The sequence below is a fragment of the Chaetodon trifascialis genome, chromosome 3 (assembly GCF_039877785.1).
Source record: "Chaetodon trifascialis isolate fChaTrf1 chromosome 3, fChaTrf1.hap1, whole genome shotgun sequence".
Taxonomy (NCBI): Eukaryota; Metazoa; Chordata; class Actinopteri; order Chaetodontiformes; family Chaetodontidae; genus Chaetodon; species Chaetodon trifascialis.
In genome coordinates, this window is record NC_092058.1 from 24,550,612 (window position 1) to 24,622,700 (window position 72,089).

Below are 72,089 nucleotides of genomic sequence, written 5' to 3' on the forward strand. Positions count from 1 at the left end.
GGGGTCATATACTTATTTCCCCCACTGTAGCATGCAAGTGTTGGATGCAAATGGATTTTACAGCTAACATAGCTTGATGCTGGATTATCATCATTTGCCATCAGGTTAAGTAGTTTAGGTGTGTTTTCCTGTAATCACAGGTGCATTTCAGGGGTGGAAATCTACAGAGGATTATCTCCCAAAATTTATGGAGCTTTATGGTGGGTATTGGTTCCTTGTTTAGCTGACTTAAATCACAAGCAAGATGTAGCTGAGAAAGAAAGGAGCCTCAGAAAGTCTTTTCATTTCTACCAAATGTGAAATAACCATTGTAACCGCTCTGAAGTGGACTGCTTGGGGGAAATGCAGCTTTAATTTACCTTAATTTATCCTTCCTACTGTGTTGCAGTATATCCTGCTTATTGCGGCAACATCTTTATTGCCAAGGCAATCAGCTTCTGTGATTCAAATCAGACACAAAAGAAATGTGGAATGCATTGTGTGCATCACACATCATTTTATTTTTGACTTTTATCAACATCCAGCAGTGCCACAAGTAATGTAACATGAGGAGATGCCTGGCACAGCATACCTGAAATGGACAGAGAGACATTTACACAGCAGAACAAGATGCCAAGAACAGAGATCCAAGAGAAGCTCCTGGTAAAGAATTATACTCTGCGGCAAAAGACTCAAAAGACTCCTTTGCTATGATGCTAATGTTATATGACGCTCCCTTGTGGCACTGTCTTCAAATCCAGCCAGTGAACATGTGAATAGGCTGAAAGTGGACTTTTAGACACTCTTTCAGAAAATCAGGCAGAGTTATGTATAGCTGTTTGAAGTGATTTAGAAACCATAAATCGTAGCTACATGTGAAATGATTCTTGGTACTGCAGATGTATTAGGTTCATTTTATGCTATGAGACAGGAAAACATGTTCACCTTCATGCATGTTAGTACACCATTAGAGAAGAAGATGTGTACTCAGATGTGTACTTTAAACACATGGTGTGTAGGTAATAGGAAAAAAGTGGTAAAAAGGTTTTGTTACTGAACTTTCTCTCTCTTGCTTGTTCTGTGTGTGTGTGTGTGTGTGTGTGTGTGTGTGTGTGTGTGTGTGTGTGTGTGTGTGTGTGTGTGTGTGTGTGTGTGTGTGTGTGTGTGAATGTCATGCCAACAGCTCACCTGCTCAGTGCAGCTATGTATTCCTCGGAGAAGCGATTAAACAAAGAGTTGAGAGCCAGAGGTCTCTCTGTTGGAGTCCAGCAGAATACAGATGTCACTGTTCTACTTAATATCAACCACATGTCCCACATAGCGACTCACAGCGCCTTGTTTATTACCAGCAGCACAGAGAAATCATAGGACATTTGCCTCTGTTTTCACCACCTGAGGAATATCATCAAGCTCATTATCCCTCTCAATGAGAAGAAGATGATTGCATGTTCTTATTTGTCATCCTGCTCGGACTATCGCAGCTCTGTTTTCTCTGCAGGTCATCTCTTTATCTCTTGATCTTGATTAAGTGTTCGGGCAACTGAGAGGTTTAGCACCATGAGCTTGTTTCACAAAAGCAAGCAGATTGTGAACGCTTTGCGAATGGTTGCTGTTCAGAGAGCTGCAGACACATTTAGTATCGTATTCTTACCCTGGCTGCCCTTGTTATCACTGAAGAATCTATACGTGGTCTGTCTCTCTCACTTACTAAAGTGCTGTACCTTGCCAGCAGGTCACTCAGGCCATCTGGCCAGGCCTTGTTTGGTGTATCACACTCCGGTCTTCAAGACGATCAAAAGATATCTTTCTTTTGAGGTCATATCTCACAGGCTTTGGAGCTCGCTCCCATTGGACTGTAGGCACGTTTGAAAAGGAGCTCACATCCTACCTACTTGGCCTGACTTTTGACCAAGCTCATGTACTGTCTGTTTTATTTACTCTTTATACCACATAATAGCAAAACTGATGATGAAATTTTCCCCGATGTGTCTGGAGATCCCCAAAATATGAGAAAAGACTTTTTTGTTTGCTTAACATTCTGGAAAATGTGAGTTTCAAAGTGCCAGTCAGATTTGCCCCCATCTGCCCCCTGCAGCTAAGCACCGCCTCCATGTAGATGACGTCTCACAGGTAAGTCACCGTCCTGCCCAATGAATACTTAGTGAAGCCACTTCGCATCGCCATTTTTATTTCCTCTGGCTCTGGAAACTGAGATGTCGAAGGTATGAGCAAAACGATCAAATTACACTGCTTTCTCAGCAACACAAAAGTCTTCATCTACCCTCTGAGGATGTCAAGACCAGTGGATTAACTGTAGTCTTTAATGGAAATGTGTCAGAAATGTGCCCCCAACATGGTAACGATAAGCGGACTGCAAAACTTGTTGCCAGTTTTTGCTGCTTTGTGGTAGAGTTGGCCGTTGATCTCTTGCGTCTTTTCTTTGTGGTCCGTGAGTTCTCCTGCACCGATCTCCAGCTCCAGCATGTCTGTCACCATGCTGCCCAGCCTCATGCCTCAACCTGCCTCGAGCCTCTATTCCACAACCATCACCACCTATTTCATCTGTGCCTCCACCACCACGTGTCCTCAAAGCTGTACTCACGCCACCTGAGCTCTGGGCGCTCCAGCGTATCTCTGAGCTGCTCTCCAACTCAGTGCTCACCTGCTATTCCCAGCTACGAGTTTCCTGCATACCTGGAGTCTCCCTTCCTTATCCAGTCAATAAATTCCTATTTAACCCTTACCCCCTGACTGTGTATCTGCTATTGAGCCCAAATCCTGCCCAAACACAACAGGCACAAAACCAACTGACTTCAGACTTGGAAGTTGTTAGTTTTGCCATGTTTTAAAATTGTGTTTCTGATTATTTTGTACCTCAGCCTGTTGAACTTGGTGTTAGCATGTTGCTTGGCTGATGTTGGATTAATGCTGTAATACCAAGGGACGGTCAAGAGAAACTGTGTGGAAAGATAACTGCTGTATTTTTAAACCTGGGCCCTATTTTGGTATATAAATAACTAATAGGAACAATAAGTTTTGGAATTGGTGCAGTACATTCCTCAAAATGGACTGCAATGGCAACTTAATCCTTGTGGAACTGTGCATCTCAAAGTACGTCCACTGAAAGTGTTTGTTTTTATTATTGGCACACTCAGATTTTCTCTAAGTGTCTGGCAACATGAAAGAAAGGATCTCAACAGAGACAGACCTTTTTGTTAAAGAGGAAGATGCTTTTTTCTTAACCAAAAACAGCTGTTACCAGACTTCATTTACAGAACTGATAATTATACCTTGCAGTAATTAAGTGAGTTTTTGGTCACCTGTCTGTTTTCCCTATAATCACACTAAACCAGTCTTTCCGCAGTCTTTCTGTTCATCTGCTTTTCAGAGGCACAGAGTTGTGTGCTTTAAGGGGATGCAGAGTGTGCGTTTCTTTTCTTTACAGAACAGCTGTCAGATGGTCGCCCTCATAGTAATTGAACCTCAGACTGTAATCACATTTGAAGCTGCAGTGAAATTAAAAGCAATATGACATAAAACAGTTTTAAATGAACACATATTATAAAGGTTTTATCTGTGGCTCTGCAATATAGTTTGCCAATTGCACTGAATGTTAAAACATATAACCCCTGATTACTTGTGTTTGTATTTTAAGGGTCATTTTTAACTATACCGAACAGCTGCAGAACACATTTTTTGGAGATGTGGTAAAATAAATAAAATAGAATAAAATAATACTAAAAAAATTACAGCATTCTATGTTTTAGCCAAAAATAATCACTTTCTGAAAATTAGACGGACACATAAATTTAGGCTGGGCTGTAAACCTTTTTTACAGGCAGGCTCTGATGGCATGGCTCCATTCTGGCTGCTTTTTCATCTCAGTACAGTTTTTACAGCACGTCTGATAAAAGGAGACAGTTTCCTTCTGGAACTTAATGAGGAGAAATGCTGAACACCACTTATGCCCTCTGATCAAATGCATATCCTGCTCACCGGTGTCAGCTGAGGGTTAAGAGAGGTGTGTGCTGATACAATATTCAGTGGCAGAGCTTTGTGCTAAATGCAGACCTTTAGAAAAAGTCTCATTAGCTTCTATCTTACACATTTACACCTGATGCTGAATACATATATATATATAATAATATATATAATAAGTCAGTTTCTGCACCTTGGTACTCCAGGTCTGTATGTACACGTTATGGAAAACAACTTTTCAGACAGGGCCCCCTCTGAACATTTTGGGGCCCTAAGCAACATCTTACAACACTGGGGCCCTCCAAACCCAAATCACCGCATCCGCTCTAGCTATGGCGTCAAGGCCCCCACTCATTTTATTGTCCCTGAATGGAAGCGAATAACTACAAGTAATTTATTAGCGCTAAAGCTCTTAATTAACAAATGAAGAACAATTTAAAACAAGTGCAGTAGAAATGTCTAAGGAAACAACCAATCAACACAAACCACTGCACAGGGCCCCCTGGTGGTTGGGTGGCACATCGCAGTTTTGTATGACACATGTTGGGAAAAGCAGCCCTGCCTACAGCTTAGTTTGTTTTATTATGTAAAGGTCGTATCATTTTACATTATACTGTATGGTATTAGAAAACGTGTCTGCAATAAAGTGAAATGGGCTACATCAAGCAGACACTGTATTTTAGTTTCAAGTACTTTATTACTTTTTTTGCTTTGTTCAGTTTGAAGTTAACTGAACAGAGAAAAACATGTCCAAGATGGTCTTAAAAGTCAGTTAGTGAGCGTACGCCTGGGTATAGGTTCATCCCTCACAAGGCACAGAGTCCAAAATTAATTACAGTTTTACAAACCTTAAAGCATCATGATTTACTGTGTTTAATGACTGTAGACACTGAGCTGAAGGTACCATAATCAAGTTAGGATAAGGCTGTGCCAGCAATTTGTCTTTTTACAACAAACCAAAAGCATTATGCTGCAGAAATAAAACCGAACTGCAATCAAACCGTTTGCCTCCCTTATTTTAAACAAGCTTATTTATCACTGGTAATGAAAGTACCAGTATATGCATTATAAATGAAATACCAGTCAGGCCATTTTAAAGTGGACACTAAACCTATTTTGTCAACACAGTTAATAATTCATGCTTTAAAAACAGCTTAAAGGCTCAATCTCACCAGAAATGGGTAGAGTGAAATGCCTCTGTTTGGAATAAGTGGTTTGAGAAACTTTGTGATGTGGTGACTACTTGCAGGCCTGGTTGGCAAACCGCTGAAGCTGGCAAGCTAATTGCTAATGCACAAAGTAGTCTGACCTCACTGTTGGTCAGTTGCAAGCTAGCTAACTCTTAGTAAGCTAAGTCAGTTGCTAACGGGACAATATGTTCACACGTTTATTTCATGGCTGTAAACTTTAATAAGCTATGATAGCTTGTCTTTTTTGGACTCTCAGGCTCTCTGTTTCTGCAAAGGTCAGCACTGTAGAGACAGTTTATTAGTCACTGCGATTCATTGAAATGAAATCTAAATGCTTGTGTGACCAGGTCTCAAGTCTTTTGTACTGTAACACACAGTGTGGATGTTCCTTTTTAAATAGCCTACTCTGCAGGCTGCAGTACATTCAAAGGGCAGCCAGTTTTAGATTTTTGACTTTCTCTCAGCGACAGCCCTCTATCTACCCACAAAGCTGTAGCTCCACATATACAGCAAGTATACACGCTGGTGGGTGCATCAGCTGCACTTCAGAAGCACTCTGAGCTGAGTCCATTAAATTCAGAGACAATAATGTGGTGAAAAGGCACACGAAACTGCTTTTTGGAAATCAGAATTCAGATGTGCCTGAGAAATGCTGAGGTCAGCTTTGCCCTTTACACTGTGGGTAATGCTTCCCAATAGCAGCAGATCCAAAGTCAGCCTTAACTTAACTGCTAACAGTATGTTTGTTCCCTAAGCAAACAGTTTCCTCTCCAGCACACAACAACACACACACACACACACACACACGCACGCACGCAGAGAAACACAGACTGAAGAGTTGACAGGTGTGGATTAGAGCTGCAAAGTAAGCACCGTCTGAAACTGGAGCACTAACTGACTGAATCTGTGAACAGCAGGCGCAAATGAGGAGAAACCTTTATCATGCCAATTTGCTGAGCTGAAATTTGATTATATAGACTTGGTCATCATTATATATTCATATATCTGTGAAATAGCTGTAAATATATTCAGAAACAACAAGATGCTCTTAAAGATGCTCCAGTTTTTGCGTGGATGATGCATCGCTCTTGCACTGCTCTGTGGCCTCAGGAGAAATTTCTGTGGCAAACCTTTTGGTGTTCATACAGGGTAGATGCAGGGTGGCAGTACTTTAAAATAGCTTGCATAGTACCTACCACTGTGGCTCAGTTGTTTCAGATGTATGTGAAATGTGGGGGTAACGCTACCTCAGTGGCCCAGTGCAAAGCGCAGCACTGTGAGGTTACAGGCAGCCCCTCTCCCTGTAACCCCATTGTGACTGGCAGACATGGGGACGCTGCTGCTCCCCGCTGGCAGTGCCGCAGATGATGAATGATGTCATGCTGAACTAGTTTAAGAGGAGCATCACACAATCGCTCATTTCAAAAGGCACTGCTTCACACAGCGGCCTGGGGAATGGCATGGAAAGTAATATCCATCAACAGCCAGCCAAGCAGTAGCGCTATCAGCAAACACAATTTAGAGCTCAGAAACATTATTGTTTTTCTCCCCCTCCTCTATTCAACTCAGTGCAGCAATGAACTGGCTGAGTGATGTTCATTTGATGAATATGATACTGCTGTCATGATAATATGAACTTGGTCATTATTGGGAGGAATTGAGTTTGGGTGAAGAGACGTTGTGGAAAAACAGAAAAAAATCCTTTTTTCATCTGCCTCAATTTGGTGTAAGCCTTGTAAAGATTTTTTTTGCCTCAGAATTTGGATGAAAGTTGTTGCCACAGTATTACAGCCAGGCAGAGCTCTGCGCTTATGAAACAAATTACAAAATTATAAACTCAACCCACGAGTAATTACATGGCAAGCTGCAAAACAAACCGCCCAATCACAAAACAATTGACCAACATTAATAAACAAGCCACATTTTATTGGAAAAAAGAGAGAAATCTAAAAAGACATAGAATATTGCTGACTACATATGAGGAATATCTGTAGTAGGAGGCAGGTGTTCAGAAGTGGCAGCCTGTACTGTACATTTTACACTTAGTTGATCAACCTGCATTGCAATATAACAGTCATATCATTATTGGCTTGTAATATTATAATCTTTAATTGTTCTTTATTGTTTAATGTTGTTGAACAAATGCTCATCCTCTGGACAGTTTGGCTTCTTTGCTGCCTCAGACATGTGCTTCTTTTTAAAGCCTGCCATGTGTTTTAATCAGCCATTGCAAAAGCTGAAACATTTATCCACTAACTGCAGTTTGCGTGACACAAATGTTGAAAATGCATGACTTGTTAGGTGACAACTGTGGTTTGAACAGACTTTATTGGCACAATCAAAAAAATAACAAGCTGTTAGAGTGAGTAATGACACTCGCGCAGTGCACAGCCACAGACAGTAAGTTCAGCCACAGTAAATGAGGCAGTCTGAAAGAAACAGATCGGCATTTTGGGAAATATAGTAATTCCCTTTTTTCCCGAGAGTTACACGCAAACACTGACACCCCCCTTCTAGCTGTACGGTGGATGTGAAGCTACAGCCAGAGGCCAGTTATCTTAGCTTAGCTTAGCACAAAGACTTGAAACAACTATCGGGTCGCTGCCCAAAATATACCAAGAAATAGTGTGATGTAATGAGCCATGAAACCATAACATGTTGTTTTTACACTTAAATTTTTGTGCATATTACACAAATGAGATGTAACTTGTTAATCAATAAGATTTAGAGGTGCTGGTAGGTGAATTTTGCTATGTTTGGACAAAGCCAGGCTAGCTGTACCCAGACTTTATGCTAAGCTAAGATAACTCTCTGCAGCCCATAGACTTTAACGTAGGACACAGACATGAGCGGTGTCGATTTTCTAATCTTACTCTTGCAAGAAAGATAAAAATAAATATATATTTTTCCAAAATATTGAACTATTCCTCCATGTGGATAATCTAAGATTATGTTTGTCATTAGATATTGAATGGATTTCTGTTCTAAATACATTGTGAGGGAGGCGATCACTGCAGAGCACTGTCATGACTGCAGTAAGGTAACTCAGCCAGTGCTGCATGTAGAGTGGGATTTAGCCTAGAATTAATGTGCAAATGATAAAGATGTTCAATACTTCATATGTACTGGGATAATAAGACACTTTACTGTTCTATTTCACACTGAGATCCCCTCTAATGGAGCTCTTTAGGCTTCACTTACCTCCTTATCCACTGAAAATTTGCATCTATATGCTCAGTTTAATCAGGTTGAGCCCATTTTGCTCTAAATTTGGGACCACCTTCTGTCAATTTCTCATTCACTTCTTCTGAGTGATCATGATGTGATGGACAACTGGGGGATATCCTCTGCTCTGGTGATGAGCTGAAGAAACTCAGTCAAACCCCTGGACAGCCATGTCTTTCCTCCAGGCTGATTCTCCACCATTTCCATGTCTCACATCAGTTATTAGCTTCTCATTCAAGAGCTTTCGTCCTCTTCCACAGCCTGCTGAATGAACACAACTAACATCTCCTGTATCTTCGTTTTTCTGTTTAAAACAGGTTAGTTACACTACACTGATTCCAAAAACGCTGGGATGCTGTGTAAAACATAAATGAAACAGTCAGTGGCAAACTAACTGTGATCACTGACAGCGGTTTAACAGTGTTCCTAAGCCCATGTAGTTACATCCTTTATACAATCATGTGTTCACAAAGTGGTGAACCTCGCTCCATCCTTGCTTGTGAATGACTGAGTCTTGCGAGGATGCCCCTTTCATACCCAATCATGATACTATCACCTGCTACCAATGAACTTGTTTACCTGTGGAATGATCCAAACAGGTGTTTTTGGAGCATTCCATTTTAGGTCAGGTTACCTTGCAAAATTGTGCCCTGACTGTTTATATTTTGAGCTATTGTCATCTGTTTGGTGATGGTTTATGTGAAATACTATGAGGCACATTAAATGAGTTTCATGATTAATATTTAATTATTTTAATGTTTATGACTGCTCATTCCAGTCAGCTTGATACAGTAATGCTGTAAAATGTAGTGTAATGACCTTTTTGTAAGGTTAAATGGCCAAAGGTGTTTATATAATAGAAGAAGATTCTTTATTGTCAGTGTGAAATTTGCTTGCCACATTAAACTCATCCCTGAGGAGCAGTAGACAGCCACTGCTACACTAAAAGGGAATATTTTGGGAGCTGGTTAAAGCAACATTCACTGAATGTGGGCTGGAGAATGCATAAAGCCCTACAGCAATATTTGATAATTATTATTAGATATCTAAACAACAGATTTGGATTACTGAATTACATGTGTGTATTGTGAATGTGCACTACTGACAGAGAAAAAGAAGGTTCAATTGAAAGTGAAAAATAGATTAATTCTGCTTTATAATGACAAGAACATCTAATTTCTCCCATTTTTCCTCCACAATCTTATCTTGCAATCTTATGTCCTACCATAAAAAAAAATCCTCTAACATCCACACATCTTTCCCCCCACACTGCCCTCACTCCTCAGGTTTGTCAGATGCAGCTAAGTTTGCCCGGTGCTGTTTAATCCTGGGCCTTTTGGTGGGAAGGAAGTCTGACTCCTGCTAATACTTCCATTTCACACAGTCTGATTTCATACAGGTTTCACCCTCTAATGGCGCATACAGGGTGAAACCAAATGACTCCATCTCCCGCTGTACAAGACCATGTCAACAGGTTGCTTCACACAGATGTGGGCCTCATTTCCTGATAACTGGCGCACTGAGAGGTAAAGTGCTTTGAGGGGTTTATTCATTATCTGTCTGCATTACTCATGGCAGCAGTTAAAGTGAAGCTATGCCCAACATAATTAAGTGTATCTTAATTAATGCTGCTCCCTCTCTCTCTGAAAGGTGTTGAAATGTTGCTCACTTAGTTTCATAATGGCTGATTTATCTAATTGTATGTAAATTTTGGGATTATGTAAATACACTGTGTAGTAAAAAAAAAAAAAAAGAAGGAAATAAACACAACACAAACAATTACATGTGCTCAGAAACAGAAAGCGTCAGCTGTTATCTCACAGCACCATACACACCCAGTATATTGATGGGTTCTACGTTAATAACATACTTTCCCCCAAGCCAAAAATATAATAACTTCAGATGTAGGTGTGATGATTTTTATTATTAGCTCTCTGACTAAGACAGCTTTTAATTTCAGTTACACGTTAATCAGGTGTTGCTGTCCTACAGTGAGGACACCACTGTGTGACTCAGAGGAGGATGAGGAGAGGACAAAGAGATCTGAAGGTGGGTATGAGCCTAAAGATGCACGACTCGCGACTGGTTTCTGTGCTGCAGTTGCTGACATTGTTGTGAAAATAGAAATTCCCCCTTGCTGTCCCTTCTTCCCTCAGTGTTAATCACAGAATCCACCCACTCCCAGTACCCTCAGCACCTGAAGAGTTCTTTTAAATATAATTTGATGTTTCTCTGTTCACCCTCTGTGCAGTTCACCCTAGCCGTGGGCAGAAAACAGCTTGGAACAGCTTTTATTAAATTTGATTTATGTTGCTGTTATTAGTGAATTTACATATTTTGTCATCTATGCAGTGAATGTTAGGAGTTTAAATGTCACAGTACATTTTCCTGCCTGATTGTTTTAGAAATTGCACAGCACACAGACAGCACAGAAATATGAAACTGCTTCATGTCCAGGTCAAAATCTGAAACTACATGAAGTTCTAAAAAAAGCAAACAAAAAAATATTAGACATTATAATCAAATATCAGATGGGAGTAAAGTGAGTTCAGCTGGGCTGACATTAAACTGCTGCACAGCTTACACTCCACTGTGAGCTTGCTGGGGTGAGAAAAGGAGAAATCTAATACTCGGCTAACGACAACATGCTTTCCAACATTCAAGTTCTTGCTTATACAGTGTTTCTACATGGGTTCACAGGTCCGACTTTCAATTTGCATCTCTATATATCTCAGCGTATACATTCCAAATCATGTGTGAATATTCATATTCATATTCACACTTAATGTACCTAAAGTTCAACACCCGGATGCACAGCCAGGAGTTTTACATGAATTGTAGCATCTTATTCATATACAGTTTTCTCTATCTGTCTCATTTAGATGGTGCAGATGTCTGAAAACATAATTTCACAGCTCATGGGGTTTTATTTGAGTGCTGCACTCCTGTTACCTCGTTTGTCATGGTTCTCACTGATTTCATTTTTCAAAATGACATCACACCAGCGTTTTGTGCGGTGTACTAATAATCAAATCTCCAGTTGTTTGTATTGTTTTATGCGCCTGGTGAAATGTGTACATCATGATTGGATGTGATGAGTGTGTGTGTGTGTGTGTGTGTGTGAGTAGCATTGTTCATCATGGGATCAGGAAAGAGGCATTTCTGTGTGGAGAATTGTTATATTATTGGCCTTTCTGTCGTTATGTGTTGCAGACATTCACGTAAAGTTTAATGCTTCAGTGTTTTTTAAAAAAATGCAGTGATACGGGGGAGATGGAGAGAGATAGAAAGAGCAAGACATTAAAGGGTGGGAAATGGAGTGAGAGGAGAAAGAGAGGTGGAATGGCTGCACTATAATCCTTGTCGTCTTGGTAGGGAAGTTCAGTGTTTGAACAGAGAGTGACGAGGCGGGGCACAAACCTCCAGGATGGATCTCTGAGATTAAAGTGCCCCGATCGCTGCTCTCACATCACATCTCCTACCATCAGGGGGGAATTCATTTACTCACACAGAAAGACGGGGCAACTGAGAGCGCTGGGGAGAACAGACAGAAAATGGAAAGCAAAAGCCTGTCTGGAGGCTTTGTAGGAATTGAAAGCAGTTGAACTCTCTGAGGGCCTGTGGTTCGGCCTAGAGACGACATACCGAAGAGAGACGCACAGCACTGAATATACTGTATATACAGTGACTTGTGCAAATCTGTTTTCTTTCCTTTTTAGACAAAAAGACATTGTGATAACCCAAACTGTAGAGAGTGAAATGAACAAATGAACATTTTTAAGGCACAAAAGTGGACCTTTATGTTGTATCGCTGCTCTGCACAGTCAACGCTTTACATTACAGATGCAGACAGACATGATTCAATCATCCAGCGCACATGCTGGTACACTCAGAGCTGCACTGTGTGTTCTTGAAGACACAAAATGAGGTTAGGCATCATAACCCTCGTTCTTTAAAGTACTAGCACAACTTGCTGATCACAAGAGGCATGAAAGTGGTCCCGAACACTTATTAGGCCATCATCAGAGGGTGCAAGCACACATAGCAGAAGGTAGTGTTGTGCTACGAACTAAAAAATGCTGATCAGATAAAGTTGCCTGTTACCTCATTTAAAAAGTAGCTAAACGACTTCCACCAAACAGAATGTGTTACTGTGGTAAGTAACTTGTTAGTGAATTTTAAATAAATATATTAGTGCTGTCAATTGATTAACATATTTAATCATGATTTATCTCATGAATGTCATAGTTAACTCGTGATTAATCACAAATTAATCGCATATTTTTATCTATTCTAAATGTCCCTTGAATTATCATTTTAATACTGTTATCAACATGGAAAAGTGGATAGGCTTGCTTTGTGCAAATGTTTTTTAATTTAAAACAACAATGTGTAGTGTTATATTTCACACTTACATTCTCACTTTGAGCAGTCTTTCACATTTGAAGCAAAATCTCACACAATTTAACACTGTCAATAAACAGATGACAAAAAAAAAATACTTGGTTACAAAAAAGCCCCTTCAACAACCCTTTCTAAGGGATCAAAACAGGGTGATACAAAATAAAAATAAAGTGCACATCATTGTAAACTAGGACTCAGCCTATAGTGCAGTTAAACCATGGCTTAAACTTTCCTTTCTTAAGTTTCCTTTGAACATACTAGCAGCCTGGTTTTGACAAGGAGGCGATGGAGAATTCGCATTCGCCGTGTGTTTGGCCATCAAGTGGTATTTCAGACTGGATGTGCTGCGGTGATAACTCAGTTCACACCGACAATACACACAGATAACTTTGGTCCTGTCAGTCGACCCATCTGGCAACTTTTTGAAACTAAACTTTCCATTCACAATCTTATTCACATCCATTTCGATGTTTTTCGCTTGACATCCACACAAATCGGTAGCCTACTCTTTTACAGCTAGTGATCAGGCAAGACCAAACAAGTGCATGGGGCGTGCCTATTGTTTTGTTTCCGGTTTACAACTGGATACTGTAGTTTTTCAAAGGTTACTAGCAGTGGCCACAGCTTCTAAAAAAACTGAACGTTAATCTCGCAATAAAAAAATGACGCCTTTAAAATTGATTTGCATTAACGCGTTAATAATGTGATATTTTTGACAGCACTATAAATATATACTTTGAACTCCATGCATTGGTAGTGTGCCAATAGCTTTCATTTCAGCTTTTGTTGTGGACAGACCAAATGTCTGCAGCAGTGGAGATGTACCGTAGCTCCTCAACAGTTTTACCTCTTTTCACATTTTTCAAAAATTCACTCTTCAGTTAATTGGAAAAAAATTCCTAGCCATTTGCCAGCCACCTGGACCGTGTATCTTACTAACCAGCTGACTGAAAGCAGAGGCTGCATATTTTCTACAACATACCGTCCGATTAGTTTGTGAAGTTGCGCCCGGGTTGAGTCGGACCCACATGATTCCATCCCAGCCTCGGTTGCTTGGGTGGAATGGCTTGAATGAATTCAGATGTGCTTGGGCCTTCAGTAGCTAGCTTCCTACAGGCATGACGGTTGTCCAGGTGCCTCGAAAGATGAGATTTTTTATTTTTTTTGCAGTGGAAAGACCCTTTGAGCCAGAGCACAAGTTATGTTTTACTAAACTCTTCTTATTGTGAGAATATCGCCAAGTAAAGAAACTTGACCTGTCTGCCATCATCATACACATCCAGACATATCCACACATGAGATCAGACACATTTTTGAGCAGAAACAGGAAATGTAGACTATGTAACTCTTCAGCTGGCCAAAATTAATTGGTTTAACTGACTACACAGAAAATAACATGCCTCTCAGCAAAGGTAATTCAGTTACTAAATTAAGATTTTTTTTTTTCCAAAAGTAACAGAGTTGATGTAACATCCACTTTGGAGTGGTCCCAACAGCGCTAGAACACACAGTGTTCTTCACAGGGGAAAGTCAGGCAGAGTACAGCAGTTGTCAGTAGGACATGGCATCTTTGGGGACATTAGTGTCCAGGAACATGCTGCAGAGCATGCAGGAACCACAGAGCTACATGGCACCCACAGGTCTGCAGGTCAGCTGAACCATCAGTGAGCAATAGCCTGGAAAAGACCCTGAAAAACCTGCAAGACTGAGATGCTGCTGCACAGATTTTCTTCATTGGTGTTTTGATGAACAGGCTGAAGTGACATAAAGTATTGTCTAATTTTGTTGTTTTTAATTGTTGATATGCTTCAAAGTCAAATGGATAGTTCAAACCACGGAATAAATAGTTAAAACATCCATCTTCTACCATTCAAAGAGATACACAATCCAGTTCAAATCAATTTAAATCAAGGCACCTAAGCATTTTCCAAACTGACGCCCCCTATTGGCAGGATGACATTTGTTAATGTCTTCCAAACCACTTACAAAGCACTATCGCCCAAAAATTATACAATTTATAAATAAAATAACATGCAATAAATATGGGTTTTCTGATCTTACAGGGATCCTGTGAAGGTGTGACATGATGTGATATGATATGATATGATGATATGGATTCTTATCCATATCACTTATTTCCAGCATGGTCCCAAGTTACAGAAGGCTTTTCCACAACAGGGCCGTGCAGAGACCTTTGGAGAGGCAGGTGCTGAAAGTTAAAAGGGGGCACATGGAGCACAAATTTGAAACACCATACAGAAACATACCTTGCAATATAACCGGTTGAATGGTAGCAACCCATATTCATAAAGAAAGTAACATGGAATCACAACATACCATATCATTGTCCACACCTCATGTATCTGTTAGAGGCCAGTGCAAAGCAAAATTAGTCTCTGTTTTACCTGATGGGGTACATTAAACAGCTTCTGTTGAGGGGGCTGGTGAGGAGCCTGCTGCTGCTGCTGATATGACATTTCATACCTTTTCAAAAATTGTACTGTATATCTGAATTTAATCCATTCATAATCTGCCCTTTATTATTCCTAGTGCTAAATTAATAAAGTAGAAAATAATTAAATGATATAGAAATCATGTATTTAAATATTTTCGACTTTGACAGCAAGGTTCTAAAAGTTATATCATTTCTTATATTTAATTTGTGTGTAAATGTTATAAACAAACAAGTACTGATATGTTTAAATGAGAGGTTGAGAAAATCAAAATTCAAATTCTTCTATTATTGTTGTTGTTGTATTTATACTGTAATAGTCCAAAATTATGTGAATATGTATATTGCATAGTTTTAGTAAAATAACATAATCTATGCCTCATTGCCTCTAGAAACACAGGAAAAAACAGCTTGACAGTAAAATAACACGATATCTCTCTAATGCACTTTGCCCATGACAAGAGAAACATACAGAAACAAACAAATAAACAAACAAGAAAGCCTGACACACGCTGTGTGTGGTTAACTAGCAGCTATAACTTGTGAGAGGTGTGTGTGCAGAGCTGGATGACACAGAGGATGCTCATTGCTCACTTCACTTCGTCAGTCATCTTGCAAGAATACACCGTGCACAAGTGAATACCGCTGCAAAACCTATTCACCGGCACTATACTGCCTCGGGTTTTTTTTTTTTTTTTTTTTTCAGTTTCGCGAGACTAGCAGTGGCCGTACGTCTCCAGCAGCTCAGCGATCAGCAGCAGGGCACGTCTGGGCACGTCAGGGCAGCGACGGCAGAGTGAGGGCACGTTGTGGATCATGTGACCGACCAAGGTAGATCTAAATTATTATTATTTTGTTTTATTTATTATTGTTTTGGGCCACGCAGCCTTACCCTAACCCTAATCATAACCACTATTTGCCTATACCCTGTACCTAATCTAACCTTACCTAACCCGTAACCCTATCCTCAGTCTGCACCCTAAAATTTAATGATTTACATTAAGGGGACCTGCATTTTGTACCCATAAGGGAGGTCAGTCCATTAATGATGATGTGCATATGCTGCAGCTCAATACCACTGTACCAACATGAGTTCAAAGGGCTGCATTTGATAAATATCAGATGATATTATTTGAATCACCTGCAGTTTGTTCTTAGATTTTATTGTCAAAGCACCACATCAGGCAGAACAGGCATAATCAAAATGACATTTCACCAGAAAAGTCAAAGGCCCTATTTCTGAGAAACGGAGACTTAAGCAATAACAGATTCACAGGAGAGTGACTGGCTCAGCATTATCCCACAACATGATTAGGGTTTCGGAAACGGTTTGAGTTAAAATAAGGACTTATTTAACATTGGGGGACCTTCGTCGTCACAGTAAAAAGAAACCAAAGCTGGTCATTAGCAGATTGGCTCTTTTTATTCTGAATAATTAAACCACTCCTCATGGCTGAAGTTGGGTGGAGCCATTGCTGTCAAGTTAAACTGAGGGTAGCATACTCAGTGTACCAATAAGAATGAAGCAGGAAGATCACAGGTGTTACTAATAACATCAACAATGGCTTTATTATGTTATGTAGTCCCAGTAAACCATGCCACAGTGTGACAGTGAGCCAGCATAAACAATGCCAGGACCCAGAAACTGAAGCAGCTAAACGGAACTCAGCCATTGTTCGTTTGTCATTTTCATCTTTGTTTGTCTTACTGTCAAAATGTCTTCTGTGCTGGGCACAGTCCAGAGCTACATGTCCACCCAGGCAGGTCAGAGAAGAGATCTAATCAGGCACAACAAGTGAAAACACCTGTGTCAGTGCACTGTGCACTGTGAAACCACTGTTTGGCTGTGATTACAAAGATTACTGGATAAATGGAACACACTGATAAAACCTGAGAGCATGTGTGAGTTTAATATCACATCACAGAATCTGTGAATACTTACCTGGTTACGTGTGACAGTGTGATATTCAGTACTGTATGATCTTCTGCCATGAGGACATTATATTGGGTGAATCACCATTCTGAGCAGGGACGTACTGAAGATGTCATGCTTGGCTACAGCTCAGCTGTGTCTTCAGACACTGAAAGTAAGTGGATGTAATGTGTCCAGTGCACTGCTCTGCAATGGACAGTGGTAGAAGTTTATTGTGCTTGTTAGAGTGAGTCTGAACTGTCTTGAGCTCTTCTTTTCATGCTGCAACCTCCTGCAATCTGCTGACCTTTCATGTCAAACCTCCCAGCTTAGGTTCACAAGAGTCTCTCCACTGCAGCTCCCTGAGTGAGCTCCCTTTAGACCAGTTCCTGAGAGGAGGAGGATGCCGTGCTTTTCAAGGTGTGTTTGACTTTTAGCTGATTCATGAAGAGAAGTCCCATGATAGAGGTGTAACCATGTGTTCATTGACATTTAGTGTCTGAATATGTGTAACTCATATTTTCTGGGGGGGTCAGGGTTATTTTGTATTGAGTTTGAGTTATTGTTTGGTATAGTGTCCCCTGTGTTTGTTTATTGGTTCAGTCTTTTGGTATATATGCTCCCTCACGCCTCATTTTTTGAGGTCTATTAGTTGAGTTCGCGTCTTGTTTTGCTAGCCCTATTTTTCAGTAGAGTTATGTTTCGTTGACCTCTTTTATGGGCCCTGTAACATTGTTTAGTTGGTGGTCTTCATTTGCCTTTGTTAATTTTTTTTTTTTTTTTTGAGAAATAAATTTAACATTTCCCAACCAAGAACCTGTGTCCTGGTGCCTTGGCTGTTTGGTCTGTGACACATGGTAAAAGCTAATGAATGATTCTGTGAATTCTCCCAGCATGCCAGCCAAAACAACCCAAAAGGCACCACCCGCCCTTGCACCATTTCTTCTAAGCAGAGATATTTTTCACATAGGTTATTTGCCTTCCCTGTGGTCGTGCTTATCAATGATGGATGCATAGACATTAACAGACTGTAGCAACGTATAAGAAGAAAAAGCAACATCTCCTGAAAAAGTTCAGCTGAAATATGGACCTTTCAGAGCATGTTAACTTCACAGTCATCAAGAGTGAGGATAAAATGTTTATTGCAGTGCTAACTTTCCAGAGCTGTGAAGTATTGTCCCCTGTGCAGGGTTTTGGAATCTTATAATCATTCACACATTTTTCAGTTCAGTTTGCTGTACACACTGTAAAACCCCTCGAGGCATTTTTTTTTTTTCTGTGTGATTTTGGACTAAATGAATAAAACTAATTTGACCTGACTCATGGAGCGACCCTCAAACCACTCAGAAATGAGGTTCACTCAGGCTACTTTTACACTTAGAGAAAACGCATATGTTTTCATGCCGTTTGGCCTCTTGTTTACACGCAAGCGGAGTTTTTTTCACGGAAAACGATCATTTTTAAAAACTCCGGTCAAAGTGGAGATTTCTGAAAATGCCGGTTATGTGTTGCCGTGTAAACTGGGTTAAACAGCGTTTTAGGTTCCGAAACATCACAACATGCAGCTGAAAATACTTAATGTCATGTGAGCGACCTATGTTTACACTCGCGCCCATAGGTTTGGCATAGTTACGATGGCGCTCAACAACGTATTTATCCGGGTTCATATAAATGGCAACATTTTTGAAAACGATGTTGTGTGCACAATGTTATTTATGAAAACAGAGGGGCTCAAATATCCGTTTTCCAAAATACCCTGCTATGTTTAACTGTAGCCTCAGGGGCCAGTTGTTTTTCAGCACTGCTCATTGGAGGACTAATGTTTCCAATATGTTTTGTTTGCTTATTTCTTTTAATGCATTCACAGATAAAAAGATTGATGAAATTGTTTGTTTTAAGATTATATCAAAGAGCAGATGTCAGCAGCAATAGCCAGCAGCTTATGTTAATATTCATTTGGCAAAACCTGACTCACATTTGCGAACGTATGTTCTCTCATTGCTGCACTATGTAACTAGATGTACTTGATATATTACTCACATTATAAGAGGACCTCTGATGGGCATTCTAGTTTTACAGGTATTGGACAACATGATGATGCTGAATGATGTGTTTAGGCATCATCAAAGATCACCAGAATCCACAGAAACCATGAATCTCACGACAATCTTTTAATTAATTGTTGGGATATTTCATTTCTGAACCAAAATGGTGGACTGACCAACCAACACTGCCGTGGCTGGAGGCACACTGCTTGCAAACACACAATACATCCATAATGAACTGTTCGTTCACTTTCTCCTCCTTTTATCATCTTGCTTTGCAGCTGCTCTGTCTGATAGATATCCTTGGCATAAGTCTCTGTTCATCTTAGCCACATAAATCAGGGGGTTACTGCCAAAGGAGATGCCTGTTAATGATACTGTCTCTTAATTAGATAAAGCCACTACTCCCAATTTGCCTTCTGCCTAAGCAGTGCATGAAGCACACAGTCAGAGAGGCAGAGCCAAAAGTAAGTTGGACAAAACATAATCAATGCCCGGGCAGGTTATGTCTGATGTCTGGTGCCACTGCGGGATCTCCCTTTGCTCAGCAATATGGTAAGCAGGCTGGCAGCATCTTGTTCCACCGCCTGGGCACAAACAAACAATACTTGGAGATGCCAGCTCTTTTCTAATTGTCTGTTTTTGCATCACCTCGGATGCAGCATTTTGTTTTGACTAAGGAAGCAGCAGTGCAATCGTTAAGGATAAAAATGCAATAATGAGCGGTGGTTGCATGAAACTGTGACTATTTTTAGTTAACAGACTGTTTTGTTTTCTGATGCTGGGAACAGATTATGTTTTGGAATCATATTACACGTACAGATACTGTAAAGATACACTTGTACATTACGGAGCAATTCCCACATATAATCACCGCAGCTCACTGTTTATGTTTATTGAACTCATGGATGGAAGCATGTATGGCTGAGGGGGATAGTATATTAGTGTGTGAGCCTGGGATCCTCCTGTTATAACCTGTAACCAATTGAAGCGACAGATGAGCTGCGACAATTTTACAAACCTTTAGTCAACATTACAAATTCCCTGTTATTCTGCCTTTGGTTAGTCAAGGAAGCACACAGGGGGAACAGTTTGGCAATATCACAGAAAGCAGGGCATGAACCTGACTACATTAAATCTATTTTGGCAGAAGAGAAAACACAACCTGGTTAATGATCACAATATCTCTGAAGCCCCTCTGTTTGACTTACAGGGAACATGTTGGAATTTGCTCTTTATTCAACAGCACTTCAATTGGCTTTTGTGAACACATCACATATTTTGTTGGGAGCACGCTGTTGGTTACACATGTCCTCCAAGAAGTGGCCTCTGAGAAGATTGAGTGTGGTGGCTCCCACTCTGCCACATTAACTCCAGTGTTTGCAGTATGGTGGTGTGACCTGCAATAGTGCTGAAAGGCCCACTTCTGCCTGCTTAATCAATCTGTTGTACATTTTCTTTTGAACTTAACTGACTGATTTTCCCTGGACGGGCAATTCTGGGAGGGTGAAGAGGGGGCAGTTTCACACTGCTGTTCACTGGTCTTCATGAATTGCAATCTATTGATCGTACTGCTGCGTGGGGAAGCCAAATCTGGCCAGCTGCATTGTCAGCAGTCTCTCTGTTGGCTCTTAGAAGGAAAACACTCAGGGAATACAACCAAGAAACAACAAGAGGAACATCAAGAGGAATATTACTTTAAATGGTTGTTTTAACTTATCTTGCGTAATTTGTAGTTGTAGGATCTTCAAAAAACATTTTGATCTGTGGATTGCATACTTCAGAGTGTACAGTAATGCACTTTGTGAGATGATTAAGTGATCTGTGTTCATCAATAAGTTGTACACATCCTTGTGAAAGAAAGTTGTCAGCATTCTGTGGGCCTGCGGTCTCTGATGACGTGCTTCCTGATGGCTGATGCAGCTGAAGGCTCACATTCTGGAAAAAGCGTCATGCTGTTAAATCTACAGCCATTTAAGAGACATACAATTATTAACGACGACTGCAGTAAATCAGCTGCGAGTTTCACTTCAATGGTCATTTAATCAAATTTATCCAAAAGCCCACAAAACTGTCAATGCAAGAAATGTGTGAAAGTCCTTTGCAAAAGAGGCAAAACACTTGCATCATGCCAGTCATTAATTTTGCTGGGGTGTGTTCAATGGAAGCTGTTTTATGTTTGACTGATGGCAGCAGCAGCAGTGGTTGAGGGAGTAAATAAACTGCTAAAATACATGGTCAATATATATAAAAAGACTGACGATATGAAAACTGTTTGAAGTGTGTGTGTGTGTGTGTGTGTGTGTGTGTGTGTGTGTGTGTGTGTGTGTGTGTGTGTGTGTGTGTGTGTGTGTGTGTGTGTGTGTGTGTGTTTACTCCTCATGGGCTCATGTATCGATGACAGCAACATTTCTCTCAGTTTAAGTCATTATCATCATCTCTGGAGATGCTAACTCAAATGCAGCGTTCCTCAATAGAAGATTAATGATGATGATTTATTAAGGTAACAACAGAAACTCATGTAAGAGGATTTCAAACTTCAAATTTAATATTTCATTAACATTAAATTGTAATAACATGCATTGCATAATCTGAAGGCATCCGCTTGGAGAGCAGGATGATTAAACCTCTACATTCATGTTGTAGATAGTATTAACAGATGAATATGTGGCTGATTACTTCAAGTATTCTGATTATCACCGATGCCATCAAAGACATGAAATAACACTGATTGAAGCATCTGATAGTGCTGTCCATATAAATGTCAACTTTATTTTCCTGAATTACTCATTTTCTTTATATGGCAGAGGCACTTGTCATGTGCCATCGTAGTAAAAAATCCTGTTTATGTTGAGCCATGATTCATGAATAATTGACTGGATATTATTTTGCTGTATTTTTAAAAAGTCTTGGAACAAATTGCAATATGAAATTTAAATGAACATGGAAAATAAGAGTATAAGTACACCATCCAACCTTTGGTGTTTTGATGTTTTCTGTTGCTTATCAGTCCTAATTAATGGCAGCTGTAGGAAACTCAGAATACTGAATAGGAGTTAATTCTGTTTGTGGTCTTGCATTCAGCTTCATCTGTTTAACTACTTGCATTAAAATTTTTAGCCGCTTGAGGGCAGTGTAACAAATTAGCAAACCCGTCTGTTAACTGACATGAAGCAAGATTAGCACTGTGGTTATGGCCATCTGGCAAGTGCAAGCCCAATATTCACTCTCCTTTTAGCTTTGTTTTTGGTGTAACAACTCGGTAAAATATGTGTATCTTTAGTGGCTAAATGTCCAACTGTGTCCACTAGCTAGTTGCTAACTAGCTACAATTAGTTGTGGCCAGTTGCTAACTAGCTACAATTAGCAATTAGCTAATTAGCAACAAGCCACAACTACGTGTGTGCCTGTTGGTGCTGGCCATGTAGCTTAGCGTATAGCGGGTTCTTCAGATGGTTTATCAGATGAGCCGCCCTTTTCATAATACCCATTTCTTTCATTTTGAATAGAACAATGTTGAATCTGCATTTAATTTTCACCATCTTTATTTCCTGTTTTGTCTCGCTGACAGAAGGGTCCAGTGAGGGGACACCTCTCATGTGGGCAATGAGTTACTTATAGTCATTAAGCTAATAAGCATTAGCAGCAGGTCACTTTATGTCTTCTGAGAACTGAAATGACATGTACATGTTACATACAGTTTTACTGTGACAGCTATAATGAGTGGACACAACATTTAACAGCTTGTTCTCTATTCCTTTTTGATACGCTACCAGTGTTCAGCACAAACCTCTTATTTGGTTTCTTGTTGGATTGAACTTGATTAAGATGTGTGTAGTAGCTTCACTTGAAGTCAGTAAGAGCTTATCTGTCTTAAATATAGAGTTCACAACTGTGAGATTCTTGGGTTACACTGTACCGCGTGTTTGCGTATTGCCTCAGCAATCTATGGATTTGTTGTTGTTTTTGACCTGAAGGTAGATTGTATTATTTCTGTGTTTTTCTAGGATTTTATTTGCATCTAAATGAAATGCTCAGACTTTCCTGCCATCTGAACATCAGAATAAATAATCCTGGTTTGCAGCTGTGTAGCTACCTTTACATAGTTATGGAAACAACAAATTAATTTTCCTGTGCTTTTAATATCTTGAATATGTTGCTCTTTATTTGTGCATAAGGAAATTAATAAATCGGAGCATTTTAATTTGTTCATTAGGACATTCACAGCCATTTTGTCCTGATATCATTACCCATTTCTGTTTTGTTGCCAGTGGTCTGACAGTGACTTCCCAAGGAAACAAATCTGCTGTCAGTTTGAGTGCAGCCTATGTCAGAGAAAGTCAAAGGGAAAGGTCTGACAGGGCCAGTCAAATTATTTCTCCTGTCCTGATGCACTTTCTGACAGATAAGCTGTCCTTACACGCTTCCCCTCCTTAACTCACCTTTGTCCTCCCCAGTCTCCGTGGAAACACTTGGAAAAAATGTGATTGATAGAAAAGCGCAAGCAGAAGAATAATGTCAGCACTTGTTGCCTGGCAGAGGTCTCCATCAGTGGCACAGTTAACACAGGCCCTCCATCCATCGCGGAAAGACTCAAGACATGACACAGGTCTCCAAACAAATGTCACAGGAGTCAGTCTTCCTTGTATTTCCATTGTGCGTAGTGTTATGGAGTTCAGCCAAGTGCTGACAGACAATTGGTGAAGAGAGAAAGACGTGGTGAATATGGGAGTTAAGCCTCAGTGGTGACATTTTGAAAATGCTTGTTTTGTTGTATGCTTGCAGAGTTGAATTGTGGCTCATCCAGCCTTTAAGTCCCCCTGTGCACCATCTGCAGAGATGTCAACACTGTTAACAACGTGTCAAGCTTTCCGGCTGGAACACAAGAAAACACATCCAGCTTCATTAGACCTGCCGAGTTGGAATATAATTGGTAATATCAGTAAAGAAACTCAGCAAGACTGATGTCTAGCACTCAGGCTTCAAACGGGTCATGAAGGTAATCAGTGTTTACAGTTTTGTGGTAAAACTGCTCCTCCAGGATCCATTTGCTCTGAGTGAAGTTAACATGCTGCTAGTGCTTTAAAACTATAATTCACGTTTACCAGGGCTACAGAAAGAACAGCCATTTGTCATTTATTTATCATATGACACAAATGTAAATGGATTACTTAGCCAGGCTTTAGAGTCCATTCTCTGATGCTTCTACTCCCTCATCTCTCACTCCCACCATCTTCTCTCCTGTCACCAGAGCTGTGCTCATATCCATTACATGACTCCACTGCCGTGATAAATCTGTCTGTCAGCAAGACATCATAATCAAATTGTTCCAGAGGTCATTTAACATTGCAGAGGAGGGACTTCACTTTAGCCCTTGGAAGATCCGGCTCAAATACAATTTATGTGTCAGAGATGAATTGTGGAATGAAACATTTACGGAGAAAATGAACTGTCTTGCCGACTGAAATAGCCTTGTTATGGCCACCGGTGTCACTTTATCTGCTAACTTCCATCGCTGGTATTTAGGTGCTGTTACCCCTTCCACTCTGCCTCTGATCTGAATAATAATAAATAATGAATAAGACAGAACTGGGCTGGAAGTGTGGAATACCAGACTAGACTCCCCTTTTCGTTAATGCTGACAGCAATTTGAAACTGGTTTCATATAATCAGTTCTGCACAAAAAAGCTGTACATCAAGGTTGGTTCTACAGCCTTAATTCCAAAAGTGTTCGGACGCTGTGTAAAACAGATATAATAAACAGAATGCGGTCATTTGCAAATTAACTACATTTACCGACATTGGTTTTACAAAGCCCAATCACATTTCATTTATGTTTTACACAGCGTCCCACCTTTTTGGGAATCAGGGTTGTATGACTCTGATGTTCTGCTTTGTGTGATGCGTCCGGTGTGTTCGGGGTGCAGATCAAGCTTAATTATGGGCTTCAGCTGCAGAGTTCCCCTCTCCTCCCTTTCCTTAGTGTTGGAAATTACAAATTAAAAACCTCACTAATCAGGTAGCTGTACAGTGCCAAGAGCATCCAAAGTAATGAAAATGTAACTGCAGACACCATCAGGGCTTTCAACCCCATTTACTTTTCATTTGTCTGTGTGGACCATCGGGACCTCATCAGGAGCTTTCATTGTATGATGATGTTGTTAAATAAATGAGCACAATGCTTCCACGGCTAATTCCAAAAGTTCACCTGATGGTTACTGTGTTTTGCCTTTTAAAATGAATGATTAGAAGATTTTGAGTTTAATTGGCTCAAAGTAGTTAATACTGAAGTAATTCTTTTACCATAATTAATTGTTAAGTTTGCCTTGTGTGTTTGTATTTTCATCAGGATTTTCCCAATTAAGTGATGTACGTAAAAATTACATAAAAACCATGAGCGTGCTATGGATAGTTCCTTTCTGAGCAGGTGTTCATATAAATAATAACCCACAGATAACTGAAGAACTTGCAATAACCTTGTAACTGTTCTTACCCACATTTGAATTCTTGAACTCCTTTTAAAGAACAGCTCATGCCCCCTGCTTTTCCTGTTTTTAGGGGTCATTTGCCAAAACATAAAATGTTGCTTGATAACATTAACATTGACAAAACCATGCATTGACTGTATGTTTGTTTGTAATCACTGTTCACTTCTGTAGACTTCAGAACAGAAGTACAACAATCCAATGAGGGCATTGTGAGTGTGGGTTACTGCAGGAACAGTTTTTCCAACATCAAGGCCCATGTCATACTTGTTTTTGAAGTGAAATAAACATTTACAAATGAATAATTGATTTTATCTGTATTATTTGGGAGGAAGGAATAGGGAAATATGCATGTTTTGGGTTCTTCAAAGACATACCTAATGCATAAGTAATGCTTTCCACTTTCAAGTGTAAAGTCCCACTTTTGCCTCAGGTATTTCATTTCTCTGTGTTTGTATCTCCCTCTCTATTCTCCGCAAACACAAATCAGAGTAAAATGAGGAGAGGAAAGGCATGGAAATGCACATCAAAGACATGATCGTATGACACATTAAGAATCAAATGGAACTGAGGCGCTTCTCCTCATTAAAACGCTGCAGGCTTTCCATTTTTGGCAGCTTAGTCTGCGCAGCCATCAGTCAAAACACAGTGACAATGTTACCAGTAACCCATACAGTGCTCCTTTCGGGTCATGTAGAGTTACTCCACTGCAATGACAACATGTGATTAGGCAAAAGCTGCCTCTCGTGGCCTGGGAGCAGGGCACCAAGTATGGGGCCATGATGGAGGAAATGTAATTCTGTCGAGGAGATTAAATTCAGGCTGCTTGACCCTGCGGCAAAGCTTAGCTGTCGGCGTTGCACATCTGTTTGGACATTAATTGGCTCCAGTGGTTCGGGGATAGTTTCCGGAGAGTGTGGCTGAGTAAAAAGAAGCAGAATAATAATAGACAGAATATGATCTTTTACTAATCGATGTTATCCTCAAGGCCAAACTCAGAGGTACAGGAAGCAATCAAGAGAACAGTGGCAGGTACAAGAGTTGATTTTGTGGGACAGCAGCTTTGCAGATGGGAGGGGGGCTATCAGAGAGAGAGGAGGGCCATCTGCCACCAGGCTGGTAGTATAAGATCTGTGAAATGTTCATAGATGCCAAATTTCTACATATCCAAGCAAGCGTTTCTCAGAAGTAGATATGAGACAGGTGTCTTTGAATACATAATGGCAGAGATACTGTACACATATGGCCAGCAGAAGAACTGAGTTTCTCTAACATTAAAAAAGTCTGACTGCTGTTTTCAATCCTTTTTCACGTCTGCATGCTTCTTTTCAAGCATCAATTAAAACACCACGGATACATAAAGGAACAGCACAATGATCTGTGTTGTCTTCTCTCTTCTAAAAGTTGTGTTTGTTATTTTTAGAATGGTGCTTCAGAACTTATAGTCCTTCTCGTTCTTGAGTTTTGTCTTCGGGGGTACATAGTTTCCCCGCATGGTGACCAAGAAATTATTGTAGAGGCCCCTTACAGATTTGTTGACCACATGGATGTCATTTATACTTTTTCTGCTTCAATGAATGAAAGTAGTAGTGATGTTATAGCATACAAATCTGAAATGATTGGAGACATCCTGAAAAAGGACAAGAGACAGAGGGAAGTGGTGCTTACATACAGTACATGTCATGGTCGAAAGCTTGCTTTTGGAAAACACCTTTTGATTCTGCCATTTTTACATTCATAATTTAGTATCTGGTTTTGAACTAGATGAATAAAAAACGATAAATTATAAGCACACGTCTAAGGCCCTAAGACATTTAATCTTAAAGATGTTTGGAAAGTGTATAACCTGACATCTTATGTATTGCTATATTTCAAATAGGCACAAGACGTATTCATATTAATGTCTTCCATACTTCTGTCTGCTGTAAAAAACACAATATATAGCCTTATATCTTACCATCATGGCTGTACATGCCATACATGTTCAGCTTTATAGCTCTGTCTGTGAGGGGGAAAGAGCTAATTCCCTCTCTGTGTTTCCCCTGGCTGCTGGACTGCAGTGAGATAATAACACAAAGAGGGGATGTTACCTTTGGACACTTGATTTTTATAACTGACTTCCAAAGAAATAGAAATATAATATAGTACAGTATGTAAGGTGGATTATCCTGTGTTTTACAATGGAATTACATTAAGAGGAGGAACAGCGACCTAATCTTTGGCCATGTGGCCATGTGGTTGTTGTTTGAAGACCTAACCAGTAATCTGAGGATAATGCTTGGTTCAGGGTTAAGGTTAGATAATGGCTCATGTAAAGGCTAGGGTACAGGTTAAGGTTGGGCATGTTAGGCACAGCAAGGGGCTCAAAAATCAATGAGAGAGTCCCTAAAAGCATAGCGAGGCATGTTTATATGTACACGTCCATGTCTGTGAGAAGAGTATTGGAAGAATGCTGTTGATTGGACAGCGCGTGTCAACACTGAGGACCTGCATTGACTTCTGTCACATCAGGATTGGCTGTAGTCCTCTGGGAGTGTGTTGAGATCCACTTGTTCGATTATTTAGCTCACCCAGCAAAACGCACATCTTGCCAACATGACCGCTCAAGCATATACAGGTTTATTATAAGGGTGAATGTCTCTGTGACAGCAAGCAGCAGCCAAAGAACCCTGAACACTGTCACTGCTTTTGAGCTCTCAGAGCTTTAGCTAAAATTTGTAAAACATGAGAAGGTTACAGTTTTGTTCATTTATTAACTCACATGGGAATATTTAATAAGGGAGCTCTATGAAGCTGTAGTAGCAGGCAGCCAGCCAGCAGCTTCAGTACGACACAACCTGACTGGATTTGTTATAAGCTGAAGTAGCTGTGATGCAGCCGACTGGCCTGCTGCAGCCTGCGTCGTCTTCAGTACCGTGGACAGATCCTTGAAATGGAGCTTCAGCTCTCTGTAGTCTGATCCCATTTTAAATCTAAATCATCTCATTCAACACACTCCAATAGGAATAATGCTTTTGGTTGAAATTAAAGGGTTTGAAATTGTTGTTAAAGCAAATTAGGAAGTAGAACCTCCCTTTTATCAGATGTAATAAAACACTGACTGATCTTTATCTTCATAACCTCTTTTATTGTTTCATGCTTTCCCCCCTCAGTGAAAATATCGGTAATATTAGTAAATATTAGTCATTTAAGTCAACTTTCAAAAAAAAACCCAAAAAAAAAACATCTCTCCGGCTTCTGCACTGTGAGAATTTGCTGCTTTTCCTTTCCTGAATATCTTGATTTTGGACAGTCTGTCTGACATTTAACAAGACATTTCATTTCACTTGGGGCTCTAGGAAATAATGATGGACATTTTTCATTGTTCCCTGATGTTTTGTAGGCCAAATGCGTAATAGATTAACCTAAAAAAACGATCGGCAGATTAACTGATAATAAAAATAATCGTTACTTGCGGACCTACATTGTATGTAATCATAATGATCTATGGGTGCATATGATGGTGTTATAGGTGCTGGTGGTGCTCATCCTATCATAATGTGGTTAATGTGGTTTAAAACTACAGCCCCTCGGGTCATCTCTGACCTGCGATCATACCGCTGTGTTATGTCAAAGATATAGTCCTGTGGTAACACTCAACATCATTATACTCAAGTAAAGAGCTACTCCGCTCAGATGATACTGGCCCACACATCTTGTAGCGGCTTGTTGATGAAAATACCTCTCTGCTCTTAGTCAGACAAATGTGTCTGCAGAGAGCTCTGGAATTATATTCATATGAGATTTTGTTGCTTTGTGTTCAAGGTCATTTTGTTGTAGAATTGGTACACCAATTAAATGAATTGGCTTTTGTCGCAAAAGGCAATCTCTGAATGGCAGCTATTTGCTTGAATAGCGAGTGCTTGAGGAAAATGATTGTTTTCCAAAAATCATAAAGAATAGCAAAACTTCTTCTATCAGCTATGTAGCTGATTGTTGTGTTGCTGCCTGCTGTGGGTGCATAAACAAAGAGTTCTTCTTGTCGTGCTCTCCTTGTCTCTGACCTGCTAAACAGAAACAAGGCATTCAGTCTTTATTTAAATGGGATCAATAGAAATATGTACACATGTTCAGAACTGAGAGAGATTGATAGTGTCTGGACAGGGCAGAAAATAGAATTGCTTATTGAGTGTGTTACAGTGAAGCAGAGAACAATCACCCCTCATCAGAGCGTCATGCATGGCAGAAAACAGTTGCGAACCCTCAGTGATGCATCGCCCATGTTTAAAATGGTGCACGGTCCAGCTGCCCATACCTTCTCAGGTAGGGTGGAAGAAAAACAGCATATTCATAACAGTGAAGAGCAGAGGATAGCACAAACCACAGAGGTCTCAGTAATTCCCTCCATTTAATTTAGCTGCTGTTGGCTGGAGAACAAAGGTTTCTGGATAGCTGTGAGACAATGTGGAAGTGGAAGAGTCGTAAGCAGAGCAAGACGTCTGGGGTGATGACCTCCGACAAGTATTCCAGCTATAGGCCTAATGAGGCCTGGTTCACTGGTGTCTTATCCTTATTACTTTTGGTTATAATGAGGGTCAGGCTGTTAGGCCATTCGGCTCTGATCACCCTTATTAGGAACCAAGTGAGGGAGAGACAGAGGAAGAAGCAAAAATAGAGTTAGTTCACAGGGAGAAGAGGCCTTTTATTCTGCTGCTCGCAGTCGTATGTTTTGTCTGGATAAAGGATGCATTTTGTATTCTGTTCTCCTGTTTGATTTTGTTTTTGGCAATTAACAGTCGAAAGCAACTGATACACAGAAGCATCTGACAGTCACACTTGGCTTCACACATACATTCACACATTCACTTGCACATCAATACAGGCACAAAACTGACGTCATTTGTCTTTTTTCAGCTCACACTTTCTTACCCTATAGCGTTAGATTGGACGGGGGTAAGGAGGAAATAGCAGGAAATCAATGAAGAGCACTCCGCTAGGAAAGGTCCCTTCTGGCTGAAACGTGAAAAACACATACAAGTAATTAAATTACAGTGCTTGACACCCTATGTCACCCTGCTCTACTGCACAAGTTGGTGAGGTCATTGGGAATTAATTGGGCCAAATTATAATGAGTATTACAAAGTATGAGTATTACATTAGAATACCTGCTTACATTTACACTAGTATGTGTCTCCAGTGCCCACATTGAGATTTGATCTGATTGCTCTGTCCAGCTTCTTGTTCTTCTTCCTTCTTACGCCCTCCTCTCACTTTCAAAGGTCCAAAAAAACAGCAAAAATACAAAAACAAATGAAAAGATGGGAGCCATCCTTCAAGCTGTGCTACGGTATGGACTTTCGATTACTTTTCGAAGCAGGGGAAAAAACCGTCTTTGACAAAGCAGAGGATAATGCCGTTTTGTGCAGCTGCTTTTATTTCAGATGTGGTCAGTGCCACCACTTTCCAGAGGATGATGTGGATGCTGGTGGGAGATGACAGTGATTGATCTACAGATGAAGACTTTGTGTAGCTGTCTTCACTCTGGAGGTGGTTTGGTGACCAGATCACAACCCATCCTCAATGCCTTTTGGGTGCATTTACACCTGTTCTTTCACACGGTCAAGCATTATCCATCTGATTACCCTAACAGAGATGATCAGAGTGAAGCAGGAAAGAGCAAACCAGCTCATGAAAGCTGAAGAAGACACTCATGGTGTGTGTAATAATAATATAATTAGCTGGTTCATTTTACTTTTCAGTGTTAGCTGAAGTCATCACAGAAAATATCAGATCCAACAATTGAACTAATCTTTGCACAGATTATAATTAATATCTATGTCATATCTCACAGCACATGTTTTCCCCCAACTGAAAACATCGAATGTCAGACATCTGAATGTACGCTGGCTGTGCATCAACTCATGCTTTCTATCTGTACAATAGGGCTGGGGTATGTAATAGGGTACATAGGGCATCAACATAACATCACAGGCAAATGAAGTCAAACAGGTCATACCTAAATTTTTTTTCCTGCTTGATACTGCTTGACTAATCCACAAAAGAAGTCCGTCTGATATTACGTAAATCATTTTAATTAAAAGTTCTTAGACACAAAGAATTTGTTGCTTGTGTTTGACTCCCCCATACCATTTGCACTGAACATGTATTCATGAGACCCAGTGGTGCGGGACAGCATGGCTTTCTTGTCCTTCAAGACATCCAGCTGTATTGCTTCTCTTATGAAAATGCAAAGCAAACTATTAGCATGTCTCAGAGCTGCCAGTGTTTTTTGGTCAGTGGAGGAGAGATAGGCCAGCTTTACCCTCGGCATCAGATGGCGTTGTAAAGTCTGTGTCACTGTAGCCAACTCATGGTAAAACATAAGCCTTGTCTCTGGAATAGAGGAATAATCTGGAGGATTTGTATGTTTCCCAGTTGGAGTTTCTCCAGGAGTTGCTGGTCCTGGTGGAGCCAAGGCTGAAGCTACAATACAAACTGACAACAGACTGACTGATGGATGATACTGTAAGTACCTGTTGTATATATTGCTAAATAATCACTGTACTGAACTGCAAATTAAGATGCTCCTATTTTACTTTTGATAGGCTGTTCTGAGTTGTTTTGTGGGGATCTGATGTAAAACCTGGAGCAGAGTTTTGAGTTGTCTTTCTTTTTGTGGTTGTGAACAGGACTGGAACTGAACTGTTTGGGTTTGTGCAGAAAACATCCATCCATCCTCTATACCCGACTATCCCTTTTGGGGTTGCGGGGGGGCTGGAGCCTATCCCAACTGTCATTGGGCGAAAGGCAGGGTACACCCTGAACCGGTCGCCAGCCAATCGCAGGGCAACATATACACAGACAACCATTCACGCTCACACTCACACCTAAGGACAATTTAGAGTCACCAATTAACCTAATGAGCGTGTTTTTGGTCTGTGGGAGGAAGCCGGAGTACCCGGAGAGAACCCACGCATGCACGGGAAGAACATGCAAACTTCACACAGAAAGGCCCTGCCCGACCCGGGGATCAAACCGGTGACCTTCTTGCTGTGAGGCACGCGCACTACCTGCTGCGCGTGGATTGAACTCACACAGTCCCATCCACACTCACATGCACACAAGGGCATTCAAAGCTGCTGCATTTTGGTAGTCATCAACTACTCCCAAAAAGTAGTCAAGTAGCTGATTAATTGCAGGAGATGTATCATATTTTTTCACCCAATAACACTGATCAATTCTTGTCAAAGGTCTCAAATACAACTAGTGAAGGGTTACCTAATGTATGCAGGACCAACCTGGGGATAGGTAAAACAGCCAAGCCTTGATTGGCTCTAAGAGGCTCCGTCATAAATCAGCCTGATTGGATTAACACTACAGCAAGCTTGTCTGAGGTGGAGATACTGTTTGACAGCAGTAACAGCGCCACTGCGTTCTTGCAGTGATAGCAGGAGTATTCCCTTCTCTAAATACCATCAAACTGTGTTTATTTCACATGGTGTAATGTTGAAAATGACTGTTCAAACAAATCTTTGTCTGCTGTGGTGAGGTTGGTCCACACTGTCAAGCATTGTAGAGCCATGTTTCTTCCTGCCTCTTGCTCGTGCTGCATGTCTGCTGCTTTTAGCGCCCAACACTACTCAGTGTTAATGTCGCTTTTATCTTTATTCATTTATCTCTATTTACTATTTGTCAAATGTGACTCTGACCTGCGCCCCTCGTCATTCAAGTTATCCAAGTCATCTGGGGAAACCTGCTGTATTTTTTCATGTCACAATGTATATCACAGAAAAAAGTACCGCAGTGTCAGCCTGTGCAGCCCTTACTCAGGCCACTCAGCCCACACATCCTCAGCCTGTCTCTGAAAGCTTTTGTCAATGTCACTTGATCCTGCGGAAGGTGAAAGTAGCAGCAGTGCAGAGGGACTCTGTGGTTTTGGAAGGAAGGAGGCTTGATGCCCCCATTTTGGAAACCCAAGATCAAAACAAACTCCTCAGCAGGCTACATACACGTGACTTGTGTTACATGTTAGGAGTTCGATACTGTGCTGCATATTCTGCAATGAGTGCTCCTCAGAAAGAGAAACGAAGCAGTCAGAAATAGCTCACAGAGCACTATCATGCTTTGCTCTGGTTGAAATGGCAAAAAACTCCAGAAGTAGACAATCTTAAGAATTGCTTCAAATGGATGGCATGTAAAGAGCATGAGGAGGAATGTACACTTTATACAGGTAATGTAGAAACAGAATGGAGAAGATGCTGGAGCTGCTTCCCTTTCAGATTCCAAAAGACCACTAAGTACACACAGCAGCACACTCAACTGCAGTAATTCTGCTTCGTTTCCATTTGGGAGGAAAGGCAAAGGCATATGGTTAGGCAGCTGGCTGCCTTCACTAATGTTTGGAGGTGGCATGGAGCACGGGGTGACTGGGTGAATTTAGACCTTTGTCATGATGGGGGGTAATTGCATTCTAATTACAACATATAAAATTAAATGTTTCTTGAACTACAGAAATATCCATCCCATACTTTCTTTGAAGCTGCACTGTGTTTTTTGGCCACTTGGAAGCAGTGGACACAAGCTTTGCTGTTGTTTACCATCACTTCATAAGATTAGTGGAAAGCATGTTGCTTTTTTGCACATCAGCAAACACGGAGCAATATTAGCATTCATTTGGAGTTGTGTTTTTGGCCACCTGGTGAATGTAAATCCAGTAATCACTCTCTTTTAGATCTGTTTTTGGGTCTGTGCCCCCTCCTGAGGGAAAGTGTCTTTAGTTACCAAATGCTGAGATCTGTTCTCGAGCTAGTTGCTAACTTTGTCTTGCGTTGGGAAGGTAGTATACAGTGGGTTTATCACAGATTTTTGGAAACAGCTGCCCGTGTCTGGAAATGAGGGTGATGACAGTGTTGAGAGTGAACCGAGACTGTTAAGTTACAGGCCATAAAACCCAAAACAAAGAGCTGAAAGACTCAGTAGAGCTGAGGGGACCTGCAGAGTCAGGTGATAATTCTCTGTGAGTTTGTCACTATGAGAGAGTTTCACGTCACGTGCAGTCATTTGAGACATTGTTAATCTAAAAATATTGGTTAGAGCAGCTTTAATTTATGACTATTTAGGTTGATATGCTTGACATAATGTCACCATAAAACTGACTGGAAAACCACATTTTCCATAAATCGTGTAATTTAGTTTTCTGTGTCATCGTGCCATCTTTGACTCCATGGTCATAGATTTTAGGAGGCTAAATGAAAAGGTGATTTGTTTGTGCAAGTCGAAGCACTGACAGTAGCTCCAGTGATCGACTGTGACCATAATGTGAGTGGATGCATATTGTGAGGTGATACAAAAAATGTCCTGTGGCACCACTTTGGGGCTTATCAGTGCATTTTTGTTATTAGTGATCTTCCTTTTCGGGAACATGATTTCAGAATGAGAACAGACAGGTGTGGTGTGGTGTGGTGTGGTGTGGTGTGGTGTGGTGTGGTGTGGTGCTTGGATTGCCTCTTTGTTGTTGTGTGACCTGGGCCACCATATTGATTGAGTTTTCATTAGTGGCCCATGACTCATAGGTGTTGAGAGTATTTGGGTGGGGAACAGATTTTATTTGCTCATATAAATCTTCAGATTTCTGAGCAGCCATCATCTTTTGTGTTGGGGAGAGACAATATGTTTAATATTGAGAGAGAGAGAGAGAGAGAGAGAGAGAGAGAGAGAGTGGCCTGAGAAGAGAGTGAATCATGGAAGCAGAGTAGAGATAGCAGCCTGAGGCCACCGCATCCTGATGTCTCCTCTTTAAAGCAGGGAAATGAAATGAGAGAAGTGATGGAGGGAAGATGCCACTCGTCAGGGCCGGCCCTGCCATCTTATCACCAGCCACAGCCTGTGGCTGGAGGGCCCCACACAGATGAGAACTGTGGTGGTGCTGAGACCACAGGGGATCCACCAAAGCACGCTCAGGGTATGAATGATGTATGACAGAGCTGAGCTAACGCTATTCAAAACAGGCTCAAACTGCTGCAAATCAAGGTCCTGTAAGGTTAAAAGTTTTAAGCTAGCTAGTCTAAGACAGTGTATGGCGAGTGTCAAAGGTTAATTGCCTTTTCAGCAGTCTCTGGGGTGGACTGTTGTGTGCTGCAACTGAATTGTGTTTCATGAAGTCTGTACAGCAATTCCGTCTCTCTTGGTTTCTGCATTGCAGACTGCCCCTGTGTGGGAAGATATTACCGGTGGCATTGCAATGGTGAGGTGACCAATTTCAAAACACATCTGTTCAATTATACCTGAGAACCTCCAGATAATTAACTCTCTTCCCTCTGGCTTCTGCTGAATTACTATTGATTCCAGCAACTTAGGAACCAGCCTAAGCTCTTCTCTGCAGGATTCTGTATGCAGAGATTATAAAGTCATAAACTCGTCATTTGTGTTTTTTCAGCCTCACAGTTGGCAGACTATGAAAGCTTAATGTGTACATAAAGCTCTTCATAAATGATTTCATGGAGAGATGGGGGAGCTAAAGATAGACAGATAGACTGTCTATCTGTCAGATAGATAGATAGATAGATAGATAGATAGATAGATAGATAGATAGATAGATAGATAGATAGATAGATAGATAGATAGATAGATAGATAGATAGATAGATAGATTCAAACACTCTTTCCATTACTTCACATATCTCTGCACACATTTCCATCTCAACAAAGAAACTGCATGTGATGCAGAAGGTAAAGTAGCATGGAAGCCGTTGCCCTTGTGATGTGAGAAGTGGATTTCCACAGGACTAGTTGCCATAGCAGCCTCCCTTCAATTATTCTAATAATGGCTGATAAGTTTGAAATGTAGTGCTGATGGTGAGGGAATGCATCCTCATGTTGTCGAGGGAAGTGAAATTAACAGAATGGCTGCTCTGTAGATATGGGGGCGGGCAGGTGTGGGTGGGGTGGGGTTAATGGTAGGTTGCTGGGACTGACCATTAGAGGCATACCGTTGAAAACATCCCACAAAGCTGATTTTAATGCTGCAAATCACACAGAGTCATTCAACTGGATTTGCTTTTAGTGTGGAGCCTTTTCAGCAACACAATATCTGACTTGGTCTCATTGATTTGTTCCCTTCAGCTGCTGCACATTTAAAGGATTTTCTTTAAAGTAACTATAAAAAACAAATGTCCTTTACAGAAAAAGAGCACAGGATACTCTAGCATTTTTATTGCGTTAATTCAAGGCTGGAGCCAAGATCAGTGGTAATGCAAAGGCTGTGTCATGGCTTCAAAATTTAATGATGAATTTCAGACTTTTGTCATTACTCATGTGAAAGTCGATGCAGAAAGAGAGCGTTCATTTATTACTTCCAAGAGCTGAAATTCCTACAATTCTCTACTGTAAGCTGATAAAGAAAGAACTCAGATAGAGCTTTTCATCACTGGAGTGTCTTTATGCTGCACAACTGCTCTCCATACTCAGCTCTACAGAAAATCAATTTGCACCCTTCAGAATTAACTGTGTCCAATTCCCACGGATATGTTTATTTCATTCACTCCAAATGAGATTATGGACCAACAGAGTGACCCTGAAAATATCCATAGCAAATCCATTTCCTGATGCATGGCAGAGTCTGTGTATTGCTCATAAGGTGGAGCATAAAAGCCTTCCATGGACTGTATTTCACTGTGTGAGGAGTTCAGTGAGAACGAAGGAGGATGGTTTTAAGATTACAGGTTCAATATTACGTCAAGTGATGAAAATAATCCCCTGTTTGCATCACCCTTTTTCTTTTGTATTTTCGACGCTGTTGTGAGTTTTTTCATCTGGCCGGCAGCAATGCATCATGGGATGATGTCACAGTTAGGTGATTGCATTCAGTTCGGTCCAGAAAAGTCTACCTGGTATCAATACCCGATTGAAACCCAATAGAGCCCATCTTATTTGTTTAAATTGATTGGCCTTAGCAGCTGTTGTTCATTCTGGGTGTAAGATGTCTGGTTTGAATAATTTACGACTTTTCACTCTGCAAAATTACACTGAATAATGTACATGAGTAGCAAGCAAATCCTTACAACTACAATACGTTTAACAATATTTTACAGTTTACCTTTACATCTGCAACAATGATGATGTTCAATGACAATGCTGTCCTAAAATTAAATACAGTTGTGCGTCTTATGTTATAAGGCTTGGGAAGACTTATTTTTGCACAGCATAAAGGGAGACCTCTTCTATCTGTAGTGGAACGTGCATAGAACAGCTGAAAGGTAATAAATGGCAAATTTATATTTGGAGGGTGACAATCTCCCTGCCAAAGCTGCTTTCATTTAATGACTGGCAGGCACACTGAGAGTCACGATGCCTCTGGCTATTCAGAGAGTGAAAAATACTCCCACCTTACCTGCAGCTGTGCGACTAAAGTCCCAGTGATACCTCTGCTACTTAAGTGCCAAGAGAGCAGCACCAAAACATCAACCTTGGGGATAAGTATGCACTATTTCTGTTCAAATCAGTGGTGGGTGGAGTACTCAAAATCTATACTTAAGTCAAAGTAGAAATTACTATTTGAGAAACCTAAAAAATAAAATACAAAAAAAACCAAAAACAAAAACAAAAAAAACTGCAAATAAATCAAGAAAAGTACAGTTTAAAAAAAGGAACATTGTAATACCTTCCTACCATCACAAAATTAACACTCAATGAAAATCCAAGACATTTAAAAAGTACAGTCTGAGATTTTCCTATAATTTGCTGTGTAAACATTCAAAATAGCACAAAAGAATGAATCAGTCAAGATGAACACCCCTCGAGTGACCAGAGGAGCAAACATTTTATATGGAAACTATACAGATGCCACGACTCCCTCAAAGCTGCAGCTTCTGAAGATTACAGTCCAGACTGCCTCAGAGAACCAGAACAGGGCCAAGGATCAATTCCTACTTCATTGGACACCAATTTAAAGTCACTCAGAGTGATGCACTTGGCTGCAGGGGCAGGTCCAGGGGCCCCTGTAATGAGATTCATGCTGCTTCTCCCTATCTTAAGCTAGCACTGACATCCTGGATACATTTATCCTCCACACTCACTCACACATCTCATTCGCCGTTGCATCACCACATGGAAGGTGTGTGTTTTTTCTCAAATGGAAAGCAGTTAAACAGAAACGCTGACAAATACGTTGTTCAGTTGTGTCAGTACTGTGGAGGAGAATTCTGTTTTTCTAAAGGACAGCAAGTGGTCTGTTCCTCTTAGGTGAATTTTTATTTGATGTAGTCTTAAAACATGCACATGTTCACCCCACACACCAAACACACTCTAGCAGACACAGTGTGTTTAAAGGAAAAAAATTAGCTGTTAACTCTAACTTGAGAGAGGTGACTTAGCTTGACGCAGTGGCACATTGTGCACGAAACTCACAGATTAGGAAAACATTATTTTGGAAATATTTGGATGTTGTCAAATGGCTGGAATTGCTTGTGTGTGTGTGTGTGTGTGTGTGTGTGTGTGTGGGTGGGTGGGTGGCTGTATGTGTGTGTATGATTACTGAGACCTGCTGAGAGCACCCCACTGCACCCAGAGGGGTGGCAGGGGACAGATGGCAGGGAGGGACGAGAGTGGAAGCTGCCAAGCAGCATTAGTCACACCCATTACTCACAGACTCTGTGCTGGCAGACAACAAGTGACTGTGCCCCTGACGTCTACATAGCAGGAAATTCTCATTAACAATTTGCTCAGGAAGGAACAATGGGGGAGCAATTAGAGACAAGCAAAGAGGCATTATAGAGAGAAAGGAAGGATGAGGAGTGAGACCTCCTCTCTGCTGCCTCTGGATGCATCATCACCATCACCATCACCATCATCATCATCATCATCATCACTCCTTGGTATGATGAACTCAGACATCAGTTTGGTTTCCCCTGGGTCTCTCTGCCTAAAATAACCAAAAGCATGTAAACTGCTGCCACCACGCAGAAATGTCACTAGATCTTTGTGGACAGTTTGAGATGTCAGGGTGTTGGGAAATGTTTCCAAGGTTTCGCCTCCTGCCACGTCCCTGTGCCTCTTCTGTCATTCCTGAACATCTAAGGACAAACACATCCTATGCGGTGTTGATCCCTGCACACAGAAGTGTGATCTAGGCCAGACGTTCATTTTCCCCTTTTAGAAGCCTGCTAATGAAGTCACAAACAGGCCGACCCGGTGGGACGTGCTCAGCCTCCGCTGCAAAGATGGAGGGAGACTTGAGGACTAATTGGCAGCACCCTTGTTTCCAGTGTAATTGCACTTATCTAGCGAGTCACCTTCGAGGGTCATTTAGAGGCTCTGGATTAATTGAGCAGAGCGTTGTGGAGTGGAGGAGAGAGAGGAACCAAGCCGAGCAGATACTTGGCCCATTACGTCGATCGCAAAACTTTCTCCGAGTCTGGCACGTCCGCTCACACGGGACACTTTCAATCAGTCTGCCTTAATCGCTCCTCCACTGTGACTAACAAATGCTCGCGCTACTTTTCTTTTTATAGAATTCTTAGTGATCATTATTTCACAGCCCTACTCCCACCAGTCCACTCTAATGGGTCAGATACACCGCTTTAAGAGCGTGATGGAGTAATGACAGTGCTTTTAGTCTGCTCATGTGCAAGGGAGTGTGTGAAAAACAAGCTGCAGAGAGGACAGAGAGAAATGTTTCAAGTAGGATGTAAATTATGACTATGAGGCAGTGTGTCTGACAGGGCAGCACAGTGCTACATGCTGTATGTCCTGTGTAGAAATTCACATTTCTCTTCGCATCAAGGGCACACACAGAGCCTGCCAAAATAGAACTGAGGAAACCAAAGTGTAATGAAAGTCAGAGCTTGGGGAAATGGCTATTGTGTGTGTTTTGGATTGCTTTAACGATGCACTAGGAAAGGCTGAAATTAATTTTCAAGGTCACTTGTCATGATGGAATGTGTCTGTATGGGTAACACTCTGGTCTGGCCATGGACGGATTATGAGAAAATGGGCCCCTGGGCACAGACATGCAAAAGGCCCCCCACCCCTTCTTCACAGGAACACCCAGACTGAAAGAGGCAGGTGTGCCTCAGGTGTGGTTGCTTTGCATCTCTTTGTGCTTGTTTTGTATAACTTTATGGTTGTCTTGTCTTTCTTTGTAGTAGTTTTGTATCCCTTTGTGGTTTTTTTAATCATTTTGTGGTTGTTGGGTCTCCCTGAAGTTGTTCTGCATCTTATTGTAGTTTCTTTTTGCATCACTTTGTCTCTCGTTGTAGTCATCTCTTTCATTGAGCCACACTCTTCAGAAACTGCACCTGAATGTCAGTATGTTGTTCACACTGGATATGAAGAGAGGATGTCTAACTCCCATCCACACTGGCGTTCCACTGCACAGATATTGCATAAAATGCTTAAGAGCTCTATATAAAATATTTTAGGAAATCATCAAATAAAACCTGAAATTCAGGTTCCAGTTTCTTAAAGCTTTTTTTTTGTTTTTTGCTGTAGCCTTATGATGCTCTAATATGAAAGTAAAAAACTTCGTACATTTGGTTGGTAGATATTCAGTATTAAAAGACTTGATATTGATCAGCAAAATGAATTGATACGTAAATAAATAAATCAACATGATCAGGGCATCTCTACTTTGTGTGACTTTCAGACAGGAAACGTTAACAGTTACTTCAAACAGAAGCTCTGGCTCTGGCTGTGAAGTGCAAGGCCGAGGGAAGCGTGGACTCAGGGGCCGTACAGTGATGCATCCATGGGTCTTTCGCTTCACTGAGCATTCTCTGTTTTTTTGTTTTTTTTTAAACTATGGTTTGATATCTGCGAGGCTCATAAGCCTGGCCTGAAGCTCAGGCCTAGCTTTTAATCAGTGTCAAAGGTTTGGTGAGATCAGCTCTTCACTTCTGATGACTCAGCAGGTCAGTATGCACTCCCAGAAGGTTAACGCTACAAGGCTCACAGCAGTGGATGGCGTTGCATACAGTCAGTGTAACCACAACCTGAATGATAACATTTTCCTTTGTCCATTTGTATGCATTTTAGTTGGGAGTGCATATACTGTCGGTGCTTGCTGAACAAACTGAGGGCCTTAACCTTCTCTAATGCTTTCAGATTGATGCATCTACTAGAGTTCTTCTTTCAGCGCGTCTTTGTTGTTTGTTCGTACAGCTGAATTAGTCTGGTGTCTCTGCCGTTTGAGGGGGAGATGGATGTTGATGGGCCTGACCTTTCATTTGCGTGCTCCGCCATGCATGGCACACCAGTAGAGAGAACGCTTGTCAACAGCCGGTGTGTGCGAGCAATATGTTTGTGTGCCCGCTGTAATCTTTTACTAAAACATCCGTAGCTTTCTCATTGAGAAAGAGGCAGAAGACAGATGAAAAGGGCATATTTGTGTTCTGCCACTTTGTGCAACAGCAAAGAAACTGTAGGGCAGAGCTTTGAACAACTGAACTGTATGAGAGAGAGAGAGAGAGAGAGAGAGAGAGAGAGAGAGAGAGAGAGAGAGCATTGGCTGTAGCAAAATGTCAACATGATAAATCCAACCTTTACAAGCAGTCTCTGCTCTAAGCGAGCTTGTGTCCCAGAATTAATAATCAGATATATCAAATTGTTTTGAAATAATTAATTCACTATGGTCTGACATATTTCCCACTGTGGGGTCTATAAATCTCGCTTTTAAAAAAAATTATGGCTGATATATAAACGCCGAGTGCCGCCCTGTGAGATACCTTCGGGGGGGAAAGGTGCTTTTTATTGGCAGAGAGCATGGCGTTAAACAAGCCTCGCTCGAGCTTGGGGGTTGTCAGGCCCACGTGAAGGAGAGATCAATCTCTCCGACCTGTGTCAAGCCTCTGTGAGATGAAGCTGGAGAGGGGGAGGGGCTGTCATCGCTTCAGATGGTGTTGCCTCAGAGACTACTGGCCTCCACTGTGCTGAACACCACTGAAACACAGCGAGGCCGGATGCGGAAAACAAACCTCAGCAGAGCTGTCAACCAACCACTTTCATCCACTCTTTCAACCAATCCGAGACTGGCCCCAAGTACCTGGAGGATTTACGAGCATATTTTCTGAACGTCCGCATCAATGAAAACACATCAGTAAAACTTGGGTATTTATGTGCATCTTAAAGGTCATGTTGGAACAACCAGTTCATGTATTTGTGGTGACCTGGAACTAGATCTCACAACTGATTTTTGCCTGCGCTGGCGCAAATATACTGGCTCTATGGTCACATAGGTTTTGATCAAGCTAAATTGTTTGTATTGACCCGGCCCCTGTAAACCCAGTATATCGCTCAAGAGGCACCATTGTGTTATAGACGCACACACACCACTTACTCTGATCAAATTGTTGCTCTAAAATTATAATGGGGAAACTAGGTTCAAAATATTTAGGCATCTTGATGTCTGCTCATGAAACTACATGGACTGAAACCCTTGTGCTGAAGCCCATAAAGTATAAAACTCTTTTCCCCAACAAACAGAAATACACTGAAATGCAGTTTCCACAATACATATGGGATGGCAATGTCTGAAGTGCATTCAGATAAAGAGTCATTTTCTTCTTCACAACACAAAAAGAGAAACTTGGCACTTGGTTTGTGCACTTTCAATAATACATCTCAGACCATTTGCCATAAATGCTCTTAAGCGTCATGTTAATGGCAGTAGTCAATAAATTGAATTTAAAAGGCGATGCTGTTGGTAAATCAAAAAACATCAGAACAAACAACATCCCTTTTCATATGTACTTTTTTTTAAACTATTTAATTAGCTTTATATTGAACTAATGTATGAATGCATTTGCAAACTGACCTATTGACAGATAAATTCTTTATTTCTAAAGTCTTTTGTTAAGAACTAATTTAAAATTTCTAATGATATATAAGTAAACGGACTGCTTGGTGTCCGTGCAGGTTACAGGGCTCTGTAGGTCTTCGTAGCTTTAGAGAACAAGATGTATTTGCAGCTAAATGAGTGTTCACAGCACTGCACAGCAGGGGGCAAAGATTGATGGCTTTCATTGAGATAAAGGTAATCTTATTGCTTAGCCATTAATAAAACATCATTCATTAAGTGGGGTAATAAAGCTCCCATCTGTACTGTTGACTCCAACTGACACCAAATCAATACAGTCAGGGGAATTCAAACTTACGACAATATTTACTGTTAATTGGAACCTTTGACAAGAAAATCATATATATTTATTCAGTAGTGGCGGCTCCGACTCTCCACATCCGTGTGGTTTAAACTTCAGGAGGTGCTGATAAAGATCGCCGGAGAGGACGAACCAGTCACGGCAGGTATTGGTTCATAGAAGAACGGCACTCACTCACTTCTTGCTTTTAATTCTAAGATCAGGAGCTTAGTTTGGCGGCGAAGTTAAGAAGTATGCCTCGGTCGTGTCTCTTCAGGCAGGCTCTCAGAGGTGATCATTTCCTGCAGCAGATGAAGTGGTAAATGGAGCTTATAGTATGTGGGAGTGATGGAGGTTACGGCGAGTCGAGAGAGAATAGTTCAGAAAAACATCATGAGTGGATAAGAAGACAGATTAAGAGATTACCCATTTCACCATGCAACACATTCTCCAGGCTTCAAACCACCAGTTGTTTTTTTTTTTTCTTTTTAAGAGACGAGGATAAAAGAAGAAAAATATAGAATTCGGCGTATTTATCACTGAAATACGTTTGTGCTAAATGGAATAGAACTTCCAAGTAGCTGAAGTGAATTTGAATTGAAGGTAATTTTATGGTTGACATAGCAATTTTTAGCCAGCGAGCGTCTGGTCTGAAGGTGACAGCGCCTCAGAGACAGAAAGAGGCTTCAGAGGATCTGCTGCTGGTCACGTGTGGATTTGTGTATGTATGCGTGTGAGTTTTCCTGAGGTGAGAGAGCATGAAAGCCAGGCGAAAAGGAAAGTGAGAGTACATGGGTAAGAGCGACTGAGTGTACATATGTGCAGGACTGAAGAGAGCGGCTCCTTATAATCACTGCAAGTAGTCATGTCTATACATTCACAGTGTATAGTGTACGATAGCAGCAGTTAAAATGGTGTGCTGGTAACATCTACAGTGTTGTGACTGCATCAGAAGCCCCTTGAAACAGGAAAATTTCAGATTGCACTTAATCTTGCCATAATAAGCCTCTTTGTGTCAGGCTCATAGCAGATGCTGCAGTCCCATTGTCTGCGCAGAAAAGATGACAAGATAAAGCCAAACGAATGAAAGCTACAGGAAGTGATGTCACAAGCGATAAGCAATAACAAGGACACCATCAGACATCGAGCTACATAATTTGTGTCTCCATCTTTAGAAATGACTTTCTCCCTTTTTTTGTCCATGCTCTCTTCCCATAGCATCTCTTATCTTACAGCAATAATTAAACCCACGAGGGAGTATTTTATGATGGACATATAAACCTATTTAAAATGGAATTAAAGATGTTATCACAGAGACTGAAATAATGAAATGCTTTGGGGAATTACAATCACCAGGCCCCTCTCTCTGGCTTTCTCTGCCTGAATTAAAAGGAAACAAGCCCTCCATGCTGAAGATTACACAAGCCATTTGACTTGTTGCTCTCGGGAACTTTGGTGTCTATGGCTGCAGCGATGAGAGATGAATCTCTAATCATGGAAGTATCCATCATCCATTTATGCATAAGCGAGGCGTGCTCCTGAGAAAGATGGACCCTGAATCATTCGCTCACATTATGGTGCAAATGAGCCTTAAAATTTCTCAGGTTGAGAACTTTTCCGAAGCCAATGACAAGGGGGATAATTTTAATAATCACTCACTGTGATCCATTCATTTAGTAGAGGGATGAAACAGGGCAAGCCTCAGAACAACCTGTGAGGAAGTGGAAGGCACGACATGTCTCCATTTTATTTGCAGCCACCATTTTTTACATACTAGATCCCACATAATCAGACCTCTCCATCCAGGCCTATTACTCCTGCTGGGTCATGGCAACCCCTCATGAAACTTGGTAGGCTCTGTTCCATTACCCTCTTTCAACACTAATGACACTGAGAGTTCCTCTCTGATGCACAATAATGCAGTGCTGGGAGAGGGTGGGAGGCAGTGTGCTATAGAGATAACCAGTATCTCATTAACAGGAGCACATTCAGCTCTCCTGCTCTTCCAGTGAGGGCTAAAAAATAAGGGGGAGTCAGTTTTTGTTGCAATGAAGCCATGCAAGCATTAAAGACTAAAATAGGATTAGCTGTGGCTAATGAGTCCCTGTGACCTTTGGCTTTCATATTCTACAAAAGGTAGAATTTGCAACTTAAGCAGGTCTCCACTTTGAGGCTGCGAACTTGCAAACTTCACCAGCACATTTATTGTGCACATTAAATGCCTCATACACCAATTATGTGAGTTTAGAGGAAATAGTGGAGGTGACAGTATCTACGAAGACACACTTAATTCTATTGTCTCTACCAAGATGTAATCTGAAAAAATAATCTGTTCACTTGGCTCCCTGATGGTTTCTTATTCCTCATGAAGGCAATTTGCTCTGTCTCTGGGCTTCACATTTCCCCAACATTAACTGCATGATTAAAAACTCATTTCAGCTGTAATTCCACAGTTAAGCACCTTTCCCTCTCCCGTGTTAGCTTCTCATAATCCTCCCTATGACGTATGCCTCCGCTTTTCAGGAGCCATTCCAACCTGCCGCCGCACCAAATGTTTTAATTAAAAGAAGAAAAAGTGTTCTCAGGTAATAAGACATCTCCAGCTAAAGTTGAGAAATGCGCTTTTTGAGAGCGCTGTAATTCCTGAAGAAAACTAACAAAGAGAGACAATGCTTTGCCTGTAGGGTTCAATACAGAGAGAGATTTGTGATATTTAGCTAGACAAGCGGCTCACATTCACATGAGCAGAGAAGGAGTTAACACCATTAGGGACATTAAATAATGTGCTGCACTTTGCACTCAAGGAGTGAGGCATCAAATATTTATGGACACCAGTCTGCACTGGTGTTCTTTTAAACACTTTCTGCGAGCAGATGCTTTCCCCTCTTTGCTGGTTCATAATTTAGTTTGAGGTTGGGTGACGCTCATCCTCGAGGCCTCGCTCGACACTCTTGACATTAAAAACTCCAAAGTTTACTTTGGCTTTAGAAGCATGTGCAGTGCAGTTGGGACTCTGAAAACTGACAAGTCCCCGCCGGCAGCTCCAGCATAGAACTTCAGCAGACAGAGCTATCAATATCTTCGACTTCTTTCACCATCTGATATGTTGTTTATTGTCAAGTCTGGAACATTGCTGGATCCCTTCCTTGTACGTCTGCACTTGAAGATTCATTTAAGACAGCGAGACAGTGTGAGGTGTATTGTATCATCACGGGAGCCTGACGGTGACCTTGGGAGCGCACTGGATCTTATTTCTAGCTCCATGTCTAAGCAGGGTGGTGTGATGGGAGCAGTGATCATGGTTGGGACATGGGGTTGAGGCGGGAGGAGGCTTGAGCATCACAAGCGATGAGGAGGGACTCACTGCTCCATCAGAGTGCTGCTGCTCCATTCTTCACATGTCTTGGAGATTTATACTTTGGATGCAAGCTCTGGTACCTGCAGTATTGATCTCTCCTACAGTCTATAGGTAACACATGCCCGCTGCTCAGGAATCATGCATCATTGCGATGAAAGGAGGAATGGCTACCATCTCTCATAACAGAGCAGTCAGGTCATTTTTAGCTCGCAGTAAAGAAAATGAGCCGCCCCGTGAGTGATGGCAGTCGCACTATGCAAGTCAGGCCTGCAGAGGAAGAACTTTGCAAATCTATCACTGAGATGTTTACATTAAGCGGTGCAATAGGTCGATCTGTGTCAGTGAAGTGTCCACATCGCTGCAAAGTACACAACCTCCAGCTACAAATACACACATCTCACAAATGTAGAAAAAACCCCGTTAATCTGACAGCCTCCATCAAATGTTCATCTGCAGCGCATCACAGTTAGATGAAAAAGGCGCCTTTTCCTGCAGACGTTTGTGATGATTTTATTAGCAGCAAACGAATTATGGTGAAGGAGAATCATCAGCAATCAGTGAGAAATTCAGCAGTGGGAGTACGATCATATTAACTTGCCAGGTCATGTAGACATATTGATCTATGGGAAGAGTTCACCGGCAGTGACCTTCATGATTTGAGGAATATAATTAAATATGCATTATTACAGACCTTTCCGATGATGCTTATGGATGCAGAAACATTTGGAAAATGTCAGGTTCTCTCATTTCTATATTGCTGATGAACCTTTGCCTGGTTGTAACAGACCTAAAGGAACAGACACAGTTGAGTTTAGGTTATGCCATTTTCCCAGTCCAAAAAGCACATTCGATCTGCCTGAGAGGATTTCTTTGTCTTCATTTGAGGAGATGAAAGTTTGTTTATCCAAACGTAGATAGATTAGCTGTGGTTGTTAGATTTGATAATAGCAGAATACCCCCAATTAAATGATGCCAACAAGCTTAAAGGATTAGATATTCCACTTCATGTGAATTCATAAAAGATATATTAATCATCATATTAGCTCTATAGAACACCTTGAGGGGAAAGTTGTGGTTGTTACCAGAGCCAAAAGTAAAAGAACTGAACAACAGAGAAGCTATGCGATGAAATAAATAAGAGCAGTGACTGCAGAGGAAAGGGGTGAAGCTTATCAAAGGACAGAAATTTGCTTGTCCAGTCTGTGGCAGGGTTGTGAGGTTTTCAAAAAGAATCTTGCTTACTACTTCTAAATTGGCTGTCAGAAACCTTCAAATGTGTCCCTATCTTTGTAAAACACGGGGACGGTTTCTCTGCCTAAGCCTCTCTGATTTAACTCCCCCTCCATAATTTTTGCATTTATCAAAAGGGTAGTAAAAGTAAACATTTTTCTCCCATGCATCGCCTTTATGAACAAGGTACGCCAAAGCTATTCAGCAAACATGCTTGAAGACTTCCACCTGAAAAGCAGATGGGTCCTTGTTAACCTTCACACACTGAAAATAAGAAGCAGACGTGATAGGAATCTCCATCTGCTTCTTGTTTCTCTTAATTTCCTGTGCTGTTAGATTGTCTGATGAAAAAGAGAGAGATGCCATCACTCATCGCAGAGATACGATCAGACTGGGCACAAATGTTTGTCGGTTCATCAAGTATTGATGAATCTCAGCTATCAAGAGGCGGTAGTGTCATGTTTGTCATATGGGCTATTGATATACTGCTCCGAGTGCAAATTGCTCTATTTCTTTGTAAAGGGATTGCATGTGTTCATTGATTAATAATTGATTAGATGTTTGACATGCATGACCAAAACAACAAAGACACATTTGCAGATAACAGAGATGATCTATTCATTAGAGAGATACAATATGGAGTAACACGTTCTGCTGCATATGTAAATCAATTACACTGATCACAGTTGAGTGGTGGGCCTAATCTGTTATACACATACTGACAAAAAAACAATCTGCCACTAAAAGTGTGTTGTTGTTGTTGTTGTTGTTGTTGTTGTTTTAAAAAAAGATATTAAAAGTGAGGAGGCATGGTGGTGCAGCAGGTAGTGCGTGTGCTTCAGTTCAATCCCTGGGTCGGTGTGAAGCTTGTATGTTCTTCCCGTGCTTGCATGGGTTCTCTCCGGGTACTCCGGCTTCCTCCCACAGACCAAAAACATGCTCATTAGGTTAATTGGTGACTTTAAATTGTCCTTAGGTGTGAGTGTGAGTCTGCGATCGGCTGGCGACTGGCTCAGGGTGTACCCCGCCTCTCGCCCGTTGACAGCTAGGATAGGCTCCAGCCCCCCCGCAATCCCGAAAAGTGATAGTTGGGTATAGGCAATGGATGGATAGATTAAAAGTGAGTCACCAGCCTCACACTGCCCATCACACACATTCCCCTCCACTACAACAGGGGGCAGTACGTACACCATTAGCTGTCACATCTATTGAAGAGGAGACATTCACTCAAATGGTACTCTGCATTAAACAAGAAGAAGAGGAAGATGATAATGATGATGATGATGATGATGATGATGATGATGATGATGATGATGATGAAATGTGAGAGGAAAGGAGCATCTGCCAAAAAGTTTGTGCAAGTATCTCAGCAAATGGGAGGAAGCTTACTTGTATGTGAAGACAAAATCAGTCAAAGTCATTCTTTTTATAAAACATGACACAGGGATTTTATTGAATCACACAGAGGGAAAAGCAACGAATCAGCCAAACAAAAGGGCACCTAAGAAACATGCTCCACCTATGACTGAATTATACTATCTCTGCCATCCATTTTCTCAATCGCCCTCTGCTACCAATTGTCTCACTGGCCTGTAGCTGCTCTCAAAATCCCAACTGAATCATAATGTTTAAGTGATGTGCACATATCCTTCAAGTGATATAATGCAGGGATGTTCACAGCATTTCACTTTCAACCAGGTGTCTGATTCTGACTCCTTAACTGTCGTCACTTAGTGTAGGAACTAGTTAACCCAATCCTCGTTGCTCTGATCTTTTAAAGCCAGTGGTAGCCTAGTGGTGCTTTCAGGAGTCACTGTGTGTCACCTTGTCTAAATGTAAGGGGTACAGTATGTGGACAGTGATAAGGGTGATGGGATGGCCCAGGGCAGGCCCCTGAAAAATTTACCTTATTTTCAAATCCAAATATTGACAAGGTATGACCTCCGTCCATTATTTATATGATCTCCAATTGTTAAAGAAAATTGTCACTGTTACTATAACAGTGCATGATTGATCAATTTTCTCTCTCTCTCTCTCTCTCTCTCTCTCTCTCTCTCTCTCTCTCTCTCTCTCACACACACACACACACACACACACACACACACACACACACACACACACACACACACACACTCAGTGCACAAACTCTGGATGATACCCTCTGTTGGATAGAGATCAGATGTGTATTAATCTTCCCTCCACAGAGAATCCGTAGGAGTCCACAGCCACGCCCCGTCTGCAGAGATGAAGCGCCGTCCTGCTCCAATCACTCTTCAGGACTCTCTCCACATGAGATCCCCTTACACCAGATTAACTCGATTTGTGTTTTTCTTTTCCAGGCAATTAAACGTGTGTGTGTGTAGGGTTAAATGAGATCACTAAAAGTAATTACCAGTATCCATCATTGCAGCCCAGCACGTCTGCATCTCTTTTTCCTTTTTTTTTTTAGGTAAACGTGTTGCAGTCAGCACTCTTCTCACCTGGACCGAAAGGCTACTGAAACATCATTATTTTGTAAATTCTGTTCAGTTCTGTGTAATGACACAGTTTGTTATTCAAAATATAACCACATTAAAAAAATGGTTTTAATTACATTCAAATTGTAGAGAATTATGGACCCATTTATTAGAATATTCAGGTACATTTGAAGCCACTGTTTATCATCTAAATAAATCTATCAATTATGCAGAAGAATTCAGATTTTTCCAAAAAGACTGGCTCCTACACTTCCCACAATGCAACATTAATAGCGCCACCAAAATTGTTGGAGTGCCCCTTTAATTTCTAAGAGCTTTCGAAAAAATTCAAGTTTTAATTACAACTTGGATGTTGACCTGAACAATTACAAGAAACTAGAAACAAATACCTAAATGTGTTATGAACACGGCGTCAGATGTGTCTGTTTTTCAGAGTTATTCAAACATGGCAGCTCATTATTTCAGCTAAAGCTCACTTTAAAAGTTTCTTCTGCTTCCTATTAGTGTCCTTCTCTGGCTATCTGCACACATGAATGTTAAAATGATCTAAACGCAGAAATTTCAAAGACTCATTTTTGACAGTGTGTGCTGGTGTGTGCTGTTTTGGAAATGTTCTTTGCATCCTTTTCCTTTGGATGTGTATGGCACAAAGTCCAAGGGCAACTATGCCAAAAATGAGCACAACCCAGTGCTGCTGTTGCTTTTCCTTGCCTTTCACCCAATACATGTATAAGTCCTGCAGTGGCTGTGGGTGAGAATAGGTCCTACTGGAAAATGGACAGATAAATGGATGAGGCGCCCCTGTAGCTCACCTGGTAGACGTTAAGTCCTGACTGCTTGGCTTTGAGCCCGGGCCCTTTGCTGCACATCACCTCCTTCTCTCTCCTGCCTTTCCTGCCTCTCTCTGCCTGTCACTATCATAAAATAAAGCAGAAATGCAAAAAAAAAAAAAAAAAAGATAGTTGGATGCTCTAATTATTTCCAATGACTGAGAACAGAGTGTTCTACATCATTCTGCTGCTGCTTCAGCACACAGAATAGTCACCAGTGTGTGCAGGGAAATAACAGCCATTAGAAAACATCTCTCACAGTCATACCTTAACTGTAGCGTGACAGTAAGTAAAGATCTTCGTGATGAGCTGAGTCTGGGTGATTTTTAGGTGAAACTGGCCAAAAAATAATAGAAATAGATGAGTGTGTGGAAGTGGAAGTTTGCTGTTCGTAATGATAAGAGCAAATGCTGATTTGCCTACTCTCATTTGTGTGCCTGTCAGATAGAGCATGTGCAGTGAGGGGGTCATCTGTATGTGAGCTGAACTGCATGTGTACAGACAGCGTCTCCTGTAAACATGTGACCGACTGATGTTACTTAGATACAGAAAAATCTCTGTAAGGTTAAACTGTGGTGTTGTTACTGAAGAGCCCACAGCACAATAAAATCATGGTGTCAGAAGACAGACTTGAATAGGAAACACAAATTTCAAGGTGAGCCAAGAAGATTAGCCGTGTTGTTGGATCGTACTAGAAATGTAAGCCCAGCGAATTAACCTAGTATACATCTACGAGTCAGCATCAGCAAGTTACCGTGGAGAAAGAGGGCCTAACAAAGGGAAAATGGAAGCCCCATCACATCCACCACCCATCCTTCTGTTGTTAAGTAATGTTGCTGAAAATTGAAGAAGATTTAGCCACTTTTTGATGTTGACGAGGACATGATGAAACTGGATAACATAACTGTGAAGTTTGAAGCTTACTGTATAGCTAAAAGAAATGTGATGTTTGAGAGACACAGATTTTTCACATGTACAGAAATCTGGAGAGACAACTGATCAATATGTGACCAAGCTGAGGAACAGAAGCAAGACGAGCCAATTTGAAGGGCTGACAGACACATTGATAAAGAACAGACTTGTGTGCAGGATTCCAGATAATAGTCTAAGGGAGAGGCGGTCGAGGGAGCGTGATTTGGACCTGGAAAGAGCAAGAACATTTTGTAGAGCAGCAGTGACTGTGAATACACAAGCAAAAGAGCTGTTCAGTGAAAGCTGAATGTATGGATGCAGTAGGAGAGGATGCACACAGAATAGTAACCCTGAGGTGAAAAGGGAACCAAACCAGCAAACTGAGACAGACAAGGAAAGATGTGGTTGATGTGGCATGCAACATCCTCCAAAAACAAACAAACAAACAAACAGCGTGGGGCAAAACAGGCAACAACCGCAACAAAAACAACCATTATGCCCGGTGTTGTAAAATCAAACCCAGCAAAGCAAAGCCCACAGTGGATGAGACTGACACTGAGGAATTCTACAGGAAACAGAAAGAAGGACTAGATAATGGCACTGAAAGCGAATGCTGTGCACATTGCAAAGATGTGATGTGATGTGACATATGTGAGGCTGAGTTCAAGAAAATTAGACCTAGACCTACACCACATGCAACAAAAGTGAAAGTAATGGGATTCTCAGGAGCAGCAGTACCTGTGAAGGCAAATGCATGGTGAAAGTGACACACAAGGGCAGAGGGCATACACTTGCGTTCATAGTCATGACAAAGGATGTGCAGCCCATACTAGGCACATCAGCCTGTGTGAAACTGAATCTAGCAAAGTAAGTATATGTTGTTGAAAGTGAAGGATATAGACTACGATGAGTCCATGAAAGAATACAGTGACCTATTCCGGGGTCTGAGAGAGCACACAATTAGGGTGGATTAAAGTGTGCCACCACTCATTCATTCATGCTGAAAAGTGCCATTTGTGGTTTGAATGCTGATGAAAGCAGAGTATGAAAGTGTGAATGTGATCAAAAAGGTTGAAGAACCCACTGAGTGAGTGAGTTCCCTCATCATCGTGGACAAAAAGGATGGAATGCCCAGAGCCTTCATGGATCTATGAAATCCAAACAGAGAGAATAGAGCACTTCTAACTTCCTACAGGAGAAAAAAATAATGGTATCTGGCTGGTATCTGCAGTCTTTATAAGGGTGAGGTTTTTGTGACGGATTGACTCAGCAGTATCCCCCCTGCTACTGGTAAACCCGCTCTTTTGACCGCACTGGACAGAGCGCAATGCAATGTCCAAGTCTCAATAGAAGCATATCCCTGCTTGTATACGTTGCTGTCTTGCCTCCCAAGACAAATGAATTCTAGCCAGCTGCATGGGTTCCTTTCTGGGAGTAGCAACAGTGGAGGACATCTCCTCGGTGGGTGGGGATCGTCTCATCAATGATGAGGATAGGATTGCTGGTTGAAAGAAAAACAGAGATGAGTTAGAGAGTTTTTCTGTCTCTACATCTTTCCCTGATTTGGCCCTCTAGCTGAATAGCTAGACTGACCACTGACTGGAGATCTGGAGGATAGTCACATGTGACTAATTTGTCTTTCAACTGCTCATTCAAACCTTTAAGAAAAACATTGCAGAGCGCTTCCTCATTCTATCATGACTCTGCTGTTGCAGTGTCCAAAACTCCACAGCATAGTCCACCACACTCCTGGTTCCCTGTCTCAAACTTAATAGTCTCCCAAAGACAACAGAGATGGTCAAAAACATTTCAAAACTAGGTGATGAATGTTTCAAAAGACATATCCTCCAAGTGATTCTTAGTATAGAATGTCTCTGCCCACACCAGCACTCACCCTCTCAACAACCCCAGCACAAAACAAATTCTAGATATTTCAGAAAGAAAGGTTGTTTCTGACAGGACATCATTGTGCATTGTAAGAGAAAACCCCAACATTTACCAAGCTCTCCAAAGAAGGGTTCTGGGTCGGTAGCGTGGGATTCTCTGACTGGAGGTGGAGTTGGGGTGGCGACATCTGGAGCTGGCGGCTGCGGCGGTGACAGAGGAGAGGCTACGGAGGCAAGGATTGGAGACAAAATGGTTACTTGGGAATTGAGCATGTTTACTGAGTTTAACAGGGTTTGTTGTTTCTTGTGAGGAGTGTCCAATAATTGCCTGTACTGTCAAAGCAGTCCTCCGTGGTGCGACAGGGCTTGCTGCAGGCGGTTTCCCTGTCTGACTCAGCTGGGTCCGTACTAGTGGAATCGTGTTTTTCGCACAGAGAAACTGGATCCAAATGCTGAAATTCAGAACATGGAGACAGGAGTGAAAAAGTAATGGTTTAATGAGTCTTAAAGAATGTGCAACAGATGAGTAAATGAGTGTGAGGAAAGGCCATTTTGAGCAGGAAGAGGAACAAGGGGAGGATGAGGAGGACAAAAAAACCCCTTAAAATATCTTTGAAATCAGGAGTCACTTGTCTGTTCTGCATCATCTACAGTAGGAACTGAACGCATAACCTTAGAAACTAAAGGTGGATCATGATCTTGTTGAACTGACAACCTAGACAATCACCAGGGAAGAAGAAAGAAGAAATCAGAGGGACAATCCCCTTTTTCAGTGGCACGGTGGCACGGTGGCAACACTGTTGCCTCACAGCTAGAAGGTCCCGGTGAACACCAGGAGAACATGCAAACTCCACACAGAAAGGCGCCTTTCCTCGAGATGAGGGGCAGCAGGGGCCTTCCTGTGTGGAGTTTGCATGTTCTCCCCGTGTTCACCTGGGGGAAACCCCCCTCTAAAAACATGCATGAAGATCACCACCTGACCAATGGTGACGACCAAAGAAAACTGGGTTGCATGTAAAGGCAGATTTAAAACCACATTAATTGTGTTGACAGATGTGACAGATGCATGTTTAAAGATGCTCTATTTCCCATTGACTGCAGTAGTTTAGAACTTTAATGTAGAATTGAAAATGCTGTCAAAAATTTTATTTTTGAAGTACAGTTCTGAAATTTACCAGACTACCATGACATCAAAATTTCATGGTATTTGTGTGGGCAAGTGTGGGCTCAGTTTTTGATGTTTCAAAAAAATCTGGCTTAATTATTTGTGGAGGCAAGTCTGAAGATGCAGTGTTGCATATTTTGAGTTAGCTGAACAAAAAATGTGGGGGGACATAGGTTCGATTATTTTCACAGTTTTGAGAAAAACAGAGTGATGGACTTAACAATTCCACTTTGCACTCTTCGTGCTAAGCTAAGCCAACAGCCTGCTGGCACCTGCTACATCAATTACTACTACTACAATCTTCTCATCTAACTCTTGCTAAGAAAGTTTCCCAAAATGTTGAAATATTCCTTTAATACACCCTCATGTCTCCTTCCAGCCTCATAATGTGCTATGTTGCTGTTGCTACAATCAGCACAGACTAGGTGTTTATTTGCCTCTTATAAATGCAGACAGGAAAGGCAACATTCTGCTGTGGTACAGTGATTCATCAGTGTATGCAGTGAGGGGAGAAGTGCAGTGTAAATCTGCTTAAGACTGGCTCTGGTGTTGGAAGCAAGGAGTTGTCAAATATTTAGTGGAGACAGTGGAAAGACGAGATGATATGTGTACAAAAACAAATATGGTAGATGCTCTATACATAAAAAGCACTCCAGCACAGACAGGAGATAGAGCGCGCTCTGTCGATACTTGTATCAGTGTGTGGAAAGTGAAGGAAGCAACATACACAGTCAATGCTATTGTGGCCCTCATCGGTGGACAGGCAGCTGTGAATAGCACACAAGTAGTACATCCATGTACATTATGCTGTCTTTACCGGGTCTGAAATTCCATTTCCTACAGTTCGTTTTCATCCTTATTTCCACAGACACACACATTCAATCAAATTCTGTGGTTAAACAACCAACCTTAAAAAATCTTTGGCTGCACTTTATGTGTTATAGGAAATACTGTGCATCAACTATGTTGTGAAGATGTGAGGGGGTAAATGTGTGTGTCTGTGTGCTTTACGTGACAGGTTTCACATAAAGCAATATTTTGATGGACTGGCATAGAAACGAATAAAACAAATTATTAAAAACTACAACTGACCATTATGCTGAATGTAGTTGTTATAATTAGTGGGAGCCCTGTGCTTGTTCCTCTTCATCGAGAAGGCTTCATTGCCTCATGTGCGAGCCTGTCGTCGCCACATATTACGCAGAGTGAACTTGGTGCGTGATAATCACCTGAAGCTAAACTCATATTTTAAGTAGGACTGCTGATATTGTCTCTTAAATGCAGCTTTCTTTTTCTTGGAAGTTGTAGACTCTTCTGTCTCATCATTTGGCCTTTTCCCCTTTCCGAAGAAGCTCTCCAAAGACGTTTGTTTTTTACTCATCGCGAGCTTGTGGGCTTTCTTTTTTACTACTGTATCACGTGACTGAGACAAGCGGTTTGACATGTGTGCAGAGGCACCTGATTTTCAAAATCAAACTTCTTTCAGAATCTGATGATCAATAAAATATTTTTTGTTCAGTCTCTCTGTGCAGCCTGGTACCAAATGGCCCACAAACTGGTACTGGTCCACAGCCCGGTGGTTGGGGACCGCTGCCTTAAATGATATGGAAATTGAGTTCTGGAGACTCCTTATAAAATACATACTGCTTGGAGGAGGGAAGAAGAACCTTGCTACTCTATTTCCCTCTCTATCAGACAAAAGCAATGCAACATGGGAGGAGAGCTCTCTCAAGCAGCAAACACTAGTTTAAAAAGAGAATGAGGAAAGCCAAACTGAAGTTTTTTTCTCAGCTTCTTTTCCAAGGCCTCTTTAGGGAATTAGTCTATTGTTGTTTTGGACCTGATGGCTGACCCTAAGGACAGAACAGGAGCTAAAACAAAAAAACATACACAGCAAACAACAATAACACACGATGAGATGTCATATTCATTTGAGTCTGTCCAGAGTCTTCCACAAGGCTTGGCAGATATATTGCTAACACTATAGCGAGCTAGTCACACAACAGCGGCAGCGAAAGTGCAGCCAAAATGTCCCAATGCTAACATGCTAGCTTGAGAGCTGTAAGTACTACCAATGGCCATGTCCATCCATCCATCCATTATCTATACCGCCTATCCCTTTCGGGGTTGCGGGGGGCTGGAGCCTATCCCAGCTACAATGGGCGAGAGGCGGGGTACACCCTGAGCCGGTCGCCAGCCGATTGCAGGGCCGGCCATGTCCATTGTTTATTATAATAATATAATAATGATGATGATAATAATGCTATCTTACATGTGAAGGAGACGTGAGGTTGCTGGATACAGTTAGCGATGTGCTGGGCTCGTGACACAGTGCACACAGGCCTGAGCCTGCAGACTCTGGTTCAGCAGCTAACACAGTAGCACAAAGCACCCACCCACAGACTGAAAGGTATGTTTGTGATGGCTATTTTGCCTGTGCTTATATGGTTGTGCCATTTATGCATTCACTACTCCTCTCCCCGTGGACTCGTTCTCCAGCAGTAGTTAGGTGTTCATGGGCTTTTGGGAGAGTGGCTCTGGAGGGAGGCCTGAAGGGACAGGTGGTTCTTCGGTTGTATAGGCCCACTTACAAAATGTAGCTTACTCTTGCGGGTTTCTCTGGCTTTATTTGTGTGCTGCATGCCCCCCACTTGAATTCCACACCAGCCTGGCCGCACAGGATTATTAATGAAATTTAAAATGGAAAAAAAGAGCAAATCAAGAAAGTGCAGTCTGATTCTCCAGACTCACTGTGTGGCGTGTGAGGTTGCCTGTTGAATAACAAATGGAGCGAATACAATGGTATGTGAGAGCCGACCACTGCTTAATATGAGGGTAATGTCTGTTCAGAGTGTGACCCACTGACTTTTATAATAGAGCTGTGAAGTCTTCTGCGTAGCTCTGAGAGTTGGCATGTTAAACTGCAACTGCTGAGGTCAGCCTATTGAAATGCAATATTGAGTATGTATATAACCTTACTTGGGAAAGGCTACTGCTGGTTTAGGTTCAGTGTGGTATTGAACCTTCCAGTCAGATAGTCACCACAGATATTATCTGTTGAATAATTGGCATGCAGAGGTCCAGTTTGTGGTGAGGAATGCTGAGCTGGAGGTGTTGGGTTAACACACATTTAACATTGTGAGGGCTGGACACACACACACACAAAAAAACTAAATGCGATATACTGCAGTCCTTGCGGTAGACGTACCATGGTGTATAACGGGTATCCAGTAGTTGTGTTATTTGGATCTGGTCAAATTTTTCTGTTCACTTTAAAGGATGATTTTACTTAATTACACCTTGGGCCTCATTGTCATATTGGGCCTCATTCTTATTGGTAACAGTTACAACATGAAAGAACATGTTTGTATTTCTAAATGCCTCTTACTTTATTCTATGAGGCCTGTTGGATTATTTAAACTCTCTTAACTACATGAACTTGTTGTAACTTGCTTGCTTCATCGGATGAATGCCACCTTATGAGCAGGTGCGCATTCATGAAGTGTGATCATTAGTGAACACAACAGATAGCGTGTAAGGCCCATTTGTAGGCAAGTTTCATTCACAAAAATGTCACCCAAGATAAAAAGAACTTCCCACATTGGACCTTGAAGTCTTGTTTATACATACAAAGGCAATTGGTAGTGGTACTTTGACAGAAATAGAGAAAGAACGATTTGACATGAAGCTAGTTGCTACAGAATCGTCTTGCTTTCTGGTGCCCTGTGGAATCTTTGACTACTAGTAGTGTTATGGAGTAATGTTTTTCTGAGTGTTTTAATGAGTGGGTCCCTGTTTTGTGCAGACATACACATGCATGTGCACTCAGCTAACATGACAGACGTGCCTGCCAATGGTTGCACACTATTCCACTGAGCTAAAGGTGGTGTTAGCAGCCAAGAAACACAGTTGTGCACCAATGAAGTGAGGGAAGAAGACTGCAACAGGCAAGCAACTGTGTGTCAACAATGCAAGTGAACAAATTTGTGTGTCAAGCCATGATTACACTCATACACTGGAACAAATTGCTGTAAAAATACAGGAAATTTTGTACAGTCATGTAATGTTCTTGTAAATGTAAACTGTAAACTGACCGAACGGGTGCAAAGAGCTGTCGTCCTGGACAGCAGACACAACGCAAGGTAATCCAGGTAACTGTGGTTTTAACGTCAGCTAGCATCTCCCCTTATCTCCCCATCATTATGAAACAATGATCCTGTTTCATCACACAGACACAGAGGTGATTATCATGAGAAACAACCCCAGAATTTTATTTGGTGAATGCATTACACACAGACAATCTTTACGTACAATTCAATTCAATTCAATTTTCAATTGTTTTATTTGTATAGCGCCAAATCACAACAGAAGTTGTCTCTGGACGCTTTCCATATAGAGCTGGTACAGGCTGAGCTCTTTTATCTACAGAGACCCAACAAGCACTTGGCGACAGTGACGAGGAAAAACTTCCCTTTAACAGGCAGAAAACTCGAGCAGAACCAGGCTCTGGGTGCGCGGCCATCTGCCTCGACCGGGTGGGTGAGAGAGAGAGAGAGAGTGAGAGAGAGTGAGACAGACAGACAGTGGGAGACAGACAGAAATGCAATCACAGTAATAATGACAGTGGATGTAATAATAGTTGTAGTAGTAGTATTACCACACCTAATATATGCTTTCTCTGTTATTACACATTCAGGCGCTTCATTGATATCAACCTTTCACTTAAGCATGGCCCGTGCAGTTTCCCCTCTAACTCTGTATGTTGTGTTGTGATTAATAAAGTGATGTCTTCTTCCTCTTCTTCTAGTTCAAGGTAGCAAGTCTTAGTATTATGGTCTGTTAGGTTCAGTATAGTTCACTCTAGTTGTCTCTTTTCTGCAGTCCCAGGCTTGTTGTGGATGTTAGCTGTTTTCAGGTTTTCATTCTACATTCTACAGTTCTTTACAACACATTTTACAGTAATAAGACTGCAGATAATAAGTACAGTAATAAGATTACAGTAGGGACTTATTAATCATATTTTGTAATATACAAAATACCACAAAGGGCTGCACGGTGGAGCAGCAGGTAGTGTGCGTGCCTCACAGCAAGAAGGTTGCCAGTTCGATCTCCGGGCGGGGCCTTTCTGTGTGAAGTTTGCATGTTCTTCCCGTGCTTGCATGGGTTCTCTCCGGGTACTCCGGCTTCCTCCCACAGACCAAAAACATGCTCATTAGGTTAATTGGTGACTCTTGCCCCTAGGTGTGAGTGTGAATGGTTGTTTGTCTTGTGTGTTGCCCTGTGATCGACTGGCGACCGGACCAGGGTGTACCCCGCCTCTCACCCGTTGACAGCAGCTGGCAAAATACCACAAAACCAAATAGGGTGGAAGCCAGAGAGAGAGTGCTGCTACTTCTTTTTCTTCTTTTTTGGTTGAGTTTCAGTTGGCATCCATGTAAGTTGCATTACATCCAAAGAGTGCTGCTGAGGAGGAGGGGCTTTTAAACCCTACAGAGCAGGTGCCACAAATAGTTCTGGAAAGCCATGGCTGGTGTTACGATCCTGCAGATTGTCTGTTCCTAGTGTTTCCTTTTTCCCTTTTCCCAGTGTTATGCGTTGTCTGTCTGTTTTCCCCTGTCTGTCTAGCTGGGTGTGTCTCTACACCTGGCCAGCTCCACCTCCTCAGGTGCACTCCTGATGCGCATGACCATGACTAGACACAGGATTAAAGGGCAGAACTCTCTCCTACCTGTTGCCGTATTGTCCTGAATCCCTGGCATTGTCTTCGTTCATTCAGTTTTGTTTGCTTGCCTTGTCAGCGTGTGCCTTGCCTCAGAAACCACATTCGTTGGAGCTCCCTTTGTTTAATTCCACTCGCTTTTGAGTGGGCTTTGTTTTGTTCTTTTCCACTCCTTTTGAGTGTGCTGTTTGTTTCTTTTGTCCACTCCGTATGAGTGCGTATTCTGTTGCACATTTATTGTTGAAAATAAATTATTTTTGTTTTACTAATTCCCTCTCTGGTCTGCATCTTTGGGTCCTAAGAAATCATTCAGGCGTTCTGCCTAACAGGTTCACCTGCAAGACAAGACACAGACAAGACACAGAAAAACAGTGTCTTTTGACATCACATGCAGAAAGACACAAGACTGAAACTGGATTTTATTCGTACCAAAGAGAAAATTGTACATCCAAGAAAATTAGTCACTTATACGACAAGTAGATGAGTGGTTCTGGCCTGAGGCCCAGTGTTCTCACACGTCTTTGCTGAGATCTGGAACATTGCAAAAATGAAGTCAGCAGGTGCAAGGATCCTCTGCGACATCGCCGATGCACTCAGCGTATGAAGTGGTTTAGACATGCTGGCTAAACTGCCCTGACTGAGTCTCCTGTTTTTTGCCTCATTTGACTTGGCTTTCGCAATGAAGATGTGCACCCAGATCTCAGCAGTTATTTTGGTGAGTGCAATATTATCTGAACCAAGAGAAATGAAGGCCAACACCATAAAAATATCCCCAAACTGTAATGAACAAGAGTTTTCCTTTTAATAATTCTGCCTGTCACCAAAATTAATAATGTATTGAAGAGCGATGTGCCTCTCTGATGGCACAGAATGCTTCTGCCATCGCAACAAGCTTAAATCCATCAACACGAATGCTGAGCTAGGGTGTTTAGTCAAACTCATACTGTAAACAAAGCTCTTGCCAACACAGAGAGAGGGAAAAAACCTCTCTATCACTGATAATGATCCACAGCAATTTAGAAGGGCAGGAAGCAGACAGGTTACTCCTGCAGTAAGTGAATGAATATTCCTTGAGCGCTGGAGAGTAATTCACTCGCAGGACAAGCTGCCCTCCTCGAAGACAAATGTGTGTTCATAATGCTGGGGAACATTAGCGGGTGGGGTTTCCAAGGATGGACCTACTCTTTATTTAATGTACTCTTCGCAGATGGATTGAAGCTGGGAAACTCAGCACAGCAGCACAATTAATATTTTGATTAGAACTGTGGGAAAATAATATCCAGTGATATATCTCTGCTGTCAACTAATGGCTCCAAACTCAGCTCTCCCCAGACATTTTGACATTAGTGATAAACTAACTGATGACGTGCCTCTGAATTCAGTATCAGAGAGGACAGGAAACAATACAATCCTCCGCCACAACAAACTAAATTTGAAAACAGTTGGAGAGAAAAAGTCTTGCGACCCAATATTACCTCAAATTCTCTGTCAGATTGCCAGCTGCATATAAAAAATACAGCCCCCTCGCCCATAAAGCAAAATTCCTCCATGCACAGTGAGGCCCTTAAATTGTGTGCAGTGGACCATTGTTTCCTGCAGGGAGCATGGGGAGATAACTCTATGCGAGCTAACAATGTCCTCAACTGGCCAGCCATCAGTTGCTTGGCGCTCCCAGTGCAGGTGAAGCCGGAGTGGTGGTGAGCAGCTGTCAGAAAGGCCTGTAATTGGAGCCCATTGCACCATTAGTCCTGCCCATTAGGCCTGTTATGATCGCTGTCTGTCTCCGCTACACTTCTGCAGTCACTGTCTCCATTTGACCCAGGGCACTCCCTCCTACACAGGGACAAAGCTGAGACTTAATGACTTGTCACGTGTCCACCTGTGACTCTCCAGGCTGACGATCCAGCGTGACACATTCCCCTGTGCGCTGTCTGATCTGTAATGGTCTCCATCCATACAGGGAATTGGAGTGTTCACCCAAGGTGAAAAAAAAAAAAAGATTGTATTCTGTCGTTTCTGCGCAGGTGATAGCAAGTGAAGGCTGAGGTACGTGGAGAGAGGAAAGCTAATAGAAACTGTAGTGGTGCAATGGGAGGAGTGAGATGTGAGAGGTGGCCACGAGTAGACATACAGTACAGTGAAATTATCAGCTGTCAGTACAAATAGTTTGCTTTATGGGAGAGGGACTCAGATACCACTATTTCCCTCAAACACTGTAGTTAAGCTTAAAAGACAAGAAAACTCGGCACCTCTTTGAACTGTTCTCAGGAGGAGGATATCAATTTCAACAATCTTAAATGTCCCCCAAAATCCCCAATCCAGACACTGTGGGTGACTGTGCTCGGTGTCGTCCGGTGTTCATTTAACATTTTTACTCATTATGTTGTCCCGTCCCAATTCTGTCTAAACAAAATAATCTCAAGTACGACACCTGCAAAGTGAATCTAATTGCAGCTAAACCCTGCTTGCAGAGCGAATGGCATATCGATTCTTACCTCATTTGGCCAGAGTACGGTGTGTACTAAACGCATCCCTGCCATGAAAAACAAGCGGTGAATAAGCATGGTGTGCACCGGGGCTCGCGCCTGTCCCAGCTTTTGCTCTTACACCACAGTTATTGTGGAAACTGCATGCTGCACCAGGGGAAAGAGAAAGCCTCAGATCAGTGTTGGCAGCCAGCACTGTAACAGAAAATTTTTATGCAGGGTTTCAATACCTTTGGGAGAGAATGTAGAGTTACTTTATACTTCTGGAAATGGAGTCAGAGTGGTGGTAATGTTGGCAGCATGCACAGCAGTCCCTGGAAACCTTTTTATTTCTTCTGGTAGGAATACAGATTATTATGTTCGCTTTGCTTGAGGATTTTGATGAATTAAAGATTGCTATAATGTGGCAAGCTACTCTCAGGGACAGCTTTACAAAATTTTGAATGGGAGGGCAGACTGGCGCACAAATTCAAGAACTAGGGGCACATTTATAAAATGAGTAAAAATGTGTTCAGACTTTAATTTAAAGACCAGGGCCCAGATGCATAAAAGATTCACAAGTAAAGCTGTGTACAGCACAAGCACAAAGACAGTAATATGCACATGCATTCTTTTTGTCAGCTTACTGAGGCTGTGTGTGTCTCTGTATTTTCTAAATCTCAGTCACTGTAGAACAATCTGCATGTGCACAAGCCTCATTTCTTTCCCACAGTTACTGCAACGATGGAGTGCAATTTCACTGAGTGTGACTGTGTCACCTCCGGATCCAGAGCAGCTGTCATGATGCACGGTTGAGGCTATTTATGGTGCCTGTACCATGAATTACTAACAATCATATGTACCTGACTAACTGTCAACCATCATCAGCAGTGAGATCGCATTCATGTTGTAATGACTGATTGTCAAAAAAGATCAGAGATTAGTGCTCATGTTGAAACAGACTTCACAAAGTGCTTCCCAATTTAGGATAAAATGGAAAAAATATATGTGGAAACAGGGAAATACTGGTTCAAATGTACAACTGTAAACAAAAGGAATTGTGCAATTCATCGACCAGAAATGATTATTTATAATTAAGATTATAAAGGCAAAGAAAGAAAGAGAGATTTACAAAAGGATCAATTTCAGAGGAACACTTAACAAAGGCACTTTCATTTGTACTCCATTATAACAGCACAGTTTAGTTACTTAACAAGCCATCTCACTTGGTAAAACAACAAGGCACAGTGTAAATAGAAATGCATCTGATTGAAATGTTACTGCTGTGTAGACTGCAAAATAGTATCACAATCAGTGAAACAAGCTGAGCTAAGTGTTGTTTTGCATGTCCTTTTGCATCTCTGTTTCCTGTAGTCCTGTGTGTCTCTATGGTCATTTGCCTCTCTTGGTTTTTGTTTTCTTGTCTCTTTGTGGTCGTTTTGCATCTCACCGTAGTTGTTCTGCGTCTCTTTGAAGTTGTTTTCGGCTGCATCTCTTTTTCATCCATTATGAGTGATTAAAGCTCAGACAACATAACATGATAATTCAGCTTGTAAAAGTCCAGACCTAAAGTCAAAATCTGGCTGCACTTCATATTATTTTTTTGCTTCTTGCCAACACACTTGTATAATATGATTTATTCACAACTATTACAGCTTGAAAATATGATATATCCATGCACTTTAAGGACACATGTTTAACTTGTAACCTATTATCTCTGAGAAAAACAAAATCTTTCTTTCTTTGATATTTTTCACTGCCCACACATGCTCACAATTCTTAATGATTCTTAGAAGTGACATTATCAGTTTGAAGGTCTTGAAGTCCCTAAATGCGCTCATTTTTCAAGTGAATAAAAAAATTCAGTCAGTTTTTTCCTCTTAAGTTTTAATGGATGATTTGGGAACCCGCATTCAAAGACACTCCACTTGAACTCACACTAAATCTGATTATTCACTTCACTAAAGTGTCTGACAGGTGTGAAGCTCTTAAGTTGTGACAGTGTGTCTGAAGCGCAGGAGGTTTGACAAAGCTTGTGTAGATCACGGAGTGCCGAAGGGAGCGATCTGCCAAATCTTTGGCTCAGAAAGAATAGTTGCTTTGATGGCAGGCATCGATATATACCACCAGGGAAGAAATGGCCCCAGTGAGAGCCGGCCCACGCTGAGGCGTGTTTTCTCAGTGTGTGTGAGCAGTCCCAGTGGCATGGTCGGTCACGACATGTCCAGTTTGATGGCTCAGAATAACTGCTTTCTTGTCAGTTCCAGTGAGGATTTGCAGCTTTGACAATATGCCTCAGTGTCCAGTGTCACCTGAGGCACCAATTAACCACTGCTCACTCCACATACACATATGCAGACCACACTCACACCTGCTGTTACAGTGCACGCGCTTGCATGCATGCACACACACACATGTGCAAAGGCGCTTTTCCTCACACACTTTCAGTGCCCACTCCTGCTATGAGAATGGCCACAGGCAGCTCTCCAGCATTATTCATGGGAGCTGATGGGTCTGGACTGGTACTTGGTGAGACCTCATCTGGACCAATGTCCTGGCAGGGGGATCCGTTGCTTCTTGTCCCTGTTAGCCTCTTCATCCCCATGCTGAGGTCGTCATTAAGGAAATCATTGCACCCAGATCCCAGATGGCATGTTAGGATTGCTGGCATGCCCTCTGATTATGGAGCAGCCTCCTTTGAAGGCCTGAGTCATTCTGACGAGCCGGATCCTTGTTTACAACAGTACTGTAGGTAAACCAAGAATGATGCTCTGGCAGCAGAAACCTTTATGATTAAGAGATGTGAAATCCTGGAAAACAAGAAGTGTTTTTAAATGCTTCTCCCCTAGTGAAGTCTGACTTGTTTGAATCCTGACAACAGCCCACAGCAATGCTGCTGCTTGTAATCCCCAAATGTATTGGTACTCAAAAGTTGGTTGGAATAACTGGAAGAGAAATTTATTAAGGAAATGAACCACTTTTGGGTCAGTACTTAACATCTAAGTCAAAATGCTTCTGAACAAAATACAAATAATTTTAAATTGTAAAATGCTTACATTTTTTTTCTGCCTATTCTTTTCTTTGTCCTGCAATATTGTGCCGTGCCATTTGGAAAAAGTGGTTTGATCCTTTAAGACACTAGTGTGCCGTGAGAAATCATCCAATTTCCTGCAAGAATATCAGCATTGTGTTCAACTAAAAATGGCCCAGGTTTCACACTGAGTAAGTAAATTGAGACTAGATTTTCATTACATTTCAATAAATATACTTTTTGTGACATTTTGGTTTGGTGGTGTGCCTTGAGATTTTTCTGATGTAAAATATGTGCCGTGGCCCAAAAAGGTTGGGAAACACTGGACTACAGAGAGTGAGTGAACCATTGCATGGTTTCTCTATAGCGCTTATGTTACTGAAAGCATAAGCCTCATTTATCAGTGTTGTTATTGGTTGTATAACTGGTTTTGCTGTGGCTGCCATTTGTAATGGATCATTAATGGAGATGTAAGGAAAACGTTATCTCATTGTTTAAACAAGAATTCATTGGTGACTTGCTTGTTCTGGGAAGCTTGGAGGTGACGTGTAAACCATCACAGCCAAAAATTAGTAAACTGACTGTCATTGTCTCTTTTTTTATCATGTAGATTTGCCTCCTCTCTACTTCTTCTTGCAGAAACACAGCAGGAGTCTGTATCTGTCTTGCATCTGTCTCTTAAGATCAATTGGATGTTAAAGATAGAGTCAGTTAACATTCATATTGGAGACATTTTACCCATAACACAGCAGAAGGCTGGGCATCATGGTGACAAAAAGGAAGAAATATCAAAGACGGACCCCCTGATGACAAAAGCAATGCATTTGATTTTCAAAGGGATGCAGATATCAGCAGTTTTGAATCGCTTGACCAGGCCTGGCCTTTCCACTCTCTTACCTTTCATCTCAAGAGCTGGCCACAGGAAAGAAATGATGGAAGGCTACTCAATATTTAAATGCATCCAGGCCTGATAAGTTCATGCTTTTATTCAGATTTGATATGAATATTGAAAACCCTGCTTCATAAGCACTAAATACTGGTCTGAAGAAGGCTTAATGGAGCATCGCCCATGCCTGCATTGTAATCTATCAGCCATCTGAGGGAGGATGAAGAGGCCTCTTCATCCACCACCACATCAATCACATGGATCCATCTTAACATTTTTAATCAAGGTTCTTAAGGGGTTTGTTCATTATAATGAAGAACCGTTTTAGTTTAAAGATATGGTCTTATACTTTTTCAGATAGGTATTATTTTCTTTCCATAAAATATCAGAAAACAGTGAATAGTCACAGTTTGTCAGAAGAGAAGAGCAGCACAGCATCACAGTGAAAGGTGGAACTTGAGGATGTTTGGCCTTTTTCCTTGTTAAATTATTGAATCACTCATGAAAATTATTGTTGATCAATTTTCTGTCAACTGACTAATCAATTGAAATTGAATTTACACTAACTCACTGGTCTCAAACGCTAGTTCATTTGTGTGTCAAGGCGTTTCTTTTTGTGGGAAATGAACATTAATGTACTTTCAGGTTTACCTCTATTCTTTTCTAAATGCTGAAAACATTGAGAAAAGCGCAATGTTGTTACGTCACTGTTTCTCAGTGTCCAGCGAAGATTTCTCTTTGCTTTCATGCTCATCATACATGATAGTTACATGCATAAGTGCCAGGGACCTGACCCATAGATTTCTGAGGGGGTCGAGCTTGGATTTAGGTTTACCATCATTCTTATTGGAGCTGAGCAGGCGGCAGCCTTCACAGCTGAGTTTGATAGGTTGTGACAGTCAAGCAAACATGACAGTACGCACACGTCTCTTCTTCACTTAATGTATTGACTTTAAATTAGGGTAATGGATTTTCAAGATAATACGTTGTTTTGATTAAGTAATCATAGAAATAATAATGCATCAAAACAATGAATGCAGATTAATCATGCTCCATGATGCCCCTTGACTCGACACATGACTGAGCATACAACCATCAACGGGAGCTTTGTGAACATGATGGAAACAGATGACAAAATGTTAACGCATGTCATTAATTTGATATTTTTTAATCACTTAACAGCCCTACGTTAGATGTATACAGAGAAGCTGGAGGTTGTCGATTATTTTAGAATAGGTGACTCTGACCTACACTGTTCCTGTGCGTGTTCATGCTTCCAAGTTTCCATCACTTTTTTTGTTTTGTCTGAATTACTGTTGAGTTAAATCTCCCTCCCTTTCATCCCCCTTTAACTAGATACACCTTCTTAGCTCCTGTTTTGCATAACTGGCAGGCTGTGCACCAGTGGTGTTTCCCTTAGAGCCGCAGCACTAATCTGCGAGCCATTTGCTGTCTAAGTGCTGTAAAAAGGTTCATTTTGTGATATTTGTTGAACTAAAATATACAGACAGCAATGTGCATCTTGTTGGCAATTCAATAAGCAACAGACTGTGCACATTATGTTTGAAAATGGCTGAGGACACTGTGAAATAGAGACACAGTGTGCATTGTGTGAGTTCATCTATCAATTCTGTATTGTGGCCACACTGTCAGTACCACTTTGTATGTCACTACCTGAGTATAACCAGGACAGGAAGCATAAAAACACCAGGTACTGAGCCGTTTGATCATTCAGCTGACCTCATGCACGGTGCCTGTAGCATTGCATTGTGGGACTGTTATTTTAAATGGAGAGCCAGAAGGATGTGGATGAATGAAATAATGAGGAGGATTTTGCTTTTCCATCTGCTAACTCCCACTTCAACAAGTTAACTGCAGCAGGCTCTTCTTTCCAGAAAACCCTGGTTGTGAGGGCGGTAAACAACACAAGGCAGCAGCAGTTCGGTTTACCTGAATGAAGGCCACCTGAGAGACAGAATGAGATGGTAATTTGATTTCAGCACATGTTGTTAATAAAGGCCTTATGCTCCTCTCTGCTGCTATGATTTCATTTAGACGCATAATGCTGAACATTAATATCAATACATACACTATTGATTTTTCCTTCTGCCTGCTTTGAAAGAGAAGGAGTTTTAGAGTAGAGGAAAGGGGATTCAATTGCACTGAATTTAATTTGGTGGTTTCATGTCAGCATAGATATCCTGAAATTCAGCCTTGTCTGAAGTCCAGTTCAATATCCTTGCTTGACCCCATCCTCTGATTTCTTCCCCTCTGAAAGAGATGCATTACTGTGAAAGAAAGAGAGAAGCTCTGATCTCTCTCTCTTCTCTCTCTTTTGCACATTCTTTGCAACCCTTACCCAGAGAACCACAGAGGGTCTCTGAAGGGTCAGTGTTGCAGCATTTCCATGGAGAGAAAAGGCCAAGCTTGTGGGTGTTCAATGGAAATCCAACAGCCAGAGTTTCCTTTGGGCTTAACAAAGGGCATGTGTTGTGCAAAGGTGGTTTGTGTGATTGTTTTGGTAATAAACTTTCATTCTTTGCTGGAGGACCAGAGTTCACTTGCTTCAGAGAGTTTACACTTGATTTAAAAAAAAGAAGAATATTAAGAAGTGCTGGTGGGAAGCAGTGCAGTTGGAAATACAAAGTAATTGCGATTGATGTTGAGGGGAAAGTGGCACCGCATTCATCAGAGAACAAACTGAATCCCGATACATTCCTCTGAATGTGTACTTTGTTAATTGAGTAGAATTATAATGAATGGACGTACTCAACAAAGAATATTGAAGAACAGATGTTTACTCAACATAAGTCAATTGTTGCAGAAACCTTCAATTATGGCCCCCCTATGGGGAACAAAGACGGAGCATTAATCCAGCCAATTGACACTACATTGAATTGATTACCTTATTATAAGGAAGCTTGGTTATTATTGCCATAACTCATTGCTGATTAGCAATGTTTTGCAATGCAGAAAGAGACAGCGTAAACACGATCAGGACCTAATCACATGACCAGCCCATATTCATCTTGTACAGTCGAGTGGGTCAGATGTACAGAGAAAGGCAGTCAGAGAAGAGAGTGGGTATCAATTTCACAATATGAAAATGATTTCCATAGACACCCCAGGGGGGGTGAGATGCTACTGTGCTACAACCTGATTGGACACCATCAATCACAAGTAAACAGTGTATCGCTGCAGTAGAGCATGTCTTCACCATTTATGCACAAACGAACCCCACAGCCAAGTATTTATTAGGAGCTGACTTCATGTGTGCTTTCAAAACAACGTTTTTGTCCACCACAATCAAACTTAATATTAGTGAATGAGATGTTGGTGTTTGCAGATTTAGCAGCAGTCCGAGTTCAGGAGTTCAGACAGCGGACATATTGAGAATGTGCCTTGATTTGTGCTATGCTTGCTGAATCGCTTGAATTGAGATGTTCACCCCTTGTGCTCTGCCTGCATGATGAGGGCGAGCATCTGAACTTCCATCCTGTCAACTGTGTGTTGGATGCATTCTTCTGACAGCTCTCTCCCTTTACTTTGCACCCCCACCTCCCTCCCAAGCCCTCCATTTCACACCACAGAGGTCAGGGATTCTCTCTCTCTCTCTGTGTGTATGTATTACTCACATTGTGGAGATATAAATCTGTTAACAGTCACATTGTGGGGACAAAAGCAAGTCCCCATAATGTAAATCATTAAATTTTAAGGTCTCCAGGAAATTAAGTCTTTGTAATGTCCTCAAAAGTGATGGAAACCAAACTGTGTGTGTGTGTGTGTGTGTGTGTGTGTGTGTGTGTGTGTGTGTGTGTGTGTGTGTGTGTGTGTGTAAGGAGGGGAGGAAAAGCGTATATGGGGAGAAGCTGTCTTCCCTCTCAGCCCGTGGTGTTGTCAGGTCTGTGGTGTTAAAGAACTCCGACAGCATGTCCCCTACCTCACCTTGCTGCAAACAGGGCCTCATATCAGCTTTCATCCATGGTACAAGTGTGTGAGGAGAGCGTGCGCGTGGCCACTGAAGTGTAACAAGTTTGTTCTTTTCTCTCCGTGTTTCTCTGTGTGTACTGCATGTGTGTGCATGCGCCCTCTCCCGTGCTCCGTACCGCTCGGCTGTTCAATATTTATCTTCTGTATGTGGAGAAGATGGACTTGAGGACGACTTGAGGATTAATGCAATCCTCAAACAGAATGCAACATGTCTGATTTTCGCACCATCTCTTCCCCTGGTGAGCAGATGGGATGGTTTTCATGATGGCGAGTGAATCCATCAACCCTGAACCGAAAGCAGGACTGGACTGCTGCAGTTTAGTCAAACACGAAGTTTTTGTTGAGTCGACCTAAATGCTTCTCC